This window comes from Eurosta solidaginis, chromosome 4, assembly GCF_040869045.1.
Source record: "Eurosta solidaginis isolate ZX-2024a chromosome 4, ASM4086904v1, whole genome shotgun sequence".
Taxonomy (NCBI): domain Eukaryota; kingdom Metazoa; phylum Arthropoda; class Insecta; order Diptera; family Tephritidae; genus Eurosta; species Eurosta solidaginis.
The window spans coordinates 259908879-259980967 of NC_090322.1; the positions used below are offsets into that span (position 1 = coordinate 259908879).

Below are 72089 nucleotides of genomic sequence, written 5' to 3' on the forward strand. Positions count from 1 at the left end.
CGTTTGGTTGCTTGGTCTCCAAATGAAGACAGCATATTCAATGTGAGATCTAACGTATGACGTGTAGATCAGCTTAAAGGTATAGGGGTCTGAGAATTTTGAAGCATTGCGCCGTACAAATCCGAGCATAGAATATGCTTTCGATGTTACGTAGTTAATGTGATTAATGAAGGAAAACCTTTTGTCAAAAACGACACCCAGGTCTTTAATCTCGTCAACACATTGAAGTTCACAGTTAGATATACTGTATTTTGTAGAGAAATTGTTAGTTGATTTTGAATAAACTATTTGGAAGCATTTTTGCGTATTTAAAGAGAGACAGGAGTTCAGGCACCATTGGTGAAGCTTATTTATATCATCCTGCAGCTTTATGGCATCATCTTGCGATTTAATAGCTGAGAATATTTTTAAGTCATCTGCATAAAGTAAACACTTTGCAAACGAAAAGCAACTGCTGATGTCATTAATAAATAATATAAATAAAAGTGGGCCTAGTATACTTCCCTGGGGAACGCCAGAAGTCGCAACGAACGGACTAGACATTTTCCCATCAATGGTAACAACGCAGTGTCTATTACTTAAATAAGAACGAATCCACAAAAGAAACGTTGAATGAAAACCGATACAGCTTAATTTTTTTATCAGAACTGTGTGAGGAACTCTATCAAAAGCTTTGGAAAAGTCAGTGTAAATGCAATCAACCTGTAGTCCAGCAGAGAAAGAATCTACACAGTATTCGCTAAAAACAGCAAGATTTGAAACCGTGGACCTATCAGCAACAAACCCGTGCTGGTTGGGTGATATAAGGGATTAAACAGCAAAACTCAACTTGGCATTCACAGCATGCTCAAAAATTTTAGAGATTGTGGACAGCTTGGATATTGGTCTATAGTTACGCACATCGTTCTTATTTCCACATTTGAAAACGGGCGTAATCGAGGTGAGCTTCCAATCATCGATGAACGTCCCAGATGATAATGATTTATTGAAAATCAGAGTCAACGGATAGACCAAGGCTGGACAGTTTTTTAACAAGACAGAAGAAAACCCATCAACGTCAGTTTGGGATGAGGATTTAAGTATAATAATAGCCTTACTAACATCCTCACAGGAGAGAGTAAGCGTACCGAAGTTCAGGGTACTAACGGCATCCAATGAAAAAATGTATTCGAGATAGCGTCGAGTGTTGAGAGTGAGTCGCTACAGTTGGCGAAGTATTCTCGTCTTTGTTTTGCTATGTTAAGGGTTTCTGCTATAGCAATTATTTCTGCTGTAAAAACTGAGGTATAGTCCGGAGGGAAGACAAAAATTTGTTGTTACCTAGTTTGCTTTGTATGTCAAGGAAACTGCTTCAGTATACTTCGGGGCGGTGGTTCATTTATTGACCATACGAAGGCCGGTATATATGCAAGTAGGATTTAAGAACCAAGGCGGGCGTCTTTCAGTAGGAGTGTTTATCGGTAGAAATGGGATTCATAAAGATTGATTGATTTGATTGATTGATTTTTTATTAAAATTCCGTATACAGAAAATTGGGCTATATTAAAGGTTTTATATATTATAAAATAAATAAATGTAAGGCCCGATAATCTCCGAAGAGATCTAAGGCCGAGCTTCTCTTCCAAATTGCGTCGTGCTCCTCTTGATTTTCCCTACAAATTGGCCGGACGAAACCTACATGTTTTATGCCGACTCCGAACGGCATCTGCAAGGCAGATGAGTTTTCACTGAGAGCTTTTCGTGGCAGAAATACACCCGGAGCGCTTGCCAAACACTGCCGAGGGGCGACCCCGCTTAGACAAATTTTCTTCTAATTGAAAAACCTTATTTGTAAAATTTTGATGTTGCTTTGATCGGGGTGTGAACCCAGGGCATACGGTGTGGTAGGCGGAGCACGCTATCATCACACACGGTGGCCGCCACGCACATTTTATATATTGCTGATTGTATTTTGGGAGTTCGTTTGGCTTTATAGAGACGTTTAATAATAGCAGAAATGGAAATATTTCTGATGTTTAATATTTGTTTACTTAATTTTGCAATTGTTAAATCCAAGCGAATTTCTAATGGTTTGATGTTCACTTCGTGTAGTAGAATAGTCACTGGAGTAGTTCGAAAGGCTCCTAACGAAGTTAGTATCGCCGAATGGTATATAGATTTAATTTTGTTTGTTTGTGATTTTGCGCTGTATACATATAAAAATAAGGCGTAATCTATCTTCGACATGAGTAGCCCTTTACTGTAGCAATACAATTTTGCTGAAGGTGGTTCAAAATTTTTATAGAACAGCCCATTCAAGGGGTTTCCAGTGCTATTTGTAGCTTCTGCAAGCTAATTTTCAGCCTTATCCACCCATATCGAATCTTGTTTTGGTAATTCCAAGCTCCCCATGGATGGGGCGGGTTGGATGATCTTCAATATTTAACGTGGTCATATCAAACCGTTTCTTCGATGGTGCAATATTACGGCAAACTTTCAGGGAGTTTCATTATAACTACAATAAGGAGATGTAAAATTGTTTAAAATATTACCAAAATTTTGAAGACTACAATATGTTTAGAAGAAACTTTGCATTGAGGTAAATACGTAACCCTTGTCATATATATCATATTCCAAATACAGTTCAATAAGAAGAGAAAGACTTTATTGAAGATACTAGAGAAGTTAAATCGACAATGAGAATATTGTCAGCGATTTGAAGTTAACTTGCAGTCAAGCAATAGATTGTTAACTTCCTTTCAAAAGTAATTAGGCTGGATAAAGCTCGCCAGGAGAAGTTCATGTGTAGTGGATGGGCATGCCCACAAAATAACGACTTCAGCTATAGTGACGACAACATTACCAACACTAATTCGATACCACAACCATTTTCCGAGTTATCGAACGAAAAATGTGCTTTTGTATAGTGTGTGAATATGTATTAATGAGAGACATTAATATTCACGAGGACAGCTTTTGTTTTGAAATTTAAATAATTCAAAAACATTTTGTAATCGCATCTGATCCCCCCCCCCCCCCCCCCGCTGAGGGCCGGCATTTCTCTCCCCCATCATCGACTTGGTACATCCTATGAACCGCCCGTTCGAGGCTCTAGGCAATGATGCTCTTTCTGTCAGAAAAGTTATCGATCACGGGACATTGCTCTAAGCAGAATCGACACATTTTTATATACTGAGGAACATCTTATAATGAGCCGTGAGTTGGTGTCACCTCCAATAATGGGTCACTTCAAAATTTCAACATTCAATAATTATGGCCGTCATGGGAGTCTAACAGACTGCACAATTCTCCTTGTAGCCGCTCGTTTACTCCTTCTGCGTTCTTCCTTTTTGCTGAGCTGTGTACTGCCAATAAATTCGATGATAAAACCCGACTGGTGATTGAACCTTGTTCACTGTTACGCCGCTCGAATTTAACCTACACTACGGGTCATCTTTCGGGAGTGATCAATTCGTGTTTATATCAACCCCCCCCCCCCTCCCCCCTACTTTTCCGTAAAATTGGTACTATTGCCTTTTCTATCTGCTTCATTTCAGGCTGGGGAGCTCTTGCCTCGTCTACCGGTCGAATTCGGCAACGACAAAGCTGATAGCAAGCACGGACTATCAGCCGTCATATCCATCATGCGTACCTCGCCTGTAGCTTTGAAAGGATGAAGCTCAGCGTCTGACTATACCCTGAGACCTACCAAGATTTTAGTGTGACGTGGGTTGGCGCAATATAAGCCTGCAGTAAGGTTTCACCTCCCTTAGAATAGCGTGTACTTCAGCCCAATAAATTGTTATATTTTAATTATCTCTAGATTCGAGTCTGAATATAAAAAGCCAAACACCTTTGTGTGCCGGTTTTTACACATACTTTTAATGTAGCAAAGCACAGTTTCTCAGGAATTTGTAGTGTCGTCCTCTTTGCAACCACCCGTGCTACTCCACATATCATTTTATGTCGTAATTTAAGTTTAAAGTTTTGCATAACTAAAATATACAACACAAGTAGCCAAAATGTGCCTACGAATAGTGAAGTGCTTTCATAAAGGACAAATAATATTGCACCACGGGACGTCCAATTGGACATAAGCCCATGTCAATCTTATGAAGTGCTCATTTGTTGCAAATAAATTACAACGCCAGAGGGCAGTCGCAGCAATAAGTTCAGCTACCAAAAGTCCTTTAAACAAATATTTACTGTCCATTTACACAAACACACATACACATGTATATACGTAGATGTTTGCCTATATAAGCCCAGCATTTTGTCTCATAAATAATTTGCCTATCTCAATTTCAGAAGTAAATCACTGCGGTCATCCATGATCCATGCAAATGTGACCGCAACAGCAGGTGGCAAGTTTTTTCACTCACTTTACTTCAACCCAATATTAGCTATTATATACATACATACACCCATATATGAAGGATTATTGTAACGCCCTTTTTGTTGTTGCTATTTCAAGTCTTTTTTATATTTATATACAGAAATAAGTGAAAAGTTTCAAAAAGTTTTCGTTTATTGGGACTTAGGAAATTATAAATACTCAACAAATATATTCCCCCCACCCTTTTCAGCTTAAAAAACATCATCAACTACTAATTTTTTATACTCAGTTGAGCAGAGCTCACAGAGTATATTAACTTTGATTGGATAACGGTTGGTTGTACAGGTATAAAGGAATCGAGATAGATATAGACTTCCATATATCAAAATCATCAGGATCGAAAAAAATTTGATTGAGCCATGTCCGTTCGTCCGTTAACACGATAACTTGAGTAAATTTTGAGGTATCTTGATGAAATTTGGTACGTAGGTTCCTGAGCGCTCATCTCAGATAACTATTCAAAATGAACGATATCGGACTATAACCACGCCCACTTTTTCGATATCGGAAATTTCGAAAAAGAGAAAAAGTGCGATAATTTTTTTTTTATTTTTAAATTAAATTTATATTTAAAATTTTACCATTAAATTACCATTAAATTACCAAAGACGAATAAGGCGATGAAACTCGGTAGGTGAGTTGAACTTATGACACAGAATAGAAAATTAGTAAAATTTTGGTCAATGGGCATGGCACCGCCCACTTTTAAAATAAGGTAATTTAAAATTTTGCAAGCTGTAATTTGGCAGTCGTTGAAGATATCATGATGAAATTTGGCAGGAATGTTACTCCTATTTCTGTATGTATGCTTTATGAAAATTAGCAAAATCGAAGAACGACCACGCCCAATTTTAAAAAAAAAATTTTTTTAAAGTCAAATTTAAAAAAAAAATTTTATATCTTTACAGTATATAAGTAAATTATGTCAACATTCAACTCCAGTAATGATATGGTGCAACAAAATACAAACATAAAAGAAAATTTCCAAATGGGTGTGGCTCCGCCCTTTTTCATTTAATTTGTCTAGGATACTTTTAATGCCATAAGTCGAACAAAAATTTACCAATCCTTGCGAAATTTGATAGGGGCTTAGATTCTGGGCGATAACTTATTTTTGTGAAAAAGGGCGATATCGGTTAAAGCCACGCTCAGTTTTTATACACAGTCGACCGTCTGTCCTTCCGCTCGGCCTTTAACACGATAACTTGAGCAAAAATAGATATATCTTTACTAAACTCAGTTCACGTACTTATCTGAACTCACTTTATATTGGTATAAAAAATGGCCGAAATCGGACTATGACCACGCCCACTTTTTCGATATCGAATATTCCGAAAAACGAAAAAAATGCCGTAATTCTATACCAAATACCAAAAAAGGGATGAAACATGGTATTTGGATTAGTTTATTGACGCAAAATATAACTTTAGAAAAAAACTTTGTAAAACGGGTGTGACACCTACCATATTAAGTAGAATGAAATGAAAAAGTTTGGAAGGGCTAAAAAAAACCCTTGAAATCTTGGGAGGAATACTGTTCGTGGTATTATGTATATAAATAAATTAGCGGTATCCAACAGCTGATGCTCTGGGTCACCTTGGTCCACATTTTGGTCGATATCTTGTAAACGCCTTCACATATACAACTATTCCCTTTTAAAATTCTCATTAAAAATAAATAAATGTAAGGCGCGATAACCTCCGAAGAGTTCTAAGGACGAGCTTCTCTTCCAATTTGCGTCGTGCTCCTCTTGATTTTTCCCTACAAATTGGCCGGACGGGACCTACATGTTTTATGCCGACTCCGAACGGCATCTGCAAGGCAGATGAGTTTTCACTGAGCGCTTTTCATGACAGAAATACAATCGGAGCGCTTGCCAGACACTGCCGAGGGGCGACCCCGCTAAGAAAAAATGTCTTCTAATTGAAAAATCTTATTTCTAAAATTTTGATGTTGCTTTGCCCGGGAGTTGAACAAAGGGCATACGGTGTGATAGGCGGAGCACGCTACCATCACACCACGGTGGCCGCCTATTCTCATTAATACCTTTAATTTGTTACCCATATCGTACAAACACATTCTAGAGTCACCCCTGGTCCACCTTTATGGCGTTATCTCGAAAATGCGTTTACCTATAGAACTAAGCCCCACTCCCTTTTAAAATACTCATTAACACCTTTCGTTTGATACCCATATTGGTCAAACGCATTCTAGAGTCACCCTTGGTCCACCTTTATGCCAATATCTCGAAAAGGCAACCACCTATACAACTACCACCACTCCCTTTTAAAACCCTCATTAATACCTTTAATTTGATACCTATATCGTACAAACACATTCTGGAGTCACCCCTGGTCCACCCTTATGGCGATATCTCAAAAAGGCGTTCACCTATAGAACTAAGGCCCATTCCCTTTTAAAATGCTAATTAACCCCTTTCATTTGATACCCATATCGTACAAACAAATTCTAGGGTGACCCCTGGTCCACCTTTATGGCGATATCCCTAAATGGCGTCCACCTATAGAACTGTGGCCCACTCCCTCTTAAAAGACTCTTTAAAATCTTTCATTTGATATAAATGTCATACAAACACATTCCAGGGTTTCCCTCGGTTCATTTTTCTACATGGTTATTTTCCCTTATGTGGCCACCATAGCTCTCAACTGAGTATGTAATGTTCGGTTACACCCGAACTTAACCTTCCTTACTTGTTTATACTCAGTTGAACAGAGCTCACATAGTATATTAATTTTGTTCGCATAACAATACCTAATCGAGATAGATATAGACTTCTATATATCAAATTGATCTGGGCGAAAAAATAAATTCATTTGGCCATGTTCGTCCGTCCGTCCGTCTGTCCGTAAACATGATAACTTGAGTAAATTTTGAGATGTCTTAATGAAATTTGGTATGTAAGTTCCTGGGCACTCATGTCAGATCGCTATTTAAAATGAACGAAATCGGACTATAACCACGCCCACTTTTTCGATATCGAAAAATGAAAAAGTGCGACAATTCATTACCAAAGACAGATAAAGCGAGGAAACTAGGTAGGTGGGTTGACCTTGTTACGCAGAATAGAAAATTAGTAAAAGTTTGAACAACGGGCGTGGCACCGGCCACTTTTCAATGAAGGTAATTTAAAAGTTGTGCATGCTGTAATTTGGCAGCTGAGTATGTAATGTTCGGTTACATCCGAACTTAGCCTTCCTTACTTGTTTATTTATATCAAAATTTAAAAGTTATTGGTACGCAGTGATGTTGTTTTTAAACAAGGAACACAAAGCAAAGAAGTTATGAGTCAAATAAAATGAGATTCAACTATTTACTTATTGGCATTGTAGAAGGCCTCTCTGGCATAACTTAACCAACAAAAGAATGGTTTAGAATGAAGAAAATAAGCTTTAAGCTAATAAATTTTTATAAATAATTTATCAGTTGTAAGTTGTTAGAACAACATTGTCAACAAGGAAATCAGCAGCCATAATAAAATTGTAAACAAAAAGCAGCGACAAAGAAAAAACTAACAAACAGTAACAGACATCGGCATGGGACTCGGAGTATTTGAATTGAGAAATGAGCCGTTATTTTTGATAGTGGCACGCGTTAATTTTCGTTAGAAATTTTTTGAATACCCATTTTGATAAGTGCGATGACTGTGTATAAAAATTAGCTCCAGAAAAAAAACTTGTTGATGTGTAAATCATGATTCAATAACAAGAGTTTACGGACGTAGCTTTTATAAAAATATGGCACTCCGCACGCATGGTTTTTTTAACACGCTTTTATTAGCTTGGCCTGTATGTAACGGAATTTTTGAGCTTAATTTTCACCGGTTTCTAGAAGTCTGATTTATTTGAAACTTTGCATACGTATCAAGGACCGATGATGATGCATTAATGTGATGGTGTGGTGACATAAGGTCAACGGCCATAAGGTCAATTGGCCTTATTACCACTTTGAATGGCCATAAGTTTGATTGAAACTTTGCACCCGTATCAAGGCTCGATGACAATGCATTAATGTGATGGTGTGGTGACATAAGGTCAACGGCCATAAGGTCAATTGGCCTTATTACCACTTTGAATGGCCATAAGTTTGATTGAAACTTTGCATACGTATCAAGGCTCGATGACAATGCATTAATGTGATAGTGTGGTGACATAAGGTCAGCGGCCATAAGGTCAATTGGCCTTATTACCACTTTGAATGCACCGTAGCGAGCGCGGCCTCGATCCCCTTCCACTGTTGTTTCGGGATCCTGCCATCTTCGCTGCTCTCGTCTATAATGCCAATGATCTGCCGATCCTTGGCAATTTCGGCGAAAGACCGCGTCCAGCCTCCCTGCGTCTTGGCCCTTTTCTGTACCGTGGGGTTGTATTCATCCATGGACCGCTGGCGTTTCGAGGTTTCATCACTTTCGACTAAAACTTTTAAAATTAATTGAACTAAAAAATTTAAAATAAATACTAGTTTAAAAAAACTAAAAAAACACGCTTTTATAGCAAACCGAACTAAAAAATAGAAAGTAGTTTTCAATTAAAAAGAGTTTATATAACAGTAGTAGAAGGTCAAACAATCGTTTATAGTTAATCACTTCAAAATAAAATTATAATAAAATTTAAGTTATTAAAAGAATAATTTAATTCACAGTAAAAATCGTGGGGTGCAGTTGACTACATTTCATATCTTTCCTCTCATATAGCACCCAACGCTTTTTACTGTGAATCAAATTATTCTTTTAATAACTTAAATTTTATTATAATTTTATTTTGAGGTGATTAACTATAAACGATTGTTTGAGCTTCTACTACCGTTATATAAACTATTTTTAATTGAAAATTATTTTCTATTTTTTAGTTCGGTTTGCTATAAAAGCGTGTTTTTTTGGTTTTTTTAAACTATTATTTATTTAGAAGGAGAAGAGAAAGGGAAAAATTTAATTTAATTTTGAAACGATACATATTTATATTCAGGAATAAATGGTATATCCAGCAGCACTGCGGCAGAGGAAGAAACCTCTTTCATACGTAATGTTTGGCAACAACGGAGAAAATTATAAATTATTCAGGACACCCAAAGATACTGCTTTGTATCACCTGACCACAGAAATCAAGAATGGCTTCGAGGTGGCGGTGTTTTATTTATTTTATATAGAGTAAATCTTCAATAACACGGCCCACAAAAGTGTTGGTCGAGCCGAAGAGCGTAGCCAAGTCTAATGCTTGTCAAAAGTTAGATAGAACTTCTACTGCGCGCAAGAATTTTTCGATGTAACGCAATGGCGCCTCCTAGCGAGCCTAGTGGTGAGCGATGTCTTGTGGCTATTTTCAGACAACGGGTTCCCTTCTTAGCGATATGACATTTTATTCATCGCAAAAGACCCACTGTGTGATACAATCCAAAGGCCTTTTACTTTTCAAAGAGGTAGATCATTCAGGGATGTGAGAAAAATCACCTTGGTTTTCAGATTGCTGAAGAATGTTTGACTCAAAGTAATTATGGCGGGAACATGCTGGCATCGTAGGAGTATCCTGTTGATTTAGCTCTGATGAGAATACAGTATCCTCTCGCAAAACTCCTTTGCTTGGCATGCATTTTGTGGTATTCCTTGACCCCAGAATTATCATGTTTATGCCACTTGGGAACATCTTTCAGACTGAGATATTCGCCATAAGTACGAGCAATGTACATTGGACACAAAATAAAAATAAATCTGAACACGGATGTTTACAGGAGAGTATCGCTTTCGGTACCAACAGGCGGACCACATTTAAGGCAATATTTTTGATAGAGATGAAATTGTCCCTAACCAATCTTAATAGAATCGGCAGATACACTCGAAGACGGCATCGGCAAAGGAAATTTTAAGCTGAGCTAATCAGAATTGTCTGAATCGGATGTAGTTTACCGAAATTTTTGACAATTTATTATTTCATCTGAAGAGTAAAATTTTCAAACTATTTCAAATTTTTCTACAATATACTTGAAGGAGTTTTAAAAGAAGTACCACTTTTACTTTTAAGAGTGACTTGGGTACAGGGTGACATAGCGTTTCATGGGTAAACTTTTATGATTAAACCGTGGTGAAAACATCACCAATCTGTTGTTGGAGTGTTACCGATTTGTTATCGAAAGTTATGAATTTGTTATTAAATAGCTACCAAAAAAGTTATCGAGTTGTGGTCAAATATTTCTGGATTTGATATCGTGAAATTGTCGATTTCTTAATATTGTTGCCAATTTGTCATCGGTGTGTTATCGACGACTAGTCGGGTTATAAAACTTCAATATAATATCGGTGACCCAAATCGATTATAGGCCGATGACTCGACGAAAATAATTTGCTATCAACAATAAGCCGACAATAAAATAATAACCTGTCGGCATTAGTTGTTACCGATAAGAAGCCGGCGAAGCTTTTCTCAAACAGCCCTATATTTTGATTAAATTATCTCTGTTGTTGCCTGTAGGAAGTCCATTCATAGGAAAGTTTTTTTCCGATAATTTTGTGCAAACAAATATTGGTTGGTTGTTTTTTATTCACGCATTGTTAATGATCTTCCCTGGCAATGGTATGAGCTTTAAACAAACTTTTGATCAGCTAATTGGACGCTCAGTTTGATATTTCGGAGCTGGATGTTGTTAGTCTGATATTTCCGTATTTCGTCATCCACATATGTATAACAGGGTGGCGCTCACACCTTTGTGCCCTAGATGGTTATCTGGATATAAAGTGCCCATTTATCTGTGCCTTAGCATATGGAGCAGTGCTTCGGAACGCTTTGAGTTGTACGAATGGTCCTCTGTGGCGTCACTTGCTATTATTAAGCGGGAACAGAGTAACGTTGCTGACGTTCACTCAGATGCGGGATAGCTTGACTCGAGTGCAAAGGCGATGCCTTGAGAGGGTTTTCTGCATTGCAACCAGCAATGCCCATTTGTCTGCAGTACCAGCGTTACTATTTTACTCTACTTCAAATGGTACATACTATCGACTTTTCCTTTTTTAGTTTCCTCGCTTCTCAACAGACCGTTCTCCTCTGTTAGTATCAGTATCTCCTCGTACCGAACCTATTAAGCTTAAGAAGCTAATCTCCGTTTAAAAGGCGAGGATGTAGTCCTTAGCCTTTTCTTATTATCGTTGCTATATATATAAAAAGTGGGCGTAGTTATCATCCGATTTCGCTCATTTTAAATATCGATGGGAAATGAGTGCCGAGGGAGCCATGTATCAAATTTCAATAAGAAATCTCAATATTTACTCAAATTATCGTATGCATAGGCAGACGGACGGACATAGCTAAATCAATTCCTTTTTTTTATCCTGAGCATTTTGATATATGGTAATCTTTATTTATCTCGATTCGTTTATGCCGTTATAATCAACCATTATGCTACCAAAGTTAATATACTCTGTGTGTAAAGCATCAAAATATCAAGCTCCTATCTAGAAGACAAGTTCTTGGTATTCTTGTAAAAGGAGGAAACCTCTAATTTTTATTAATTAACAGGAATTCCGTATTCCTTAAACCAATATATAAGAAGTCTTCGGTTATAATATTGTTGTAGCGATAAAAACACTCGCCGAAGGTTTTAGAGTGTTATCGAAGTTGATGGTCCTTTGCCGGATATAGATCTGGTACATTAAAGCACCATTAAGGTATATACCCGACCATCTCGAGAACAATTTAATATGATCACATTGAATTTTATAGGTCATCCTGCACCTCACCCACTACTTTCGTGAGGAACATGTGGTCGCCAGAGCCTTGCCGGGTATATCCTAAGCCCCCTTACCCGCTGGGAGGAGAGTCATCGGTCTATTGTCATTTATCAAAGCGGTCCAAAATAAAAAGAGTGCTCTCCTAAATTGGTACGCATATTACTTTGTATGTATGTACTTCAAGTATGCCACTTAGCACTTCTTTTCTCACACTCCCTATTGTTGATAAGTCCAAAAAGCGTATAAAATCCTTAACTCGACCAAAAATTAGGAAATAAACTCAATTCGATCGCTAGCTCTAACAAACACATAAACATTTACAACAATATTGCATGAACAAAATACTGTTATTCTATGTCAGCTATGTTGAGAAACGCCCGTAAATAATCTAAGAAAAACAAGAAATCGACAACTGCTCCTGATGGTATAATCAACTCAAATAAAGCAAATAAAGTTTAAAGGACTTATTCTGTGGTCACTCTGCGGATATCTTAAGTTATTGTTGTATTGATGTGCATAGAATATAAATAACAATAGAAGGACTTGTTTAGTCTATGCAGCGAAGAGTGGGTGAATGAAATCGCTTGTGGAAAACAAAATCGTTTGATTTATGAGCCAGTTAACCTCTGGCAATATTTATTGTTACAAATGATTAGGTATTTAAATTGCAAACAATACAGAAATATATCACTGATAGTAAAATAAATAACTATTTGTGAGGAATCTAGTTTGTTGATGTGATTGGTGTTAAACTGAAAAGATAAAATTTAAATAAAGTAAGAACAATTTGTATTTAGATATTTGAAATTAATTCTTTAAACTTTCTACTGCATGGTGAATGTGGAAGAGAATACAGCCAGTTGCGGGCATCGTTGTTGCTATTAATATTGCATTAACGGCATGTGCTTTACGGAGTGATATTCTCTTATTGGGCTAGTTATGTTCTATCGTATATATAATAAACTAGCTGCTACCCAGAGCGTTGCTGCCGCAGTAGAACTAATTTCAGAAACTGGTATCTGTTAGAAGAGTTATTTTGCCCAGTGATAAATTATGGTAAAAACTTAAATTTTTCTCTTTCCTTCTCCCACTTTCCTTTCCGCTGTTTTTTCTATCATTTCTTTTCTAAATCTATCTTTAGAATTCTCCATTTTTGGCCCCTTTCCTCTCCATCTAGTTCTGTTGTCGCCTCTACCTGTCCCCCTCCGTGCTCCAATCTCCTTTCATTCGTCCGTTTCGCTTCACCTCTCTTCTCTTATCATGCTCAAGCCATAAACACGACTTTGTTTTTTAGATAAGTCGATCCCTGATTCAAGCATTCCAATATAATGTAAAGCAAAATTAAACCGCGTTTTGAAGAATATTCTTGCTATTGTTTAGTGCACGAAAAGATTTTTAAAACAATTTGCTTTTCACTTCAATTTGTTGACATTTTTTTTTTTTTTGGAAAAATCGATAAAACTCAAGCTTAGAACGATCAACAGCTGTTTCGATTATACCTTGCAAACGCCTTCAAGGCCTTTCTCTTTGAACTCGCACTCCTGCGATAATGAATTCGTTGACGAAAACTCTCGACTAAAGCCATATCTTGTTGTTGTCAAACCTCTTCCCAGTTGCCTGTTACCTATTTGTTTTGAACGTATGGTCTATGGTCTATTGTGCGCAAGTGTTTCATTGTCAGACATTTTGCATTTGAAAAACACACACCAACACATGGTTTACTGAAGCTAACGCAGCAAGAACGCTTGAGCTTACTCTGCCGCCAGCCAATCGTTGAGAGAGAAATATCGAGGAACTATGAGGCGGCTATGATTTTCTAAAAGGGACTCGTAGAATATGGCAAATCGTAACTTATTTTGAACCACGCAGAAACTACTGAAGACCAATCACTTTTTTGATGACGAATAGTTTTAAAATCCTACGATTTGATAGCATGAATCAACAATGTCCAGTACATGTGAAGGCAAAGGGTGATAATTCAAACTCCATTCAAGAGTTTCGATAGACCAAAGAAGAATTTAAACACATATACCATTTATACGAGTGGTGATGCAGGTAATCGCAGTTTCGGTGCCGGATTTGTGGTGGGAGAGAGAGTTTCTCTCGTGTATGTGGAAGAACGTCTCGCCTATATTCGCTTAGATACGAAATTCTTTAAAATAACTTTGATATAGCCATTGTAGAAAAGTTGGAGTGCACATACGAATACGCCATGATACAGAAGTCACGTTTGGTGACCTCAAACTCAGAGTAGTCAAACAAAGCGTGTTTATTCTCACGATCGCAAAGTGTAGGTCATAGGCTCTGAAAAAGCCACATCACGATCTTTATAAACAAGTTTTCAATCGCCTCTCGGTAGGGTTGGCAAACAGCTTACCAATGAAAATTCTTCTACTTGCAGATGCCGTTTTTTGCTAAGAAGCTCTTAATGGCAGAGTGCATTCGAAGGGTTTGTCAAATCAATGCCTAACGCAGAAATATTCAAAGCAGCTTAATCTGTAGTGGACCTTGCTAGTGGTTGTCAGTGATAACAAAAAAATGCCTGGTATGATGAAAAATACTGAATTGCAGCCGAAAGAGAGAACACGGCTTTCAGACGAACGCTGAGGCCAAATGCAACAAGAAGTACTGAAAGAAAGTAAAGAAGCAGAAAAGCTTCAAGATTAAGCTACTAGACAACAGGAACAGTTTTCAAAAATATTACTGGAAAATTCATCAATTCATCAAAAGTCTAAAGGTTTCAAGCAAATGGCGACTTATAAAATTATGTTTAGGAGAAGGGGTTGAGCATACCGCTCGCTACCTTAAGCTCATTATGAAATGGATTTACTTAGGGAGACGGGTGTGAGGTGGAGGAAACTTGAATCCTGCAATCACACTTAGCTCGGGTGGCCTGAATGGGACGCGAAACGCACCAGAAGTCTGCTTCTTCTTGGAAGAGGGGACATATCTCTGGAGGTTAGACTTATAATCGGCAAGATACCCAACCGGAGACATGCAAAACGGCTGGGAGCAGCACTCACATACTACTGTAGGAGCTATAGAGACGAGTCGGAGTTAGAAACAGTTAAGCACTTCCTGTGCATGTCCTTTGCTTTGGCACAAGAGGAAGAAATTTCTGGGATCTCGCTTCTTTCATGATCTTTTTGGTCTGCCTAGTATGGAACCCCAAAAATTCCGGAGATTTGCTGAAATGACCTGTTGGTTTGATTAAAGGAATGGGCCTATCATAATGGGGCTAAGTGCACTGGTGCTTGCATCGGTCGCTACTCTTAGCTAAACTAAATAATGTCTAGGGAGCACTTATACTATGGAGTGTGCACGACGAAGACAGCAATGAAGAACTCCAATAATGTAATAAACCTGAGCCCACAATAGGCGATGATGCAATTATTATTTCCCAGCCCCACCATGAAGAGGTAAGAATAGTAATTTCCACTTTAAAAACGCACAAAGACTAGAAAGCTGATGGATTTTTAGTGAAGCTATTCAAATATGGCTGCGAGCAGTTAGTAATAAAGATTGTATTTGGGAAATTCTATGAAGAAACTTGTTGACTAAATAGGGCATTGTATTGCTGCCACAACAATAAAAAACGTGAGTATAAAGTACTCGTGAAGTGCTATGTGCAAACATACATCTACTTACACCTCTAGGAAACAAATTTTTAAGCTATTGCATAGATTTTATCGCGGGCTTGGCGACTAAATCAAAAAACCGTAACGGATATTTGTCAAAAAAGTTTCGAAAAAGGTTCGCTGTTAGAAACAGACCAAATACATAAAATTGGATCTCTATCATAAAGTTAAAGTTAAAGTTAAAGCTACAGTTAAAGTTAAAGTTAAAGTTAAAATTAAAGTTAAAGTTAGAGTTAAAGTTAAAGTTAAAGTTTTTTTTTTTTTTGTTTTTTTTTTTTTTCTTTTTTTTTTGTGTTTCGTGGAAGGAGGAAATGCTTTATGCACTGACCGGGATATTGAAGCCTCACTGCGAGACTCTCCGAGTGTAGGACTCCCTTCTTCCATGAAGGCCTACCCACTAAAACCTAACCTCCCACGGCCCGCGCTAATCCCCGTACCTGGGACCGCGTTTAGCATTACTTCGGGTAAGGGTGCGCGCTACGTGAGCTCTATGGCTACTCTCACGCTAATGGGCTAGGCATCCGTCTTCTCGTTTACTAGTAAGTATATGCCTCACATATGTGCTGACCGTATCCCATCTGTCTCTTCGACAGGTCATGTTATTAATGACACTGCCCGGGGATAGGTCGCCAAGTACATCTTCTACCCTCCTTCGCTGATGGGAGAAGTGCCTGCATTCGAAGAAGGTGTGGCGTACATCGTATATTTCCCCACAGTACAGGCAGCTCGGGCTATCAACCTTACCCATTCTGTGTAGGTATTTGCGGAAGTAACCATGTCCCGTTAGAAACTGGGTCAGGTAAAAGTCTACCTCTCCGTGCGGTCGCTTCAACCATGGATTCAGTTCAGGGATTAGTTCCCTAGTCCACTTTCCTACGATGCTGTTGCTCCACTGATCTTGCCAACGTCGGATCGATTCTTCTCGCGCCTGCATGGCAACAGCAGCTCTACTTGCCTGCGATCCGTTGTCATATATTGTTTTTCTTTCCTCAACGAGAAGATATATCGGTATGGTTCCCGCAACGACCAGGACAGCTTCAGCTGATACCGTGCGGTAAGCCGAAGATATTCGCAGCGCCCCTCTGCGTTGGACCGAGGTGAGGGCGACTCGGTTCTTCTGGTATTTCATTGCGTTCGCCCAGATTTCTGCACCATATAAGAGTATAGAATCCGAGGCTGATGCAAGCAACTTCCTTGTGCATGGCTTTGGGCCACCTGTGTTTGCCATTAATCTACTCAACTGCGCTATTATGCACGCAGCTCTTTCGCAGGCCCCTCGTATGTGATCCGAGAAGTTGAGTTTGCTGTCTAACCTCACTCCCAGATATTTCGTTGAAGCGAGTGTTTCTATTGGCTGGTCCCCAACCATCATAATCCTGGTAGTGGGAATACGTCTCTTTGTGAGGATGACGATCTCCGTTTTGGCTGTTGCTAACTGGAGACCGTGCTCAGCCATCCACCTATTTACATTACGCATGACCTGGTTTAATTTTAGATGTGCCAGCTTGCATCTTGGTGCTGTTATCACAGCTGCCACGTCGTCTGCAAAGGCAACGAGGAAGGTGCTTTCTGGCATGTCTAATCGAAGAAGACTGTCGTAAGTTATATTCCAGAGATCGGGACCTAGTACCGAACCCTGGGCTGCTCCACCTGTTATTTTTCCCTTTTTTGGACCGTGAGTACTTTCATATATTAGATACCTCTCTCTTAGGTAGTCCCTTAAAATTTCTAATAAATATTGCGGTACTTTGAAAGTGCTTTCTAGTGCCTCAAGCATGTCCTCCCACCTAGCTGAGTTAAAAGCGTTTTTGACGTCCAGCGTGGCCAGCAACACTATAGGTCTTGCTCTGTGGCACGCTGTCTCGGCTTTCTTGACTGCGTCTATAACTTCTGCTATGTCATCGATTGTGGAGTGCCCCCTCCGAAAACCATGCTATCTGGGCGACAGTCCTCCGGCGTGTTGTAAAGTTAAAGTTAAAGTTAAAGTTAAAATGAAAGTTAAAGTTAAAGTTAAAGTTAAAGTTAAAGTTAAAGTTAAGGTTAAAGTTAAAGTTAAAGTTAAAGTCAAAGTTAAAGTTAAGGTTAAAGTTAAAGTTAAAGTTAAAGTTAAAGTTAAAGTTAAAGTTAAAGTAAAAGTTAAAGTTAAAGTTAAAGTAAAAGTTAAAGTTAAATTTAAAGTTAAAGTTAAAGTTAAGGTTAAAGTTAAAGTTAAAGTTAAAGTTAAAGTTAAAATTAAAGTTAAAGTTAAAGTTTAAGTGAATGTTAAAGTTACCTGCAGAGGATATCAAGTCTCAAACGTATGTTTCCTATTTCAGTTACCATAAATCTATAATTTCAATTATAAATATTCCTGAATAACCTATGTAGGTACATATCTTGTAAGATAATAATAAAAAATTTTTAACCAGTATTAACTTCTCATTTATTCAATAAAAGTAAAAAATTTGTTTTCTTATCGCTTACGACGCTTAAATAGTGTAACTTGAATTAATATCAAAGACAAAACTTGAATTAATATCAAAGAAAACAAAATGTTGCATAAATATTATAATTGCATAAGTTGGTAATATGCAATAGCTTTACCGCGGCAGTCCCCGAGTGCCACACGTCCTTTTTTTTAATTAATTAAACTCGCTAAGGAATTAAATTTAAATCACTACAAATGTAACTTTACCAGAAACCAGACGGAAAGGGAATCCCCTTATCGTCGAGTTATCGGTTTGTTCTTGGTTTCTTTTGGGTTTTTTTATCGACGGATTGAAGATATATCTTGGATTTTATATTGAAGCTAAACTAGGATAACAAATCGATAACTTTTCGATAGCCAATCGAAAACTTTTAAGTAGCAAATAGATAACTTTTCGATAGCATGCCGATAACAAATTGGTAACACTTCGATAATAATATGTTAACTTTTTAATAACATGTCGATAATCTTTCGATAAATAATCGTATAATTTTCGTTAATAAATCGATGAAATCTCAAAAACAAACCGAAAACTTTTTTATAACAAACCGTCAACACTCCGATAACAAAAAAAAACTGAAACTTTTTGTACAGCAACAGAAAATGAATCAATGCCGACTCTTTCTTCGAAATTTTTAATTTAAAGCCGAGTGGGACAGAAACATTTATTGCTTAACTCTAAAGCATTTAAAATGTAACTGTCAGCAATATAATATTTTGCACTTTATTGCCACTGACTAAGTACTTGCAAACAAATGCATTAACTACAATAAATAACAACCAAAATAAAATAAATATTTCTTGTTATTGAGATAAATGTGACATTTCATGTCGCAATGAAGTCCATTACATGTGACCGAAGGTATTTACATATATGCAAACATACATTCAAATTGTTTTCAAAATATTTTTGTATATAATAATACAAAACATACTAACATATATATGAACATATATTTTCGTAAACATATATGAATATATTTTATATAATTTTATTTATATATATTTTTTTTTCTTGTTCACTATTTAAGTCAACATACTGACAACACTTGCCAAATGGTGGAACACGTAACAATAAATTGCAATTCCAAGTCACTTAAACTGCAACAGATACGGATGAACAGATACATAATGTAACAAATAGATGAAATGGTCAGCAGCTTGGAAGTGTAGCAACAAAAGCAGCTATAAAAGGCAAAAAGTAGAAATGTGAAAGAAGAAAAAATATTATATTTGTAGACCTAAAGTAGTAAGATTATATGTTGCTGTTGTAGTTATAGTTGCCATTCTCATTGTTGTAACTGTCACTCTCACTCCTGCTGCCACAACTGTTTGTTATCGCTGTCACTATGTCAGTGTGATTCACATATCATACAAGGCTCGTGTTATATTTGTCGGTTAGCGTTGGGAATTGTCAACTAAAATACTGCAAATATGCATTTGTAACCTACACGTAGATAGATTTTCGGAATGAATGAACATTAAACTGATTCAAAAATAAAATATCAAATATTTACTTTATTTTTATTGTTTAAAGAACTTTAGTCAATCCAGGATGAATCCAGAATGTAAGCAAAAACAGAAATTGGAACCGAAAGCGGACGGCGATATATCAATTTGTCATTGAGGTTTGATCGGTTTCTTATTGATGGGATATGAACAAAGGTTATCGAATAGTTATCGATTTTTTATCGATTAGTTATTGGCTTGTTATCAATTTACTATAGATAAGACGTTGATCATTTATTGAAAATCTCCTCAACATATTATCGAAAAGCTATCGATTTGTTATCACAGTTTTACCAATTTGTTATCGGCGTATAATCGATTTGTTATCAAAAAGTTATTGGTTTACTGCCGAATAGTTATCGATTATGCATGGAAATATTATAGAATTTTATCAAAGAACTACCGATTCGATATGGAAAGGGTTTGAGTTTTGAGCATTGTCGAATTCAATACAAATGTTCTTTGCCCAGTTCCCAAGAAAGGTTATTCTGCAAGGTGCGCCAACTTTCGGAGAATCAGCCTTCTTAATAACGCGTATAAGGTCCTGTCAAGTGTATTGTTGGAAAGATTGAAGCCCACCGTGAATCGGCTGATCGGACCTTATCAGTACGGCATACATCAACCAGATTTTCTCAGTGTACCAACTCTTGGAAAAAAAACCGCGAAAAAAGAATTGACACGACAATTTTAAAGTCGCCTTCGATAGCACGAAAATGATCTGCCTTTTTGCAGCTATGCCTCAATATGTTTTTAACCCAAAACCTAAATGTCTCTGCCAAATGACGCTGAGCAATACCATCAGCTCTGTCAGAATTAATAAGGTCCTCTCCGAGCCATCAAAATTAAACGAGGTTTCAGACAGGGTGACCCCGTATCGTGTGATTTCTATAATTTGATGCTGGAGAAAATTATACTAGCTTCAGAACTTGACCGCGTGAAATTACTAGCGCATGCTGACGATATCAATCAGCTTGAACAACCAGCACGTAAGTTCTAAGTTCTGCTTACCCCAAACTGGAAAAAGAAGCGGAAAAAATGGGTGAATGAGAACAAGACGAAGCATCTGCTGTCATAAGGCAAAGAGTCAGCGCATTTTCACCATGGCAACCCGCTACTGTTGGCAGCCATAATTTCAAAATAGTAAAAGATTTTGTTTATTTGGGAACCAGCATTAACAAAAACAACGACATCAGCTCTGAAATCCAAAGTAGAATCAATGTTGCCAATAAGGGCTAATTTGGATAACGCAAGCAATTGAAATTATTTATCGCACCCGCCCTGCTATATGTCAAGAACTAAATGTAAGCTGCAAGTTTAAGTTGGCTGATCACTGCAGTGAATTCCAAGAGAAAGTTGCTGCGATTAGGGATGCGGTGGATGAAATGCTATCCAGTGATATTACGGTTAGGGAATTTAACATCTACTCTGATAGCCAAGCGGCTAAAAAGACCTTGAGCTTAAGTACAGTGCGATCGAGGGTGATCTGGGTTTGCCTGACCTCACTTGCGATTGCATCGAATTATTTTACAATTAAGATTATCTGGGTCCCGGGCCATAGTGATATTCCGGATAACTGTCAAGCGGATCTCTTAGCCCGAATCGGTACAACTGAACCGGATGAAGATGGCTGTAGGGATTTCGGGATTCCGCTAGCCACCTGTGGATTGTTCCTCCATAGCTGAGCCTCGAGTCAGCTCAGCAAACGTTGGGCGCACACTACGTCTTGCGGGGTAGCAAGATCTTGCTGGCCGAAATTGGATGGCAGGAGGTCTGCTGAAATAATTGGGTTCACTAGGGCTCACCTATCAGTGGTCATTGGGGTTTTGACAGGGCACTCTCCCATGGGTATCCATGCGGTATGTCTCAATATATTGGAAACTCCATCCTGCTGCAGCTGTAAGGAGGATGATGTGGTGGAATCACCAATTCACTTTATGCTTGATTGCCCAGCTTTTGCCAGAACTAGGCGAAAGTATTTCGGTCGCGACTCACTTGGATCTCCCGAGGAGCTATCCAAGGTTGAGATCGGGATCATTCGGAACTTTATCGTTGCTACCCAACGATTCTCTAAGTAGTTATATCTACATCACCGTTATTTTAGTTTACTATATGTGGTATCACAACGGACCTTCATGTTTTCCAAATGAGCTTCCATTATCAGGGTAGCTACCACCCAACCTAACCTATCTCCTACTTCGGAATCTTTTTCAAAAACGCCCTATCTGACAGTTTCTTTTAATAACGCCATATTTCAGAATTCGGCTGAACGGCTGCCTATCTTAGAATTAGATTCAACAATGCCTTATCTCAACGTAAAATTTACAGATTTCAAGTTGAGGTAGGGCCTATGTGAAAAAATACTGATAAAGGCCGTTTTTGAGCTTAGTTCTGAGATTGGGTGTTTTTGAAACTAAATCTGAGAGAAGACGTTTTTCAAGCAAATGTTGAAGTGGTTAGTTTTGAAAAATTTTGGGAGCCGAATGTGGAACTGCTAGTAATGAAAAAACTATATCTGCGATATTCCAAAAGTTTTTCGGCGCCCTATTCAAGAAAAACGATCTTCAATTTTTTTTTTTTTGGCTCTCCCTAATACAAATTTTTATAGAGCACTAACAAACACGGCAAACGTTCGCCTCCCGGAAATTTGTTGAAATGTATTTGAAAAACCATCAGAAAATTATTTCCAATAAAGTTTTTATATATCTTTATAATTTTTACGAAATTTTAAAAAACAATTTTCGAGAAAATAGTTTTTTATTACCACAAAATTTTTAATTTGAATGGGAACTTGTAATCATATACTTAGTTTGATGCATACTAAAGTAGGGAAAAATTAAATAGCTAAAACCTATTTTAAATACACCAACTACGTACTTATGTATATTTATTGAGCACTTGTAGAGACTCTTATATTTTTAACTTTTTTGTAAGCTTGCATAGCAGACACCCAATGTGCAACGAGAAGTTACAAGTGGTAGAATGCGGGCAGCATGCGTTACAAGCCGTACATTTTCCGCAAGATTTTCTCAGCGTTCTTTACTTTGCTTTTTGCTCAACGACATGTAAGTGTGGTTTCATTTTCTTGTCAGCAGCTGACATCGTTTTATGTTTTCATTTTTTTTTTTTTGCCTGAAGTCAAGATTTCTCTCAGCATGACTCCTTGTAACAATATCAAGAATGCAACAACTTGCAACGTGATGCGTTTAACTGGAAATAACGCATTCACTTGTGTATGCATTAAAAAAATAATGCATCGTTATTCACCCTCAAGTAGATAATAAATACAATAGCATATACATGCTATTGTCATCAAATCGCATATAGAATGATATCACCAACGTTTATACACATACTTCCATTTTTTGGCCAAGCTTTGAGAACGAGGAAATAACAACAACAAAAAATGATAATAAATAAAAAAAAGAAATAATGTGCCATGCCACTACATTAAAGTTCGAAGAGAAATATTATAGTTTAGCAATCATTTTGGCATGCAAAAGTTGGCATGCCACGCGATTTTTGAAGAACAACATGATTTGTGACTGTGATTTCTTAGTCGCAGTAATTTTTATGCGTGACTATCATTAAACAAGAGCAGTGTGACCTAAATCCGCGTGTAAAGTCATGCCTATCAGTTATAGTGTTCGTAGATCTAATCACAGTTCTTGTCACAACAGATCCATTACTTACTTACTAAACTGGCGTTATAACGTTTAAGCGGCCGTCCGCCGTTATGGCCGTCCAACAAGTTGCGTTGGGTTAACTAGCGCCAAATGGTCAGACCATGAGAATTTAAATCGTTTTTCACCTGGTTCTTCTAGCGGAGTAGGGACCACCCTCATCCCCTGCTTCCATAGACGGGTCTCTATAAAAACAGATACACCCATTACTTGCAACAATATGAATCACTAAGTCCGCGATTTGTGCTGATAGCTGTGTCATATGTATAATCCTACTTAGGCCCCGTTTACACATTAAAGTTTACTAGAGTTTAAATGTAGTTTAAACTCGCATTAAATAAAAAACCCGAACATTGTCGCATATTATCACGGCCAATTATGCATGTGACGACAACTGTGATTGGGCCTGTGATTGCCTTCATTGGTAAGCGTGATTGCGGTGGAGGCGCAAATACCGTCACAGTCAGTCAGCCACTGCAATTTCTTCAAATCTGTGGCTCCGATCTTATGTGATTTTCAGGTAGCTGTGACAGAGTCACAGTTATATTAATATGTGCCAACTCTAAGATCTAATACATCACACACCAGTCGAGAACTCGCTAAATAGTTCGAAATTCACTTGAGCATTAAAAGAACATAACATTTATAAGATTTGCTAAGATTTAAGATAGCCGAATTTTTATTGACATTATAATTACTAGTGGGCTTTTAACACCGCCCACGACTGCGAGCTATACGAAAAGATATATATCATGAATGACTTATAAAGTGTAATTTTTGCGTGGTCTTTAACCGATTTTGATTATCTTCACTCAATCTATTTATTTTGGCAAGGACAATGTCTCTGCCAAAATTCAATGCAATATCTTAAACTGCTTTTAATTTAAGGCTTCCTAAACTTCCAATTGCCTCACCCATATTCTCAAATTTTTTGGAACCTATGTTTTGCGTCATAAAACAAATCTAATTTTATAAGCTTGGCGGTATTCGTTTTTGAATAATATCATTTTTTCCATTTTTCTAAATTTTCAATATCGAAAAAGTGGGCGTAGTTATCGTCCGATTTCGGTCAATCCCAATCTATTCTGGGCCCAGATAAGCCCGTGTATCGAATTTAGTGAAAATATCTCAATATTTGCTCAAGTTATCGTGTTAACGGGCAGATAGACGGGCAGACGGACGGACGGACGGACATAGCTTCATCAATATTTTTGTTCAATACTGATTATTTTGATATATATATATGTCTCGATTTCTTTATACCTGTACATTTATCTCGATTCATTTATACATATCTGTACAACCTTCCGTTATCCAATCAAAAACATAATATCCTGTGTACAAGTAGAGCTGGGTTTAAAAAGAAGAAGTATACCGAAATTACCAGGATAATGAGCTAAGTTTACTTAGCCATATCCGTCTGTCTGTTGGAACGCGATGTAGTCCCTCAATTTTTAAGATATCTAGATGGAATTTGGTGAGCGGGATCATTTGTCGAAACCGACCGGTTCAGGCCACTTTTGTCATTTCCCCCATTTTAGCAGCTTTAAGCTTGAAATTTCTTACATATAAGGCTAACATTGTTGTCTAAAAAAAGGGGTCAAGATCGGTTATATATACTATAATATAGATATTTTACAACCGATTTTTCAGATAAGAGGGATTTCGTAATTTTTTCCTCTACTCTTCAGCTCTTTAGCTATTACGGTTTGGCTCGCCCTCTGTTGTCCCGATTTTCGAGATTCTTCACTCAAATTCACATCACAGTGTACGAAGTTAAGCTCCGAAATAGGATTTAGTTGTCAATATAAATATTTATTGCTTCCACCTTACCTTATTGACCTCATTAAACTCCCTACGTCGTTTTGACACTATGGCTGAATTTTTTTTACAAATATTTAAATTCACCAAAATCTACAAATTACATTCAATCACATTTTAAAAATATTGCAAACTTTCCAGATTCTCCGAAATTTACTTCTTCCCTAAAAGTAAAACAAAAAGAAAAAAAATTTTAAATTAGTAGTTTTTAGATTGCTGCATTTTTGCAACACTTAAAACCCCAACTCACTGTGATAATATATTTCCGAACCGAAACTGTAGTAGAGCAATAAAGTCCTCATTGGATCCATATAACAGTTGGGTTCGTTTGGCTCTAATTTCCTTAGTAAAATTCGTCTCGTCTACTATAATCTTTTTGATTTTATCTTCTTTGTCGTATATGATGAGTAACAGCTTTTCGACTTTATTGAACGTTGTTAATGATTGGAAAGCTGGTAACCCACTGAAGTATTGGTTCACATCATCAATAATATGAGAGTTTACTATACGCCCAATTCCATGTATTAGAACATCTTCCTTTTTTGCATTAAGACCTTCGCGATTTTTCATATCTATGAATGCGATTAATATCCAATTGTTTCCGTATTTTTTATTATCACACTTAACTTCGAATAGCGGGAACGGATATTTGGTATATTCTCCTTTTAAGCCGGTAACAGAACCGTTGCAATTGAATTGCGGTTGCGTCAACACATTAAGATTTTTGGGCACCTCGCGCTTGCTCTGTATCCTCACTTCTATACCTTGACCAGATAAAGTTCGTAAATTATTTAAACTTCTCTCAATTAAGTCTAATGCATAATTAGCTCGTTGTTGACTTTTAAGTAATTGAGTACTGTAAATAACAAAAAAAAAAAAAAACAAAAATTAAACAAAAGTCTACTTTAGGATGCGGCTTTATATGAAAAACCATGCAAAATTAAAGAGGATCAAAAACTTTACTTTTATTAGTGCAAAGAGAGATGTGTAGAGTTTGGCCTTAGTTTAGTATAAACTCTGAAACAAAAAGATTGGTAAAATCAACCGAAATACGGCTCAAGTCAACCGAAATTTCTGTCAATTTTTATCCATCGCAAAAAGATGTTGAATCAACTGCGCACAAATCGTTGATTCGTAATTGACCATTTTAGTAGTCAAATGAACCAAAAAAGTTGTTGCGACAGCTTTGCATCAAAGTACCTATGTTGCCATATAAATAAATAAATGTAAGGAGCAATAACCTCCGAAGAGATTTTAGGCCGAACTTCTCTTCCAATTTGCGTCGTGCTCCTTTTTAATTTTCCTTACAAATTGGCGTGACGCGACCTACTTGTTTTATGCGGACTCCGAACGGCATCTGCAAGGCATATGAGTTGGGGGTGTGAACCCAGGGTCTTCGGTGTGGTAGGCGGAGCACGCTACCATCACACCACGGCGGCCGCCATATAAATACGTAAATATGTGAATACATCAATACGCATGATTGCTACATATACATACATATGAATATAGAAATGAAAATAGTAATCACAAAACTGATTCTCAATTCTTTCAGTTGCAGTTCAGCTCATTCTCAATTTCTTCTCTCGCATGTAGTTGCCACACTTGAATGTTTCGAACAAAATTTGTAGTATAAATTTTTGACGTAACATTTTAAAAAGAGAACTTGTAAGTTATAGAAAAGTAAAGAATCAAATCGCAGGAAGGTAATTCACCACTGGAGTAACTTTACATGTAATTCGGCAAGTTTAATTTTCGTAACACTTTAAGTTGAAAGGATTCCAAAAGAACTCAAACTTTTATTTTGTCAGAAACATCAACATTAAAAAAGGATGGGTTTTTATTATCTTATTAGATTCGTTCGCGTGATTGAAAATTCATAAAAACTTGAACAAAATGTTTCTAACTTTGGAAAAATCCTGTTCGTCCAAGCAAAACTTTTGCAACAAGAAGGCGGCAATTTTGCATTTCGCTTGGACGAGAAGTTGCAAAATTCTACCCTATAAATAGGTGTCCCGGTATCTCATAATTTTTTGCACAGTAAATTCAAAAAAGTGTTTTTTCGTTTTGTATTAATTTAATTTGTATTAGTTTTAAAAATTAGTTTTTTATTGTTTTCCCATTTTGTGTGTTTTTTCGATTTGATGGTTTTCTTATTTTGGTGTTTTTTTTTTTTTTAAGTGAAACCATCGTCATAAGTACAAAGTAGAGATCGCAGTGAGCGTAAAATTCTCTTTGAAATTTGCTCATGTATTGACAGTTGATCGCCGTTGAAATGACCTTTAAGATCAGTTGTGTTAGCAGAAAAATAAGTTAGATTGATTAGGAATCTGTCAATTTTACAAAATTTTGTTAACTTAAGAGCGACAATTCCTATTCTGTTGAAATGACTAAACTAATTTGTTCGCTTGACAAAGAACTCGGTCAAATTAACCATAATTCGATCAATTTCACCGAATCTCCGTTAAGTCAATAACAACAGAACCGATTTGTTGATTTTACTAGCACCATTTCTTTCAGTGAATTTTCTGTTATAACAACAACACCAAACACGCAAAAAAAATTCCCAATTTTCTCACAATTTTTGATCAAATTCCAGTGCCTGCTTTTTACAAATTTCATTCCAAATATCATCCAACGGATTTGAAATAACTGAATTTTTTTGTATGGCAGGAGTAAAGTTATCGCCACATGTTGAAATCATGCATGACATTGCAGCTATCATATGTTCCAACGACATAATTTTTTCCGTGAACGTCTTTTAACACTTTGAACCCTCGCAGCATTTACGTTTAACTGAAATTATATTGACATATTTTTTATCAAAATGCAAAATTTCCTTGTGTGCAGATGCAGTTGCTGATAAACTTTAATTAGATTGAATGTAGTTTCCGAGCAAGTAAGGGATTATAAATTCGCTTGTAAAAGAACACTATATACACAGATGTGAGCTCCTATCGTACAGCTCATTTGTAGTTGTAGTTTTCTCACATTTAGTGTTGGCAAAAGGGAGCGTGATAATTAACTGATTTTCTCCACTTTTATCAGAAAGGAAGGCAAAAACTCCTGTAAGAACGTAAAGGGAGACCTTGTAACCCATGTCCATAGAATACTTAGCTTATGGAGGAAAAACTTCTCTGCTCTCCTAAATGGAGTCAGCGATGTACCGCCCAGGTATGATGAAGGCTAATTTCGATGATAATGGAAATAATGTCCCCCTCACCCAATTATGACGAAGTCTGAATAGAAATAGCTAAACTAAAAAAATAACAAAGCCGCTAGAGCTCATGGATTGCTTGCTGCGCTGTTCAAAAAGGGCGGCGAGGAGTTGGTAAGACTCAGGCATCAGCTTCATTGCAAAATATGCTCGAACGATTGGAATCTAAATGTTCTTTGCTTAGTCCACAAGAAGGGGTATCTTGCAAACTGCGCCAACTATCGCGGAGTCAGCCCTTTTATATCGCATATGCCACCATGTGCTAAATCTTGAAAAAAAAACAACCAAACACAGAATTGACACACCACCTCTTCGTTGATTGCCCCCTTCGATAGCACTAAAACGAGCCCTAAGTCTGAACTCGGTTTCCACGCAAAATCTATACGGCTTTGCCAAATGACGTTGAGCAATACCATCAGCTCCTAGCCATTCGAAACTAAACGGGATTTCAAACACGGTGACCCCCTATCATGCGATTTCTTTAATTTGAGGGTGGAGAAAATTAGAACCTAACTGCTTTGGATAATATCCTATAAGAGCGTCCAACTACTGGCGTATGATAACGACAATGAAATCACCACTGAACATCCGTTCTGCTTACTTCAAAATGGAAAAAAGGGGAAAATATAAGCTTGATGGTGAATGAGGGCAAAACAATGTACCTGCTGTCATCAAGCACAGTCACCGCATTTGCGCCTTGGCAATCACATCCCTGTTGGCAGCCATAATTTCGAAATAGTAAAAGACTTCGTTTATTTGCGAGACAGCAATAACACAAGCAATAACATCAGCTTTGAAAACCAGCGAAGAATCACTCTTGTCAAAAAAATTGTATGCCAGTAAATGCTACATATATGGCGCAGAAGCATCGACCATGCCAACATCAGATGAGGCGGCTGTAAGAGTGTTAGTGAGAGAAGGTCTTCGAAAGGTTTACGAACCTCTACGCGTTGGCGACGACGAGTACCGAAAAAGATTTAATGATGAGCTGAACAATCTTTACGCAGACTTCAACATAGTCAAGCGAATTAAAATACGGCGGCTACGCTGGCTAGGCCTTGTCATGCTTACTTTCACAATAACACTTCTACTTCTCGACATAAAGCGTGCTTAAATCAAACTGATTCGTCGTGCCTCAGCTGCTGCTTTTATACACTTTGGTTTCCTCGTTGACATATTTGTTTACCAGCTATAAATTTCTCAGCTATAACTACAGATGTACGATTTTTATAGCTTGTCGCATAGCCCATGCGCGTGTATATGTGAGTGATACTTCTACAGACGATTACCTACTTTTGGGAGTATCTCAGATAATATATATGCATGTGTTTGTGCGTCTCTCTCCGCTGCGTGTACGTACATATGTGTAGACATAATGATTGATTCGTTTATGTAGATACATGTGACTGCCTGCTTTATTGTTGTTGTGGCTTCATTTATTTAGCATCAGACTAGTGATGTGAGTATTACTTAGTGTCACTAATATTTGTCACAGTATTTTTGTTGGAGCCCCTCAATGGAAGCAGAAAAAGGGGGCGTCCACCACTCTGATGAAAGGATTAGGATCAAAAGAATTTAAATTCCCTTTGTATGACCAATTAGCGTCAGCTAACCCAAAGAACAAGCGACTAGCGGCCTTGTTGTATGGCTATAAACATTTTAACCGTTAAGCGCCAACTAAGTAAATAAAAGTATAATCTCCCTTAAAAAAATGCTGCACCTTTTGTCATTTTTTTCTATTTATTGTTATAACTTAGCCCCAATCCTAAGCTTACAATATACCTGCGGTAGATATGTCTGTCCTTAGAGGCTACATAAATCCGTATTCCGTGTCCGGCTTATACAATGGCAAATGGCCCTTAGCAACGAATGCTTTTGTACAGAAAGCATTACCGTAGCCAAACCGCCTCCACTGAGTTAGGAGGCCCATGAAGGGTAAAACTTGATCTCCCATGCTACTTTTATTCGCAGTCAGGCGTTACCCTACTGGCGTTAGGCTGTTAAGCACCAGCTAATAATGATAATTATCATGTGATTTAATGATATGCGGTCATTTGTTTTTAACACAAGCAGAGAAAGAGAGATGTGAAGGGCGCATCCCTAGAAGCTTGCTCCGTAGACGTCCCAAATAGACTGGGCGAAATTAGGGGAAGGCGAGAGGTGCACAAGATCGACCAAGCAGAAAAGGCGTGGGTTTAAGCGCGGGGCTGTAAAGTGTCGAAGATTATGTGCAAGTCTTACAAACTTAGACTAACAAGGCGAGAGGTGCACATGATCGACCAAGCAGAAAAGGCGTGGGTTCAAGCGCGGGGCTGTAAAGTGTCGAAGATTATGTGCAGCTCTTACAAACTTAGACTAACAAAGTTGCTTCTATCATTAAAAAGAGAAGACTGTAGACTCATGACGGGTATTCTGACTGGACACTGCCTTCTGGTGTCACATGCCTTTAAATTATGCTTGGTCAGTGATAGCAGGTGTAGAGTGCGGGCTGGAGGAGGAAACGATCGAGCACGTTCTGTGCTCTTGCCCTGCGCTTGCCAGGCTAAGACTCCAGCTATTAGGAGTAATACAGCTATCAGATCTAGAAGCAGCAAGTGGCTTAAATTCTAGGGAGCTGCTAGTATTTGCCAAGAGGACGGAGTTATTTTATAACATAGGTCCTGGTTTTTTGATTGGGTTTTTCAGTTTGGTCATTAGAACAAACTTCTGGTATCACTACGGACTTATTCAGTCTATGTGAGGTCCTAATGGACCGACCAGTTCAACCTAACCTAAGCAGATAAAGAACCCATATGAAGGAATGTTTTCATGTACAATAATCAATTCTTTATTCGTAAATACATTTTCCAAAGTTTCAAATCCACTTTTATATTTGTTCGACTTTCCACCAAATCTTTGAAATTAAAATCTAACAAACTACTGCGACTTTTCGAAATAATAAATTTTTTGTCATCAGTGACAAGTTCCGGCATATAAATAAAATGTTCCATATTATTGTTATCTATATAAACAATTAGTACACCGTAGAGGTTTGAATTATAAATTTTCGCCAAATTAGTCCAGCCAATAAAGAAATCCTTTTCACTTTTAATACACTTTGCATCGCACGATATACCATCAGACAGTTGTTGAAATAGAGCTGACGCCAAAGGCTTTCGACCACGTCCTATCAAGAGCAAATGTTGTGAATATCTATTGTCCTCACAAAAAAGTTGTAGACTCGTTTCATTGCAAAAATATGGCATCATCGGTTCATTTCGTACTGGTTTGCTTAAAATAATTTGCATATAGAATTATATTTTAATTAAAATGTATGCATGTACATATGTATACAATACCCATAATTTTTTTCTAAAAATGTGAGAGTTTTATTGATGGCGTTAAGTGCATCCTGATTTTTATTTGCTTGCAGAATTACGTTATTTAGACTGCAAAAATGTTAAAATAAAAATTTTAATTTTAATTCACATTTTCAAATTTTTATTCATAACACTGTGCTACAGCAATTTTTGAGGCGCAATAACTCCAATATAAAATTAATGCCCAGACCCATATTGTAAAAAAATTTAAACCGTTTTCGCATTTTGGTTTAATTTCTTTGCTATGGCCGTTTCGTTTGAGTGATTTTAGAATGAGAGAACGCGGGTTTGTTTTACCTCTCGCTCGGAAAATAATAATTATTTTTTTAGTTTTTTATTTCTTTCGGAATAAATGTTTTTGAGTTGCCTAATTCGGTCGAAAAATAAAACTAATTTTTTGAGTTTTTTAATGCGCTCGAAAAAAAAATTTGATTTGTTATTTTGCACGTAATTTAGAAAATATTTTTTGAGCTTTTCATTTCGCTCAGAAAGTAATAATTATTTTGCATTTTTTATTTTGTTGGAAAAGTAATAATCATTTCTTTAATTTTATTTGTCGTTTTAAAATAATTATTACTTTTTGAGTTTTATTTTTTGCTAAGAAAATTATAATTATTTTTTCAGATTTTCAGAAAATATTAATTTTTTTTTTGGATTTTTGTTTCACTCGGAGAATAATAATTATTTTCGAATTTTTGATATCACTTGTAAATTGCGACTATTTTTCGAGTTTTTTCTTTCGTTCGAAAAACAGTGTTTTTTAGTTTATTATTTTGCTCTTTTGGTTTTTATTTCACTCGTAATACTATTTTTAGAAGTTTTTTCACTGGAAAAAAATACCTATTTTTCGAATTTTTTACTTCACTCGGAAAATCATAATTTCGCTCGGAAGATAACATTTTTTTGTTTTTAGTTTATATTTCGCTCGAAAAAATAGTTTATTTTTTTGAGTTTTTTATTTCACTCGAAAAATTTAAAAATGATTTTTTGAAATTTTTTCATTCGAAAACAATAATTATTTTTACGTTTTTTACTTCGGTGGCAAAGTAATAATTATTTCTTAATTTTATTTGTCGCTTTTAAAATAATTATTAATTTCTAAGTTTTATTTTTTGCCGGAAAGTAATATTTTTTGAGGTTTTTTTACTCAGAAAATAATAATAAGTTCTTCTTTTTTGAGCTTTTTAATTCGCTCGTAAAAAAGATATTTTAGTTTGTTATATTTCACGTAATTTAGAAAATAGTTTTTGAGTTTTTTACTTCGGTGGGAAAGTAATAATTATTTCTTTAATTTTATTCGTCGCTTTTAAAATAATTATTACTTTTTAGTTTTATTTTTTGCTCGGAAAATTATAATTATTTTTTGAAATTTTCAGAAAATATGAAGTTTTTATTTTGCATCTAATATACATTGGTCAAAAGGCTTAACCAAAAATTTAATTCTAAAATTTAATTTCTTTTTTTTTTTTTGTTGGATTTTAATTTCACTCGGAAAATAATAATTATTATTTTCGAGTTCTTAGTTCCACTAGGAAAATTATCATAATTTTTTGAGTTTTTTAATTCTTTCGAAAAACAGTTTTTTTAGTTTATTATTTTGCACTGACGTAAGAGGTTTTCTTAATTTTTGTTTCACTAGGAAAATTATAACTATTTTAAGTTTTTATATCGCTCGAAAAAAAAAACATTTTTTTAGTGTATTATTTCGCCGTGAATTTAAAATCTATTTTTTTTTTTTAGTTTTTATGTCACTCCGAATATTATATTTATTTTTTGAGTTTTTTGTTACGCTAATATATGTTTGTTAAAAAATAGGGAGAGGGAAATATTTTATGAAAGTAATACACATACACAAAATAAAAAAATAAATATAAGGTGCGATAACCTCCGAAGAGATCTAAGGCCGAGCTTCTCTTCCAATTTGCGTCGTGCTCCTCTTGATTTTGCCTACAAATTGGCCGGACGGGACCTACATGTTTTCTATGCCGATTCCGAACGGCATGTGCAAGGCAGATGAGTTTTCGCTGAGAGCTTTTCGTAGCAGAAATACACCCGGAGCGCTTGCCAAACACTGCCGAGGGGCGACCCCGCTTAGAAAAATTGTCTTCTAATTGAAAAACCTTATTTCTAAAATGTTGATGTTGCTTTGCCCGGGGTGTCGTAGGCGGAGCACGCTACCATCACACCACGGTGACTGGATTATTCTTAGTTAAAGCAGACACTTTCGAATTTTCATTTTAGTTTTTCTCGTTCTCATATCGATATGACACTTTACTATTTACAATTAACTATTCTCATTTTGATATAAAGTTTTCGAATTTACAAGTGACTATTCCCATAAACAACCGACTAATCTCAATTACAATACACGCTTTCGCATTTGCATTTGACCTTTCCTCATTTTAAAGTAACTGTTCTCATACGAAATGTGCTTTCTAATTTAGAATCGACTATACTCATTTTCATAAGACGCTTTTGCAAGCTGACGCATTTTCATATACAAACATAAATGGTGTGAGGTAGGAATTATTCCGCCACCAGACAATTACCCTCCCCTCCAAGTATTGATCATTTTAATTTGTTACAATACGTACTCTTCCGCGCTGCCCTTCAGTTCGCCACAAATCTAGAAATTGCATGGCAAAATTTATTCAAAGTTCTCTAATAACTTTTTTTCCTCATACCTTATTATTAGTAATTTGATTTAGATCCCTTGTTGATAACAAATATGTAAGCACAGTGAATGCCTTATCCAATGTGTTAATCTGTTGCATTTTAAACTTTTTTATTTATTTTTGTTGTTTATTAGCAATACAAGCCGCAATGCAAGCGTGATGCGTTAAGCTTGCATTAGCGAATTGTAATGAGATTATGTTATAGCTTTCATTCCTATATAGGCGGGTATTCAGTTCGAGATAAGCCTTTAAATTTTAGGGTTGCCGTTGTTAGTGATATTATTTACCCATAAATAACTGTGAAACGCCTTTAAAGATATGGTCAACTAACAAGAATTCTACTAAAACACCGTTTTATTTTTTTTTTATAATTTAATTGATATGATTAAATAGAATAACAGCTAAATTGAATTTTGGCTCTTGTGCTTATGATTATTATTTTTTATCATCAGTTGTATTGAAAAGGCATAAACTTGTAGGCGTTCTTCATCGTTCCTTCTTTCCAAATTATGAATCATTCACAGAAATGCATGATAAAATCATGTCTCGAAAGCCGCTTTTTAAATGCCCTTTAATTGTGGCACAGCATCCAATGTTGTCTTCCTCAGATAAATTGTTTTGCCATCATTTGACCACATACTAATTTTCTCATTTAACATTAGTATTTGTGTATTTAAGCCAGTGCCTAAACTGTAATTGGTTCGATGTTGGCCAATCAATTTTACATTGTTCGCTGAATCGAAAGCAATTGCTTCATAATGATCGTAAAATATCACTTTATTATACTTATACTCAGTTACTGTTAATAATTCATATAAGTCAGCATCAGTAATGGCCCGCAGGTGCTTAAATCCCATGAAGTATTCACCATCAAATTTTCCGACACTATTTTCAATTTCTTGACTTGGTACTCCATCCAAAAAATTGCTATGTGGATTTATACGAGCTACCAATAACCAGTTATCACCATATGCATTGCTAACACATTGCACAGGAAAACCATTTGGAAAACTTGGAACTTTCATTATAGTTTGTCCAACTTTTTTGCCAAAACAGCCATTTCCTTCGGTGAGCGCGCTTGGATTAAAAACAAATAAATTTAATTTTATAGTAGTGAAAGAATGGCTAAATTCACGAAATTTTAAGCTTTTCTAAATAAACAAATATTTTTTTAAAAGTTCTTGGCATTGGCGATAATTCAAAAAATATTGATAAGTACTTTAGAAAAATAAAGCGGCCAACCCGTTAACCTGGACTCACCCTCATTGTTATCTTTGGCAAGTTAAAGGGACTTGCTAAGAAAAAATGTATTATCTCTCGGGATAAGGTCTCTCATCTAAGCCATTTCCAATTGTAGAGGAGAAAACGTCATCGGAAAGTAAGAATAGACACTTGCAAATCAGAAACTCTCATCTGCAAATATTCATTTACTGCTGACTATTCTCAATTACTATTGACGCTTTCAAATTTTTATTTGACACTATCTCAATAACAAGTGACTGTTCTTTACATGTGACTATTGTAGAAATGATGATTTCACATTTACATGACGTCTTCGAATTCACATATGGTATATACACTAGTGTGGTTCAATTCGTATGGACGAAAGTTAACCGATATCGCGCCATCGATTTTTCGGTAGAATTTGGGCTCAGGAAAAAAAGTTGCACTACGCATACGCAAAAAAATAATTTTTGAGCCTGCGGAATTTAATTTTTTTTCCGACTTTGATTTTTAAGTTTTTTTTTCATGACCTACTAAAAAATTTTCATATGTATACCCTCTCCGACCCAAAAATATTTATATATAATAATATTTTTATTTTTTTTTTTTTTGTTTCAAAAAACTGTTATCGCCAAAGCTTTTAGCGGACATTTTTGGGTCGGACAGGGTGTACATGAAAATTTTACAATCAAATGAAAATTTTTTAGTAGGTCATGAAAAAACCATAAAAATCAAAGTCGAAAAAAGTAAAAAAAATGAAATTTCTCAGGGTCGAAAATAATTTTTTTGGATATGCGTAGTGGAACTTTTTTTTCCTGAGCCCAAATCCTATCGAAAAATCGACGGCGCGATATCGGTTAATAAATCGACCCAGACATTAAGAACTGACCTTTCTTAATTACAATTACCCCTTAGAATTTTCCTCTAACCCTTTCTCATTTACAAGTGACAATTCTCATTTCAATCGGAAGAGAAGCCCGGCCTTAGATCTCATTGCGAAATGATGATTTCACATTTACAATTGACTATTCTTATTTTCGTATTGCGCTTTCACATTCACATCTGAAACTTTTTCATTTACAACTGACTATTCTCAATTATTACTGACGTTGAACAATTTTCATCTTTCCCATTTACAAGTGACTTTTCTCATATCGAAATATTAATTTTACATTTAAAATTGATTATTCTCATTTACATCTGAGTATACTCAATTACAATAGACACTTTCGCATTTACAATTAATTTTTCTCATATTCGTACGATACTTTCGCTTTCACATTTCACCGATTTCGAATAAAAGTAACCGGTTTCAAAAAAGGAAACCAACTTCAAAAAAAAACCAGTTTCAAAAAGTAACCAGTTTCAAAAAAGTTACCGATTTCTAAAGAGTTATCAGTTTCAAAAAGCAACCATTTTAAAATAAGAAACCTGTTTCAAGAAAATAACCAATTTCATAAAAGCAACCTGTTTCAAAAAAGAAACAAGTTCAAAGCGGTTACCGTTTAAAAAAAGAAACCAGAACATTAACTGGTTGTACCATACGCACAAATAAATTGGCGTGAAACTTCTGGCCTCCAATACGCACAAATAATAAAAATTCCTTTTTATAATTTTATGTTGGTCAAGCGCAACTTGATACAACTTTTTAATTTTATTAATGGGTTTCGCACCAACTTTTATTCGGTGTCGCACCAAATCAATTTTTGTATTTTTTACAATATATCAAAAATGTTCTTCACTACTCAGCTGTCAGATTATAATTCATGGCCGAGTCACGCGCGCGCCGGGTTGCATTCGCGACACGCATGTTTGATGTGGTGTGATTGAGTTTAGGGCGTCGTTACATGGTTCAAAAAAAGAAACAGTTGGAAAAAATTTACGTTTCAGAAATTTGCTGTTTTAAAAAGGAACCAGTACCAAAAAGTAATCCGTTCATAAAACAAAACGAAAGAAACTTATAATTTCAAAAAAGTAACTGGATCAAAAGAGCGTCAAAAAAATAACACACAAAGGGTTCCAAAAAAGAAATATAAAAAAGCTTAAAAGTTTCATGGAATTGCCCATAAGATATATAAGCTACCTTAAATGATTATTGAGTGTTTCTAAATTAGATGCAATTTCCTCGATTCGTTCGGTCATTTTCAATTGATTATTTATCAAATTGTCTATGCTGCATAAAAAAAGGAAAATTTTATAAAAAATTAAACAATTTCTTAGCTTTTTTTATGAGCACATACACAGTGCTTTGATTACTGAAACCTTGCACCTTGCCTCTTGCGCCTGAAATCTAAAAAACAAAAATAGTTACAATACACAATCCTCCCACATTTATTTTAATTTTTGTTTCCAGATTTATACGTACATTATCACCATCGAAACGAAGAAATTGGCTTACATCCGTAGGCTGTGAATTTAGTTGAAGCTTATTCTCGGGCGTTGATGTTAATAAAACACTGAGCGTCATCAATATTTTATCAATTGGTATTTGGTGCATTTTTACTTAATTTTTTTTTTTAAATAATGCAACTATTAAAAATTGTTTTTTATTTTTCGTTGAAACTCGTTGAATTCATAAAGCAAACTGAGCTTATTCGAAAGATAATTTTGTCTGATTTATGAAACAGCTAGGGATTGCAATCAACTGTAAAATAGTTATTTTTATACCCAGTTGTGCACGCGATATTCTAAATTTCTATGCATAAAGAAAAAAACCTTGAAAGTGTCAACTTTCGAAAACATCGATTGTTGATGTGTAAAGATCTTTGCTCACGGCACGGGAGAATCACGAGTGTAGAAGTAAGGTGTAAAGCAGACCTGTTAAATTTTAATTAGCATTAGTAATCAATTAACTAGATGTCTATTTTAATGGCCAATGATTATTTCAATTGGTTTCCGAAAAAAAGCAATACTAACTGATTACCATTAGAAAAAAATTAAAAAAAAATTATGATTTTTTCGTATTGATGAAAAAATCAAAAAAAAATCAAAATGATTACTTTTGATTATTTTTAATTTTTTCTGATTTTTGATTACATTTGATTATTTCTGTTTTTTTTTTTTCAATAATCATAAAAATTATGATTTTTTATTATTATTTTTTAATCAATTGAAAAGCAATCATTACAGATAGAAAATAATGCCAAGTAGTCATTAAATGGCGTTTAAAGAAAATAATCAATGGAATGACTAATCATTACCATTAGTAATTATTATTTAACAGGTCTGATGTAAAGTATAAGAGTAAGGAAAGCGTTAGATAGCATAGCCTTTGTAAGTGATATGCTATATGGGGGATGTATGTATGTAGAATGTAAGTGCAGGCGTAGTATGGTTTATTGGTATACTGCATGAATGTAAGCGTAATGTAGTCCTTACATTGTAGCGTAATGTGAGAACAGTTTACGTGGTACAGTTGATATGAGCGAATCAAAGCAAAGCAAAGCAAGGCAAGAAAAGGAAAAGAAAAGAAAAGAAAAGAAAAGAAAAGAAAAGAAAAGAAAAGAAAAGAAAAGAAAGGAAAAGAAAAGAAAACAAGTAAGGAAGGCTAAGTTTGGGTGTAACCGAACATTACATATACAGCTGCCGAATTACAGCTTGCAAAACTTTTAAATTACATTCTTTTAAAAGTGGGCGTTGCCACGCTCATTGTCCAAAATTTTACTAAGGTTCATAAGGTCCACCCACCTACCAAAGTTTCGTTTCTTTATCTTTGGTAAAAGAAAAGAAAAGAAAAGAAAAGAAAAGAAAAGGAAAGAAAAGAAAGGAAAAGAAAAGAAAACAAGTAAGGAAGGCTAAGTTCGGGTGTAACCGAATATTACATACTCAGCTGCCAAATTACAGCTTGCAAAACTTTTAAATTACATTATTTTAAAAGTGGGCGGTGACACGCTCATTGTCCAAAATTTTACTAATTTTCTTTGCTGCGTCATAAGGTCAACCCACCAACCAAAGTTTCGTTTCTTTATCTTTGGTAATGAATTATCGCACTTTTTCGGTTTTTCAAAATTTTCGATATCGAAAAAGTAGGTGTGGTATAGTCCTATTTCGTTCATTTTAAATAGGGATCTGATATGAGTGCCCAGGAATTTATATACCTAATTTCATTAAGATACCTCAAAATTTACACAAGTTATCGTGTTTACGGTCTGACGGGCGGACGGACAGACATGGCTAAATGAATTTCTTTATATAGAATTCTATATCTATTTAGATTGTTTATGCCGTTACGGGGAACCGGTATGCGAACAAAATTAATACACTCTGTGAGCTCTGCTTAGCTGAGTATAAAAAAAGAAAAGAAATAGAAAGAGAAGAAAAGAAATGCATGGATATGAAACGAAAGAGAAGGAAGAAAAGACAAAGTGGCGGAAAGAGGAAGGGAAAATTCGAAATCAAAGCCGACGACGAAATCAAAATCGGAAGGCGTTCTATCAATTTGTTATCGACGGGGTATGGGCGTGCTAATAATTTCTATCAGTGGGTTAAAGGTGTCTTTCCGATGGGGTATAGACGAGTTATCGATTTTTTAGCGATATGCTATCGAAAAGTGGGCGGTTTTTAATCAGAATGTTTGCTTACCGATTTATTTTCGAAAATCTATCGATATGTTAACAAACAGCTATGGTTTTTTCATAGAAAAGTTAACGATTTGTTATCGGAGTGTAACCAACGTGTTTTCGGCTAGTTAGTGACTTATTATCGAAAACTTATCGGGTGTTATCAAAAATATATTGACCTTTTACCGAAGTGTAACCAATTTATCGAAAAGATTTCGAATATCTATAGAAAATTTGTCAATATTTTATAACAAATTTGACGACTTTTTAACGAGAGCAAAGGATTTGTTTGCTATCGAAAAGTTATCGATTTCTTTTCAAAGTCTGTAATGAAACAGATAGCGAAAAAACTTTAATATAAAATCGATTACACATCTATAACCCGTCGTTAACAAGCAGATAAGAAACCAATTATAAGCCGATGACTAGCCGATAACAAGTGAATAACAAACAGAATACTCGATGTTAATAAACCAATAATAAAACAATATCTGGTTGATGTTTGTTGTTACCAATAAGAAGCCGACGAGGCTCTTACCAATAACCCCGAAGTTATTGTTTTCTGGTAAAGTTACCTCTGTTGTGGTCTAACTTCAGCTTTAGTTAACCTAAAAGCTGTAATTTTCAAGATATACTGTACTCCGTATTATACCACATCGAACTTTACGAGAACTCGCGTCTTTTTTTCTATATGATATTTTTTTAGCAATTTTTTTTTCTTAAGTTAATACTAACTTGCAATTCTTCTTCGGTGCGTTGAGGTCTGATATATTGAAAATATATTGGGCGTTGCAAATTAATAAAGACAGCAATTCGAGAATCCGCTAAAGCTCACGTTTTATCATGGAATGCTCGATTTACAATTTTCTATAACAGTGTGAAAATGTCACCTATAGAAATTATAGATTGTTTCCTGTATAGTCTTTTCTCAACAAGAGATCGTAACTGCTATAATTTTTTTACTATATTTACAACTTTCTAAAACCTTAACATCACCTCCTATAAAATAACTTTCGAATTATTGTCCACATATTCTTAAATTTCTCTATTAAGCATTTAAGGTCTCCTGTTGCAGCTCATCGCCGTTGCACTTCTATGATTTCGCCCAGCGTCAACCTATCAACGAATGGTGTCGTGGGTCAAATACATTTTAATAATGAATACACGGCGTTGTCACCGACGACACACGGCGTGAAGCCAAAACACTGTTATCCTATGCATTGACATCGTTGACTACCACTTGCTGCACACAATGCAACCGAACAATAAAGACACATTTCACCACCAACATTCCACGACACAAGCGACGTAAAATTCACTAAAGAAAACAAAAAGTGTAACAAAAACAAACAAATAGAACCTGAAATAAAATTACTAGAAATTTTTCAATAACAGCAATAAATCAGGCGTATGAACGCTAGGGGAGCAGCTATAAATTACTGACGTTCAAGTCAGACTGTGAATGACGGTGTTGTTTGCCGCTGGTTGTTGGCTTTGTTAATGTGTGTGAATGTTTGTTTGTACGCAGTATCAGTAAGGCCAACATATGTTTGCATGTAGATGTGTTGTTGGCACATTTTTTTAATGTTTTTCACCAACATTTTACTTACTTGTAAACGGGTGCTTATAAGCCCCGTCCATCTTTTCCTCTCAATTGAATCGTGTATATTCAAGAGAAGTGTTCAACTTAGGGAGGAAGTCAACCCTAAAAAGTAAAAAAAATAGAGAATAAAAATATAAAAAAATTTATTAAATGTAGGATATACTAGAATTAGACAAATTTACAAAAAATGGTGCAAAAATTGGCGAAAAAAAAATGTTAGACAAATTCTTTAACTGAGGGATACATTTTTACCCGGCTCAGTTGCCCTTTATATACAGACATAAACCAAATTTGTAAGTATTATGTGGTATTAATTTAAAACTGATATGGCGGTTAATCTCTTGAGCTTCATCGAACTTTTGAAACTACTATAATAGTAAGCCAAGCTAGCTTTTAGACAAAAAAGGTTTGCTTTTAATTAGTTGTAACAAAATATTTTCCAGCAGGTGACTCTTTTATAAAGCAAATAAATGTAGACTATCCCCAAACCGGGGGCTTTATATGGCAAGGTAAACTATTTTTATACTCAGCTTGCTTTGGACACAGAGTATATTAGCTTTGAAAGGATAATGGTTGGTTGTACAGATATAAAGGAATCGAGATAGATATAGACTTCCATATATCAAAATCATCAGTATCGAAAAAAAAAATTGGATTGAGCCATGTCCGTCCGTCCGTCCGACCGTTAGCACGATAACTTGAGTAAATAATGATATATCTTCACCAAATTTGGTACACTAGCTTATTTTGACCCTGAATAGATTGGTATTGAAAACGAGCGAAATCGGATTATAACCACGCCCAATTTTTATATATATAAAATTTTGGAAATCACAAAAAACATGATAATTTAGTAAATAATATACCTAGAATGTCGAAATTTTACATGTGGACTGGTATTGAGACTCTTGATAAAAATTTGAAAAACTTTTTTAAAATGGGCGTGGCACCGCCCACTTGTGATAAAATCAATTTTACAAATATTATTAATCATAAATCCAAAATCGTTAAACCTGTCATAACAAAATTCGGCAGAGACGTTGCCTTTACTATAAGGAATGCTTTGAAGAAAAATTAACGAACTCGGTTAAGGACCACCCCCACTTTTATATAAAAGATTTTTAAAAGGGTCGTGGACGAATTAAATAAGGTATATCATTGCAAAAAAGAACTTTAAATCAATGGTATTTCATTTCCCAAGTGGATTTATAACAATAGATAGGAAAAACTTCAAATTTTAAAAAATGGGCGTGGGAGCGCCCGTTTATGACTAAGCAATTTTCTATGTTTCGGGAGCCATAATTCGAAGAAAAATGAACGGATGAAAAATTATAGCAGGAAATATTTCTACAAAAAATGGACGAGATCGCTTAAAGACCACGCCCACTTTTATATAAAAGATTTTTAAAAGGGTCGTATACTAGAATAATAAGCTATAACTTAGCAAGAAATAGTTTTGAATCAATGATATTTCACTTATCAAGTTTTATTGCAAGAGGAAATGGGGAGACATTTTTTTTTAAACGGGCGGTGCCACGTGTTATGTAGAAAAGTAATTTTTCTGAAATGAAATGTGCAATTGAAGCTCACGCTGAGTATATAATGTTCGGTTAGACCCGAACTTAGACACCTTTACTTGTTAAATATGTAGTTAGGAGAAACAAGCCGGGACTCCTGGAGAAGCTTCTGGGAAATCGTGTTATAGGTCAGTGAAGATTAGAAAGGTGCTCTGGAGGGATTCTGCTCCAATAGGGTAGCTGGAAGATGTGAAAGTTGAAAACTGGACTATGAATGGTGGAGAACCTTTTTTATTTCTTTTGGTTACTAATTTTTCTGATGTTCTAGTTGTAAATGAATCTGCTTAATCGTCGGTTACTGTCAGCCTTAGAGAAACAAAAGGCTCCCCTTTGGCGAAAATCTACTTGAATAAACCATTAACTGTTTTGAGCAATACAAGTATTTAGGGTGGCACATTTATAAGTTCAAGAAGTGTAAACTACCCTCGATCTGAGAGCTGCATTAGGTAGGTAGTTTTAAATTTGTTATGAGGAAAGCCAATCCGGAAACTTAGGAAGGCTAACGCGAAAACCTGGAAAGGTTGTAATGAGTTTATGAGACTCAGAAAGATTTTCTGAAGCGATCCTGCCTCAAGAGAACACTTGAGAAAAGTTAACAGTTGGTCGAAGAGCGGTGAGAAGTCGTAAAGAAGTAATTTTCCCTATCTGCCAGTTGCGTAGGAAAATGCATATCTTCCGTTTTTTGTGAGCACTAAAGAAGCGAAAGCCATCTGTTAGGAGAAAGCTAACTTTCAAGTCTCCGAACGGCTATTTTATAAGCCTAAGAGGAACGCTAGGCAATACTCTTTAAAAAAAAACCAACTTGCATGGACGATATCCGAGCCTTAAATCGTTAGGAATTTCTTGCAGCTGGATGTCTTGCAACTACGCCAACGCTCTTAAATCGGACTATGTCCTAAAATTTTTAAATATCGTGAATTTCACCGTCATCCTAAATACGATGAAAAGCTCTTCCACTACGAACTGTCAGCATATTCGCAATTCCTTTCAGAACGCTATAACACCTTATTAATCTGAATATAAAGAGCAAGATCCTTTTGGATCTCTATAATTCTACTGTAAGCGCAAGCCAAAAAAGCGCTCTTCACCCGGTTGTCACACTAATAAAGGAGTCACCCTAGGACAAAGTATTTGCTCTAGCGCCCTTCTTGACATCAAAATAGCCTTCAATATCGTGTTACAACGGCCAATAAAATACACTTTTATCATTAGGAGTCGAATTGTGACAGGGACATGTTCTTTCTCGTGATTCGAATTGAGCGGCTTCAGGAAATTCAGATTAGGGGTTAAGAGATAACTGTTACCTTAGTTAAAGGGATAGAAGCTGTGCACGTATTGGCGCGGATTGTAATAATCAGGTCCTTTTTCAATCAAATCTATTCCCATATGCCCTGGGAACCAAAATAGAAGTATGCTTCTGCCCACCCCGATTGCGCACCCAGGAATTGCATGCACTCTAAAACACTTCTAGATGCTGTGCCATTCGAGATTATTGCTTTAATTGCTGCTTGGCTTTCAGCTAAAATGTAAAGCTATTTGCTTCCAGTGTTTCTACTGCTTCGTTACGGCTGCTACTTCCTCCTGGAAAACGCTACAGTGATCCGCTAGCTTTAGGGATCTACTTATACATCGGTGTAGACGTGTGTCACCTCGTCTGCCATTTGGGTACCCTTGCACCCATCTCTATTGTGGATCTAGGAGCGATAGGTAATTATTATGTTCATCCTGTAATGGATGACACTATAATACAATGGCCATATCATCTGCACTCAAGCTGCCCAGATATACTGAGCCTCGTGTCAGTTGTTAACGCTATTATCTTTTCTATCAGGTCTACTAATATGCAGAATGACATACAGTGCAGCCATCGGGCTTGTTTTCAGGGCTCTCATAATCCATTGATTAAAGGTATATTTTTTATTTGTGGCTGTCCACCAAACAGTCACTCTATATTATATGATTGGCTTTACAATCGCTGTAAATAACCAATTAAATAGAGAGTGCAATAGACCCCGCCTACTCCCCAGCATTCTTTTACATGCACAAAGTGACGTCGATACCTTCCCTACTCTCCCCTCCACGCTGAGTTTCGCCGACAACTTACTGTCTAGAATGTTTTTATTCTAAAACAACCTGACTACAATCAATTCCCTCATAAAAACATTCAAGTTTAAGATGAAATGAAAGTGGTTATAAATTTAAATATTTCCATATGTATGTATGTATGTATTTAAGCACGGCTACTTAAAGTAATGCAACATATGTTTCGAGCAACAGTGACTGGCAAAATGCATGCATACCAATGTATACCTAAATGTGTATAAGTACATATAAGAGCTTACATCATGCTGTTATTAACTCCATATTAGACTCATGCAAGTCTTTTAATATAATTTAAAGAAGCGTCAGAAGCAATACCTAGCGCTGAACGCTTTGTCAGGCCAACAGGCGCCAGCGAAAAATTGCACAGACTAAGGATTTCATTTTGGCAAGTGTGCCAAAAACAACACTTAGCCATAAGAACGAACTTAAGTGATATTAAACCGTAATGTCTGCTTCATGATGGGAGTATAAGTACAAACAACTACATATGTAGATGGAGAAGAATGAGAAAAGGAAAAAAACTGGATATATTATGTGTAGCTACTTGAAAAGGCGAAAACAGTTTAAAATTCCGTGAAAAAGTATGCAAAGTTGCAAACACTTACCCAACGGAAACAAATGACGTCTCATAACCTTAAACTATTTTTTAATATTTGCATAAGAGTACTCCTGCGAATAATGCATTCACTTGCGCTTGTAACCTAGATTATGAGTTGTTAAAACTCTGAAGGTAATCTTATTTCTTGGTTACTTCGTATTCATGCTTTAATGAGCCAAAATCTGATATAGTCATCATGTTATTGGTAATTTGAAGGGTAGTGAAACTGCTAGACAACATCCACAGTATATTATCTCTAAACGGTAGTGAGAGTGAGAGGGATAAAGAGAGCAAAAGTGAGGAAGGGAATGAGAGTGAGAGTGAAAGATAGAGTAAGATTGGGAGTGAGAGACAGAGTTAGAGTAAGAGTGGGAGTGAGAGTCAATGTGAGAGAGAGAAGGGGGGCAGACAAGTACAGCGATGCAAATTCCTTTTTTTGTCTCGGGCCATGTCTACAAGTTCTGCTATCATAATTTTATCATTTTCGAAAAACTAGTCGAATCCATCCGAATCAAGTCAAGCTTAGGATATATACCTTTATTATTGCTTGAGATATCCTAAATCTTGAACTACGACTTTGTAAATTTACTCTTCACAATTTATAATGTAACACGTCAATGTAATAAATAAGATATATGGATGTAAATTCGTAATAAAATATAAAGAGAGATGAATGTCCCTTAAAGCAGCAGGAAATTAAAAGAAATAAGCAACTTAAAAGTTATTGTTTCACATCTGAGTACCTTTTCGTAAAAACGACGCAGCGGTGTAAAATATAAATAAATACCCTGCTGGAACGCAAAAGACTATTTCAAAAGGTTTCGGAACTTAACATATATATAAAATAATCCAGAGAAAAACTTGAAATGATCCCTAAAATAATCCAAAGAAAGTCTCGAAATAAACTTGAAGAAAATATGGAAAGAGTCCCAGTGTTATCATAAGAACAATATTGATATGGCCCCTAAAAAAATAAATAAATGTAAGGCGCTATAATCTCCGAAGAGATCTAAGGCCGAGCTTCTCTTCCAATTTGCGTCGTTCTCCTATTTCCTACTTGTATTTATTGCCGAGAGCTTTTCATGGCAGAAATACACTCAGAGTGCTTGCCAAAAACTGCCGAGTGGCGACCCCGCTTAGAAATATTTTCATCTAATTGAAAAAACTTGTTTCCAAAGTTTTTGATGTTGCTTCTTCCGGGGCGTGAACCCAAGATCTTCGGTGTGGTAGGCGGAGCACGCTACCATCACACCGCGGCGGATACGGCCTCTAAACTATTCCGAAATTCATGCCCAAGTTATTATAGTTAAGAAAATATCTTGAAACCTTCTAAAAGTGGTCGTGAAATGATTCCTTAAACAGTTCAGAACCTCTCCAGAATGCATTCTGAATTAAACTGAAATAGTGCTAAAATTATCTCGAAATAGTTCTCTATTTTATTCTAAAATAAACATCGCCCAACTTTCCTCTAACTATTCGGAGATATATCCAAAATAGTATTTAAAAAAATCACATAGTTTTGCGAAATTATACCGAAAATAAGCACCACCCATCGAACATAATTTGAAAATGGTTCCGAAAAATTTCGAAACCATGCGGAACAATTCCAAAAATGATGCCTTACTAACAGACCCAGCCGACGTTTATCTACCCTAACTTTTGTCTATCTGCATAAGTTTTAAGAAGTGTTTAACTCTTCTTCTCCCTCCCCCTTTTCCTTGTACTTTTATTGACTCCTCCCTCTGCCTTCTCTTTCTATGCATCTCTTTCTCCCTCTTCGTCTTTTCCGTCACTTTTTTTCGGCTCTATCTTCGTCTAACTCTATCTCTTCCTCAGTCCCTTTCTCCGTCCCTCTTTTCTCTTCTCTCTAGTTCTTATTCTTCCCAATCACTTATTTCCAGCCCCAGTTCAAGTTCCAATTACAATCCCAGTAATAGCTCCAGTCCAAGTCCCTCTCCTAGTTCCAATCGGTCCCTGGTCCATTTCCCGGAAAAAATAGTCGTAAATACTAATCTAGACAAAGGGCTACATACTTATATACCAAAATTGAGTCAATTCAAACAATGAATAGATGTTCGATTAGATGTGTCTCTGATCCACTTCCCGGGCTACCCATATACAAAATTTCAGGCAAATGGAACCATGAATGGAGTTTGTTCGAATTGATCAGTCCATGGAACATTTTCCGGGAAACAACTTCACAGGAACACTCTTCGCTTTGCCATGAGGCTACCCAGCAAACTTGAGTAAAATCGGGGAGTGGTTTCGGAGTCCATAAGCTGCACACAATATACATAATTTTTTATATATGTAGATATAATTAGATTAAATCTCTTTAGTGCACAAACACTAGCATATTCATATAAACATACTAGAAACTGGAACTTTTGTTAAAGAATTTTAACGAAATTTTTTTTTCTTATTCACGGTTCGAATCCCGGTGAAACCTTTGATAACATTACAAAATTGCCTGATGATGATTACGTTGGCGGTTTTCGAGATGGGTCCATCGCAATATGCCAGTAAATGTTTCTTTCTTTTCAGTTTCTCTTAGAAAACATAATAATTAAAATTCAATTATTATAAGCCGGTGTTAAGCTCATGAATTCTTAAATATAAGTATAAACTGAACACACCATTAAACAAACATACAGAATTTTTTTTTGATATTTAACGAAAGAATATTTTTCAAAAGATGTATGAATTCTTACGTATTGTTACGAATATTAGCAACACTAAGGGGTATTGTCATCTCTAAGCGATACTATGCAGTGACTTGTATGCACATCAACGAATGAATCATTATGTCTACCCATATGTCCATACACGCAGCGGAGAAGAAAACGCACAAACACATGCATATATCTGAGATTTTCGCAAAAGTAGGCAATGGCTTGTGCAAGTATCACTCACAAACACTCGCGCATATGAGAAGCTATAAACGTAGTACTTTTTGGCAGATAACTAACTAGTAAATTCTAGAATGGAAAATCCTAGAACTATGCAACGAGGAAACCAGACAGTATAAAAGGCAGCAACAGTAGAGGCACGACAATCCGTTTCATTTAAGCAAGCTATTGGTTGTGAAGTATCAGTGTTATTGTGAAGCACTTTAATAAAGGCCATTTTGCATTATTAAATATTGGAGTTATTTATTCAACAGTTTAGCGATACGAACGTTAGTAGAAGGTTGCGAATAAGAGGATTTGCCGTAAATTCGTTACAGTATGTATTGCCAAATGTTCCACTCAACGCAAGTTTGTTTGCATAGGACACAGCGAACAAACACACGCACAGCATTTTTATTTTTGTAAAAATGTTACTTCTGTTTACACAATTTTGCTCATATTAGAAATAAATAAAGTCTTTTTTTGATGCCGAACGAATGTAAATATTTTAAAGATCTACTGTAAAGAGAACATGTTCCAATCGATCCATCCGTTTTGAATTTATAGCAATGTAAAAAAAATTGTATGATTTTTTACTACATTTTGGTAATTTGCGGCGCCCCTATAGTATATACCTTAAAATTTTTTTGAAAATGTTCATCTCACGTAGCTATTCTTTCAAATGCAAGAAACTATTCTTAAATCGTAGCATTCTGTGTGTAGTGATGGGCGTACGATGATTAGCGCCTTTATTTTATAAGATTTATATAGATAAGTAAACTTCAAAACCGAAATAGCCCCGGGAGCAATAACAAAACTGTCTCAAAATTATACCGCAATAGCTCCGCAAATATCGTGTAAGCAATTCCAAAGTTATCCAGGGGTAGTCCCAAAATTATATCGATGTGATCGCACAATGAATTCTGAAATTATCCCGATAACAAACCTGAAAATGTTTTCAAAAATTTCTGAGATGATTGCAAATATAGTCTTGAATTGGCCCGAAGATTGTTGCGAGTCCCGAAATTATCTTGAAATTACCCCAAAATAATTCCGAAACAACACAGAAAGTATTTCGAATAGAGTCGAAAAGATGCTAAAAAAGTACCGAAATTATTAGTAAAGCAACCCCAAAATTTGCCAGATGTAATTCGAAACTACACAGTCTTTTATTGCTTAGACCACAATCTATATGAACTAAATACCAACTCTAGACGGTCTAAGTCAAACAAGCTCAGAGTTTTACCGATTTATATGTCTAAGGGAAGAAGGAGGGGATTTGGCACGGCCCACTTTTTCAGAATTGTTCGATCTAGATTTATATAAACTATAAAAAATATATAAGGCACATTAATATTAAGAATTATTAAAAACTACATATATCCAGGGCAGTGGAACGTGTCGCTTCTGCAAAAAAAAATTTCAGCGGGGGATCCCCTTATTTTCATAAAACGTTATTAGATCAAAACTTTTAGTTATATGTGGACCGAATTTCATTCAAATCTGCTCATCCGTTCCAACTTCCAGATATCCAAACTCTCACATTAATAATATTAGTAAAATAAAATAAAATGCTCTTTCGCTTCTCATTACTTTTCGTTTTGTCTCATAAGGACAAATTCATTTGTGGTGTACTGTTTTCATTTCGAGAATTTTTTTGCAGAACTGGGCGCAAGAAAAACTGTATACCATTTTTTTATGATTCGAAATACTGGCTCCATAACCATAACTTTTTTGAGACTTAACGCTTTCAAAAGTTAATGCAAACAATTATTTATATGTATATTGTGTAAATAAGTAGAACGAAATCATAGACCTATACATTTATATACATAATATGTCTGCAGGCGACATTATGAACTACGATCGACATTTGACGAACAGCCAGTTTTTGTCTATTTCTTTAACTTTTTTTGTTTGACGATTCACTGTTGTCCTATTGTCCCCATTGTTCATTGCGCGATGACACTGACACCGGAAATGAACACATTTTCCGGCTTCCCACTATACGTAAATATTGTCGATGATGCAGACCAAGTGACAAGGATGTCAACACATCAAGCACACGCGCATATGAGAGCTTCATGCAACCAAGGCTGCCACTTTAATGCATTTGAACCAATAATAATTTATTTCATTTCATTTCGGTTCGTTGAGTCAGTTTTGTAATATTTAATACTTTTAAATTAAAATTATTTCTACTACCGCAAATAAACGTCTACCTGACCAGCAGATTGCAGTAAGTTTTTCTTTCCAATATTACTACCTAAAATCACTTTTGTTTAACACCCTCTATTTCCATGTCTCACTTATTTGACGTCCAATATTCCACGTATTGTGAAAATAAAAAACTTAAAAATGCTGCAGCCTTTTCATCATCATCCTAAGTCGCTAAAAAGGAGACGCGGTATAAGTATACAAAGTAAAATCACTCTTTTACGTAAGTAGCCATCTTAACCGGGAATGATAATATTTCATGCTACCAGAGTGAGTAATACTATATTCATTTTGGTACATTAAATTATGTTCATGGCAACATGCAAAGTAAAATAATTAATGTTAAAATAAATTCAAACAAAAACATATTAAAAAAAAATTAAAAAATTGTGATTAGTCAACAAGAAAGATCTCGCACTTTAAACGGGTCTGAAGATATTAACCATTTTTCGCTAAGGCGTAGGCAAGTGGAATCGAAGAACACATTACTCGCACTTTGTGATAAAAATTTAGACTCCAGCGAATTCCACTATTAAGTTTCGAAATAACACAGAACTATCGCGAAATGACATTTGCACCCCTTCCCTTTGCAGGCCTTTTGAACGCTTTCTTAACTGGTTCAGTCGTATTGCTTCAGTTTGAAATAGTCCATGCTTGGTACAAGTGTGACCACCAACTGTTCTGCTGTGCATCCGATTAGCACCAGTTCGGAGGTAATCATTAAACTTTCTGTTCAAAACTGTCCCTTTGTCTGAATGTGTCCCATTCCTTTTTGCATGGCATAGGTGGAAAAGCTAGTAATCATGGCAGAAATGGAACCTTGCAGGATATACTTCTTCTTTTTAGGGTTTTAGTCATTCCTCCCAGTTCCCACAAAAAATTTTGATATGGCAATCTTGCATTTAACTGAAAAGAAGGTAAATAAATGAAAATCAGCAGTGATGAGCAAGAAACAATATGATGACTGAAGACAAACTCAATGCATTTAAAAAGCAAAGAGTAGAATGGATAATGTAGCACAAAAAAATTATGATTGCACATATTTGCTCATAAATTTAGTGCAGACAAAAAAATGTGGATTCTATCTACCACAATTTACGTGCGAAATAAATAATTTTTAAATAAACCTTCCATTCAAGCTTTTTATATACATAGGTAATAATCAATTATGCAAAAAATATATATGTTTTTTAAGTAATTTATGTACATAATTTAAATAATTTATGTTATTAAAGTAATATGTAATTCAAATAAATGAATAGGTACTAAATGTTTTATTTGTTTGTTTTGTCGAATGCTTCGAAGTTAATAAATATTTTTTATTTTAGGTAAATTACTGCGGATTTCCAAAACACTTTAACGTATTTATGTTTTTGTCCATAACTATCCATCCCCTAAAACTCCTTGCGTATATATATGAGTAGTTGTCTAGTAAACATACTAACACCCTGAAACGGAAATCGCACCTCAGTGAAATGCCAAAAAATACACATCAAAGAAAACAAATGATTGAGGATAGTACTCCTATTTCTGGGCAGCTCCTTGTAGCCGCCAACTACACCACGCTATGCTTCTTTTAATAGGGTCTAACTCCTCTCTTTTTTAGCGACCGACGTACACATAAATGATTTGTGCTATAGAAAGCGCCTTCTATATACAAACATTTTAATTGCATTGCGTTTCAGCAAACGAGACAGGATGATGCAGAGATTTTGCCTCAGAGTATTGGATCTTGACTGACCATTTCTTTTAGCATAAATAGTATCACACTGATGGGTTTGAGTAATTTAGCCAAGAAATAGTATTTTTAGCGAAAAATTAGTTCGCACTACGCCATATTGTCAAACTACAGCCAGTGCTAAGCTGTCTATCATGATTCGAAGTTTACAATACTGTAACGAAATTACTGCAATTCCTCTTACTTGCAACCTTCTGCTAACGTTCGAATCACTAAACTGTTGAATAAATAACTCCACCTGTCAATAATGCAAAATGGCCTTTATTAAAGTACTTCACAATAACACTTCTATTACTCGCCAGATAGCGTCTTAAATCAAACTGATTGTCGTGCCTTTACTGTTGCTGCTTTTTATACTTTCTGGTTTACCCGTTGCATATTTCTAGGCTTTTCTATTCTAAAATTTACTTGTTAGTTATCAGCTAAAAATCACCAGCTATAACTACGTTTATAGCTTCTCATATGCGCGTGTATATGTGATTGATACTTGCACAAATTATTGCGTTCTTTTGTGAGCATCTCAGATAAGATATATGCATGTGTTTGTACGTCTCTTCTCCGCTGCTCGTATGGGTAGATATAATGATTGATTTAATGATGTGCACACAAGTCACTGCTTTGCATCGGCTTAGAAATGATAGTATCCCTTAGTGTTGCTAATATTCGTCTCAATATCTTCTCCCTCTTGCATAAAGGAAAACCTTGGTGAGTCTTGAGTTAGAAGGTGTCGATCTTCTGTCCTTATTTTGAATTGCGTATTCATATTCCTAAAAATGAGCTGCTCAGAGCTTTTTATGATTCCTTCATCAGTGCACGAGAAACAGATATGCGGAAGTATTAAGACTAGGGAATAATGTTCTATGGCAAGGACTTTATGGAGTCTGAAAGAATCAATCCGAACTGGTGTGCTTCAATGCTGGACATTATTTGCGGGAGAGCGTTTGTTTTCGTTTGATAACTTAATACAATTTTTATTAAGCGAAATTAAAAAAAAAAGTACTCCTGAAGGTCAATAGTTTCTCAAAAACTCACCACCAATTTGTTGCCCTATTCAATACATTTGGTCTTAAGAATATTATATTGTTTTTGGGAAAGTGATTGAAGGGAATTGTTATTGTCCAGTTATTTGCGTCTTGTTGCTTTTTATTGGTTTCTTATCGGCTTGCTTAAGAGGAGGTTAGAGATGTGTCATCAATTTTATATTGTACTTTTATCGGTATTGGTTTCATAAAAACACGATGCGGCGTTGATAACAAATCAATAGCACGTCAGTAACTAGTGGTTAAGCTCCGATAAAAAGTCGATAACTTTCGTTATCAAATCGATAACCAATTCATAACAAATCGATAACTTTGTGACAAATAACGATAACTTTTCAATAAATAATCGATAAATTTTCGATAACAAATCGAAATTTTTTTGATAACAAATCAATAACTATTTAATGGAACATCGATAACTTTTCGGTAATAAATCGATGAAAAATAAAATAAATGCAAGGTGCGATAGCCTCCGGTTTTAGGCCGAGCTTCTCTTCCAATTCGCAACGTGCTCTTGTTAATTGTTCCTACAAATTGGCGGAACGGGACCTACATATTTTTAACTAACTACGAAAAATTTTTCGCTGAGAAGCTTTTCATTGTTTTTTGAGTGCTTGCCAAACTCTTCCGAAGAACGACTCCGACTAGAAAAACTTATTTCTATCTGAAGAAACTTTTTTCCAAATTTTTTATGTTACTTTGCATGTGAGGTGAACCCAGGACTCTCGCAATGTTAGGCGGAGCACGCTATCATCACACCACGGCAGCAGTCCATAACTTTTCGATAGTAAATCTACAACTTTTCGGTAGCAGACTGATAATTCGTTGAAGAAAAAAATGGGTAGTTCATTGAAAACATTGTTATCGATGGCAAATTTAAAAAAATAACACCAACATACGCATAACAAACCGATAACACGCCCATAGCCCGATAACAAACCGATAACTTGATAGCACGCTTTGCATTGCTACCTTTGACCTTCCGGCAGTTGCTTATTTTGAAGAAAATAACTAACTTAAACTAAGCTTTTTGTCAGAACAGGCAAGGCACCACATTTCCAAGCAGAGGCAAAATGGCAAAAAATATTCCGGAAAAAAACTGTTCCTCCTCATAATATTTAACTGAATCATTAAATCTGTAACAAAAGCCATTTAATTTCCTAAAGCATTTCAAAATATATCCTTATTCTAATGAGGAACAAAAAAGTAGTCATTGAATATAATTAAGCTCAGCAAAATCTCTTCACAGTCATTTTTAATTGCATGCAGCGATTATATGCTGAGAATAACTAAGGACACTTTAACTAATACCACTAAGTGTTTGAGATTCGACCAAATGGCCATAGAAAGCTTAATGAGATTACATTTCAGACGAAAAATCTACACTTACACGAAAAATGATTTTTTTTTAATGTATTATTTCTTATGTTAAATTGAATAAGTAAAACCAAAAAACAAATAATTTTGCATGTTACACTGCGCACAAAAGCAAACATGAATCTTAAGGGTTTTCCGCTGGAGTAAATGCTTTACAAATGTACACCAGATAAATAAAAAGTACGAAAAGCCTTTTGAAATACCAAAAAAAAAACATGTTGTGGACAAATGACTTGTATTCCTGTGGCATTTTCTTACTGAGTAGAGGCTTATATAATACTTTTATGCGACCACCACGAGTAAGTTGGAATTGTAGAAAACAGCATCTTCTACATATTAAGAAAATATATTACTGCAAGCTTATAGGGTGCATGGATAATAACGGTAGATATTTGTGCAACGTGTGGTATGAGTGACATTTCCCCAAAGGCTTTTCTTGTCATGATGTGCAACAACAAAGCGCATCTCACGCTCGGTATATGAGAACTTGCATGAAATTGTAGAAAATTGTGAAGTAAAATAACAAAAAGCGGTCAGTTTGTTTGGAAATGAAATAAAATAGGAAGCATTAAATAAAACATGTTTATATAAGAGTTCTTAGCAAACAAACCCAACAAACATTCGGATTCGGAAAAGAGTCAGAAAGCACTCCTAAATTGGAGTGTTTACACTCTTTATGAGCTCATTTCGAATTTCGAAATGACTACACTTCCCTTCTTGTGATGGTCGTCTTATATGATCGTAATTTCATGTATTATATGAGGGTGAATAGGAGTCATATATGACACCTATTGGTTTCACAATTAGCTCAATTTCGGCACATATAGAACTCCAAAAAGACTGTTTTATGACAACTTTCAGAGTAATTTTTGACCCTTATTCACGGCCCTTTTTTGAGCCCTAAACGATACATTGACTGGCATTCAAACGGAAAGCACTTTCACACTCGTTTGGAAGCATAATAGCTAAAAACAAACCATAAACATAATCAGAAAGAAATTAAAACATGTCGATGTCAACGCCAATGGAAGACATACATAGGAGAACTTACATGACAGACAGAAAATAATTCTGAGGTAGGTTGAACTGACCGGTAAATGAAGACTTCACATAGACTGTAGTAGTAACTCAATAAAAAGGCTATAGCATGGAAATACTTAAGCTAGGCCATCGCAGTTAAAAATAAAGTCCATTTTAATTGCATTTTTACTTAAAATAAAATATATGTATGTATGAAATGAAAATTTTCGATTTTCTATTCCGAAGCTGACCAGTTTAATAATTTTTATAATTTTCGTTTGCTTATAATTTTATCAAATTGAAGAAATAAAAGAGACCTGCGTGTCTGAGGCTCATATTTTTTAACATATTCCGGACTCAGTTCGGAATCTAAAATTATGAGCGCTCCGAGAATGTTTGAGAAGAACTATCTTTAGAATAGATATTAATATTTAATTTTGGAAAAATTTGCTTTTAAATTAAATTTGAATATGATTATAACGTTTCTTGCTCTTCCCTTTGAAAATTGGTACAGAAGCTTTTTCTTTCTCTTGCTTTGCCTAATCTAATAGTTATCCACATACAAGCAATCTATGAAAGTACTTTGATCATTATTGATTTCAACCAAAATCTGCCTCTGCGCTATACCCTGGTCTACGTGTCGAGCTTTCGAAGGGGCTTCCTCATAAATTACCAGAAAGATTTCCGGTTACACTTCCCCATTTTTATAGCCTAGTATTAAAAATCCGCTCTTAACAGGCCAACCCTTATCCCTTATATTATGCACATAACTGACTCCGAAAAGAATCATAAAAAGAAGAAGATAATGAGCAGTATACGATCGCTAGAGCAGACTGATTCGACCCGTATAATGTACGTAATAAGGCTCACATCTGACGACCATTGTAAAAAGGGAAATATACTCACTTTCAGCTCTTAAATGTGCTCATAAAAAGTGTAAATCCTGCGAATTAGGTATTTTTCATGACACTTTTTTGAATCCGACTGTTAGCTGGGAAAAACGTCTTTTCACTTTTGGGCCACAACCACAGAAAGCTGTATGATTGTTAGTGTATAGCTCTTTCGCAAATTAAAATCAAATTAAGAATGCTTTAAAATGACTTTAGCAATTACACTTTAAGTATTGTTGTTATTGTATTTACCTTGCATAGCTAAACAAATGAACATTTATATAAATTTAAATTTATTTATGCATTCATATTGTCCTAGGGAAATATGGAGGAAAATATGCAATTTGGGTCAAAATTTTTTTAATCAAATTACACTATGCAACAAAATCAACTTTTTTCCTGGGTATTGGACCAAACCCACTTTTTTGTAAAGATTGAGGCTTAAGTAGACAGAGTACTATCTCCATTTTTCGAAGTTAACCTCCAAAAAATAGACATCGACGTTCGAAGTTCGTAATTCTACATTTCGAAATTTTATTTTTTACTTCATGTCTGCACATGCTCTGCACTGGAATTGCTCGTACTGTAATTTTTCAAAAAAAGAATTCAGTCATTCAAATAAAAGAAAAAGGCGGAACACGACCACATTTTTACTTTTTTAATTTGCTGCACGCGTTAACAAACAAAAAAATTTCGAAATGTAAAATTTCGAAATTCGAAAGCCGATATCTATTTTTTGGAGGCTAACTTCGAAAAAAGGAGATAGTACTGTGTCTACTTAAGCCTCAGTCTCTACAAAAAAGTGGGTTTGGTCCAATACCCAGCAGGCTGTTTTACATTGTTATTTTAGTTTTTTATAAGAAGGATTATTATTTTCTTACGAGGTCATGCGAAATATTTCAATTGAAGGAGTCGAGATTTGCTTAGGGAATGAAGTCCCTTCCTACTGGGGATTGTGTTGGTGAAAACGGTATGAGTTATCTTGGGAAGGGTAATTTGTCGTGTCCTTCTTGTAGTGCAAGAATTTGCACAGAACCTAACGGATCTACATAAAAAAAGGTATTTAATAAACCCTACCGAATTCTCGCAACATATTCTGAGACCCTACGGATACTAGTGTCCGAATTTAACATGCTTAATACTTTTTCTTGCTTTAAAATATGGGCAGCAAATCCACGAAATATTTAGATCTATTATCTGACTTACCACAGATATACAAGCGTGTATTTCCTCATGATATCTGCTATCTAGCAGCTTGAAGAAACTATGGCAAAAAGATTGATTTATTTTCAAAAATAATCCACCGAATTTTTTGAATGAACTTAAACTGAGGCCAAAATCATCCTTGAACAATCTGGAAAATGTCTCGAGACGATTCCTAAAAGACCGAAAAATATTCTGAGTCAATTTCTGAATAACCCCGAAATTATTCGAAATAGCTCCGCCTTGAATCAGTTCTAGTTCTCAAATCATCTCAACATCCCAAAATAGTTCGAAAATTACACCGAAACTTTCTCGAAATATTTTCAAAACGGAGTTTTGCAAAAACTATTTTAAAAAGCATCCCGAACAATTTCGGAAGTTATATATAATTTGTTAATAATTTTATTATCTGGCAATAGTCCAGAACTGCTTACGAAAAAATGCCAGCATAGTTTCAAACTAAGCCCTAAATGATATGAAATCATCCGTTAACAATCACGACACCATAATGAAGTGATCTATACTCAGCCCAAAATTATTCTGAAACCAATTCCTAAATAGCACTGAAATTATCCCAAACAAAACCTTACAACGTTCGCGCACTGACTAAATTCTGAAATTATCCCAATATAGTACCGAAATTATACCGAAGCTGTTTCGATATATTTCTGAAATAATTTCGACGACAATCAGGTAATAGTATCGAAGTTAGCCCAAAACTGTCTCGGAATTTAGCAAACTTATTCCGAACATCATCAAAAATTAAACCCGAAATTTTCCATAAATAGTTCCGAGGTTATTAGTTATTTATTAGTAAAAAATTTATCTGAAAAAATTCAAGAACTGACTCCAAAAACAATACCGAAATTATAAAAAAAATGAGCCGTAAATGATCTTAAATTGATCCCGAAATCATCTTCGTACAAGCACGAACCAGTACCAAAGCGATTTCTAACCAGACCCAAATGTATCCTGAATACTATTCCTAGATAGCACCGAAATTATCCCTGACAAAATCTTGAAGTTGTTCTGCTCTGAATCAGTTCTGAAATAATCCCAATATCCTAAAAAACTTTTCTCCGAGACTGTCTTGAAATATTCTCAAAATGTCATATGCCGAAATTATTCCGAAAATCGTCCCGAATTGGCCGCGAAGTTATACAGGAAACAATTTCGAAATAATTATTAAGTTATCCCGAAAACAATCCCGTTATTTAGCCTATATAATACAGAAAACCCGAAATAGCATCAAATTGATTCCGAAAATAGTCCCGAAATGGTCCCTAAATAATCCAAGAGGTACCGAAAACAATTTCGAATTGTGTGTGCAGTAAAAAAAAACTAATACACAATTTACAAATTATTTTAAATGGCATAATTAAGCTTCCATGAAAATTAGTTCCTAAATATTTCAAGCTGTCTACACACACATACGTACTACATACAAAATTCAGCTTAATAAACAGATTAAGATCATTCTTTTTAAAAAATTGTAAATAGCTTACTTAGTAACATACATACGTTAGCTCATATTATGTCACCAGCTCACCAGCTCTACTTGTCTACATAACTAAGTATGAATGTACCTACAAATATAATCTGATTATCTGTCGATGTGCTTGCGACACACATAATAGTCTTTTCATAGAAATAATTTTACAATTTTAATTTCATACGTTCAACTCAAAGATTCGCACTTAACCACGGATGTGAGCAACATGTGGGAAATTCATTATTTCACTTAAGCATTCTTGCAAACAAATATACAGGCGACTGAACGAACGAACGAATGTACAAAAACAATTTTTTGCATGCATGCAAAGTGCCATATACAAACATATACATATACATATGTGGGCCACATACTGATTTGCGCTAAGAATGCATATGCATTCACTTACTTATGTATGTATTTATATATTTTAGTACATATATTTATTTTTCAGCCAGCACTGATTGAGGGCGACGATTAAATGTGTTTTAATTTAAAATGTAATTAAGTTGTGTTTGCTGAAAATGTCTTTCAGAAGCACGACTGCACTGAAAATATACCTCTGAAAATGCTTATACATATGAACATTAGGGTGTCCCTTAGTTTTATGGAGGAACAAATGTGTTTGGATGCGAATAGCGCAGGAACGAATATATACCAATGATTTTACCAATCTAAAAATATTTATAGCTAGAAGTCCTGGAAAAGGACGAATTTTAAAAATTTCAAGTGTCTACATATATTCCTTTAACATAGAAAATTTGTCTCCTTTTCGAGCAATTTTTGTATTTTTACTTACTTTCTTTTTTTAAATGACTACAAACTTAGGTCTATAAAAATAAAGTTACCCACCAAAATATAATAAAAATAAAAAAAAATTTTCTCCATTGCATAGAACAAAAGGACCAACACACGGCTACATGAAGGCACTACGCTACCGACCGTCCTACACCTCAAAATCTTGGGTGTGACGTTTGTTCAGGATCTACATTTTTGTGAGCACGCAGCCGCAATTGTTCCGAAAATCCAGAGCCGTAATAAAATCCTCAAATCCCTTGCTGGCAGTACTTGGGGAAAAGACAAATAAACGCTCATTACCACATACAATTGGCCAGCCGTTTGCGTGCTACGCGTCCCTTATATGGTCGCCAAGCCTAAAAACTACACACTGGAAGAAGCTACAGGCCTGCCAAAATACTGCGCTTAGAACCGCCACAGGCTGTCTTCTTATGTCCCCAGATCACCATCTACATAATAAGGCGAGAAAACTCCCCATCAGGGAGAGAAATGCGGTGCTCACCAAACAGTTCCTGTTGAATACACAGGAAGCATTTTGAGGAAATACGGCACCTGAGAACTCAGCCGTATGAAGCAAAAAAACACAAGCAGGTCCTTGGTGAACTCCACAAACAGGCGTCGGACCTTTATGCCGGGAATTTCCCGGTGAATCCAGTATTCAGGGAACAGTACCCAAAATTTGCGGAAGAGGAACTCATACTCCCCAGGGAAACACGAGTCACTCTTGCTCAACTTCGTTCTGGATACTGTAACAGGTTAAACTCTTACATATCCAGAATCAACCCCGACATACAAAATGTATGCCCCGCTTGCAATGTGTCCCCACATGACACCAACCATCTCTTTAATTGTGATGTGGAACCAACGCCTCTAACACCCCTTTCATTATGGTGTCGAAACAGCAAGTTTCCTTGCACTCCCGTTAGAGGATATTGATGACAATTTGTGATCGGTCGCAGCTATTAGGTGGGGCGAAACATTGCTACAATAACAACAACAACAACCAACACACATCACCATTTTTTTTATTGTAGATATGTTTGAAAGCACAATCTGTACAGGTTGTTGATAACAAGTGAGTGGCAATAATACTCCAAATAAATTAATTAGCCCTTTTTACGATTTCAAGCTCGTTGTGCAACCTCCTAATCTAATTTTATTGGTCTAAAATTTTGCACATACGAATTTTAGGGCTATCTCAATGTTTCTGGGTGGTTTAATCGAGAATCGGCGTATTTTGGAAAATAAGCGCCACCCTAATGTACAAGCATTCGAAGGCATATACCTATAACTACTTGCAAACAACAACAACTAGTATGAACACGGAGTGGGTATTTTCTTGAAGATGTCATTTGTGCTTTTTCGAACAGATATAAATCAGTGTAGAAGAAGCTCGGCCTTAAATCTCTTCGGAGGCTATAGCGCCTTGTATTAATTATTTATTTTTATAATTCGGAACAATACCAGTTCACCATAGACATAAAATCTCTAGGATAGGGCGGTGGTATAACTGGAGCTGGCTTAACGATGTGTAGTATGTTGGAAATATCTTCGTAAGAACTGCAATCTCACCAGCCAACACAAAGTTCTGCGGACTATGCAATGGCGCCAACAGGGCTTATTACGAATGCCCAATATCGACGTTTGATGCCATTTTAAACCTTATTCCAATGGATTTGTTTATTCTGTGCACGTCAATCTGGGTGCTGGAAAAATATTCAAATGGGGCACATCGTTATTCTAAACCTACTTCCGACGTGCACAAATAGGTTTTAAACATGATAATCATCCCCGCAAACTGAATTTTGGTGCAACTTTAATTCTATCCTGACAAGTACGAATAATTTAAAGAGAAGCACGATTGCAGTTGATATCATATGGACTTAGGTATAGAGATCGGAATTTACTCTAAATCTCCTGTCATATTGTAGTGTGTTTAAAGCAAGAATTATTAATTGTCTGTGTGCCAGGTCATATAGGAATCAGGGCTATGCGATGAGCTCATGACAGATGGGAGAAAAACAAGAAGTCCACTCGAGTAGATCTAGAGCTCTCATCCATTAACGTGTAATGGTCGGCACTACTTATTAGTATAAGGTAATTATTAAATAAACATTTTGTTTAAATTAAGAAAGCATTGCCCTTATCCTTTATCAAAAAATCAATGTATAAATTTGTTTTAAGTTGAAACAAAAAGGTCTTTTAGTTAATTATTAAGTTTTCACTTTCATTCAGAAAATTCATTCAAATAAAATAAAATAAATGTAAGGTGCGATAACCTCCGGAGGGATTTTAGGCCGAGCTTCTCTTCCACTTTGCATCGTGCTCCTTTTTAATTTTTCATACACATTGGAGGGATAGAACCTACTTATTTTATGCCGACCTCGAACGGAATCGCCAAACCAGACGAGTTTTCACTGAGAAACTTTTAATGGCGGAAATACACTGGAATTGCTTGCCAAACACTGCCGAGCGGCGACCACGCTTAGAAAAAATGTCTTCTTATTAAAAATACTTGTTTTTAAAATTTTGATATTGCTTTGCCCGTGGCGTGAACCCAGGTACGTCGGTGTGGCGGCCGGTCCTTCAACTATTTACAAGCAAACAAATACGTACCAATGAACTGCAAAAATCGAACACAACAACCTTCGATTACATTCGGCAACATGATCGTGTTCAATGATCCAACTTGCTTAAACGAACATAATCGACATTGATTTAAAATCAACCAACTTATTGCATGCGTGAACATAATTAATTCAGGCGTTTGCTCGTTTGCCTCAACGGTGATTACATTCACCGGAATGAAAAGGCAAATATGAAAACTCCATGCGTCTGAATATTTGCATGATTCTTCTGCCCTTACGTCACAGCGACAAGATACATATAAACATTGCTTACGATTGTGTTTGTTTGCCGAACTAAACGATACTAATTCTCGTGCTTTGATTTTATTCTCCGCTTGCCCTCGTTTGATCAATACAATCGTACGCAAAACTTGTTCGGTCATTCGATCGCAATCATGCTAACAGAGTCTTGTAAAGACAGATGCTGAGTATATTCAATTACGAGTTTATTCAATATGAGTTTATTCGCATGATTGAATGTGAATGCAAGTTCTAGTGTTTGATTGAATCTAGAAAATTGTGATTTTTGCAGTTCTCTGATACGTACCACCTGGAAAGACGGGCACGGGTGCGTATACGTAACATATCTTTATATTTGGGTATAAGAGAGTTACATACATACAACCATAAGTTCAGGCCAGCTAATATAAGCTTGTTGAAAATATGTTAAAGAATATTATCCAAATCGGAAAATTTTCACCATGCTATTAAAAAACTGGTGTGCAACAGACTCATAAAGTCCTGTTAAAAAGTGTAAAAATATACTTAAATTTCTGCGAAATTTTAGTGAAACTCATTTCCAGCATGAGTTAGCATGGAAATCCCCATGTATATAATAGACTTCAGTCATGATAAGCATCACTATCAGCGTCAATGCAACAGCAGAAAAGATTAAATACTGCAGCCGCTTCACTTTTATTCAATTTCTTTTACTCATGTTACACTCACGCCACTATTCAGAATGTCATAATTTTTTGAGTAAATATGACGCAGCTCACTTTTTTTTGCCGGATTCCTTTTCAAATAACAGCAATTCATTTCTCGCCTGCCTTGTCTACTTGCAGCATTTCTTTTCATTTTTAATCGCCATAAATCGTCATGGGCAACATTTTCAAAAATGAATGCGGGCATTCAACAGTGATTCGAATACTTGTAGACTTCTTTTATCTGTAAACGTGAATAAGAAGCAAGTAAGGACGGGACTGTCTTCGGCTGTGCCGATCACTTCATACCTTTCATGAATAGGGCTGAACAATAATCTTATCCCGTTCGTAATCTCCAAATAATCGGATGTATAAGATAAGAAATATATATTGAACAGATGTACATACCTAAACGATTTTTAAGATAAATATAAAATACAAAATAGCAAAAGACCCCCTTATCTGAACGATCGGTTGTATTGGATATATATTATATATAGCTCCGAGATCAAAATGATTTTTACAGCAAAAATCTTCTATGATACATTAGAATATATATCATCAAGTTTCACGTTTTTATATTGGAAACTAAGGGAGAAATAGCCAGAAAATGTTCTCTCTGAACGATCGGTTGTATGGGATAGGTATATACTATATACATATAGCTCCGATCAAAGTGATTTTTTCAGGAAATCTTCTATGGTAAATTAAAATATATATCACCAAGTTTAACGTTTTTATATTGGAAATTAAGGGAGAAATTGCCAAAAATCTTTCTATCTGAACGATCGGTTGTATGGGATATATACTATATATAGCTCCGATTGAAATGATTTTTTCATGAAATCTTCTATGATATATTAGAATAAATATCACCAAATTTAACGTTTTTATATTGGAAATTAAGGGAGAAATTTGCCAAAATTCTTTCTATCTGAACGATCGGTTGTATGGGATATAACTATATATAGCTCAGATCAAAGTGATTTTTCAGGATATCTTCTATGATATATTAGAATATATATCACCGAGTTTCAGACTTACACTTTCTAAATTGCAGCAGAAATGACCAAAATCGTCTTATCTGAACGATCGGTTATATGGGAGATATATGTTATAGTGATCTGATCCTACCGGATCCGACAAATGTCTAATATAATACAAAAATACATCCTTTTGCCAAATTTCATCTCAAAATTTGAGGGACTAGTTTGCGTTCAAACAGACGGACGGACAGACGGACATGGCTATATCAACTCAGTTCGTCGCACTGATCAATTCGGCATACTTAATGGTAGGTCTATCTTCTATATTTCTCAACGTTACAAACATCGTACCAAAGTTAATATGTATATCATTTCATGTTCATGCAAGGTATAAAAAATAAACGTTCAGATTCGCAATTACATACAAACATACACGTACATATGTATTATACCAGCTGAATTGCCATTCATAGGGTATTAAATTGTTTTGTTTATTCTCGTTTCTATTTCTCTTGGTCTATAATTCGTTTATGTTTACTTACATACAAACTTGGCACCACTTTCGCGTAAGCGGATAAAGTACGCCTTTGGGATATGACATTCATTCAGTATTCATTTGGGAATCCATCAGCTCGATTTTGAATACACATGTACAATATACAACTCAAAAGTTAAAATTTAAGATATATCGAGATATGAACAACATTATTTTACAAACAATGATATATTATTGAACATTACAGCTTAATTTCAGAATATAATAATAAGAAATACGAGCAGAAATAAGATCCTATACCGATATCTTATACTGGCGGAATGCATAAGATTCCGCTCAGCATGATTTCGGAATGCAGTGGATTATAATATTGCTGTTGGAATGCAACAAGATTCCAATCAGCATGTCATGGGAATCCGGCAGTGCTAAGAGTAGTGTAATGAGGATACGCCATCACAAGGCTAAAAAAAGTAACATGACCTGTGTTGTTGGAATGCACCGGATTCCAATCAGCTCGATGCCTGATTATACTGCCGGAATGCATACGATTCCGGTCAGTGAATCATGAAAAAGAATGGGATGCACCAGATTCCAATCAACACAGTACTGTTGTTGTTGTTGTTGTTGTTGTTGTTGTAGCGATAAGGTTGCTCCCCGAAGGCTTTGGGGAGTGTTATCGATGTGATGGTCCTTTGCCGGATACAAATCCGGTACGCTCCGGTACCATAGCACCATTAGGTACTAGCCCGACCATCTCGGGAACGATTTATGTGGCCACATTAAACCTTCAGGCCATTCCCTCCCTCCCTACCCCAAAGTTCCATGAGGAGCTTGGGGTCGCCAGAGCCTCGTCTGTTAGTGAAACAGGATTCGCCGCGGATAGGTGAGGTTGACAATTGGGTTTGGAAAAGCTATATATTGCGCTGGCAACCTAAAAGGTTGCGCTACACAGCCCTTTGAATCTGGTATTTTAGTCGCCTCTTACGACAGGCATACCTACCGCGGGTATATTCTGATCCCCTAACCCGCTGGGGGAAACACAGTACTGTCTTGTTCCTTCTTAATGACACATATTGATAAATGTTCCTCCATCCTTATACGAGATAGTGCCTGTTTTTTACGGAAGAAATAAATGCCGGAAAATTAAATTAGCTTATATGTCTTAGATCAGATAGGCAAGTATTGCGTTACGCATAGTGGAAAAAGTACATTCAAGACTGATACAGCTATACAAGTTATTGTAGTGCGCGCACCAGATAAAAAGAGGATTATTTTTGGCAAAAGTTCGTCGACAAAGGGGTAAATAAAAAGGAACGTAGTGTCTGGCTACTCTAGGGCGGACCGCAAAAAACAAGCGGCTGACAAAGTCCGCAGAATTAATGTCTCCAATAATGAGCTTATGGATGAACAATACCCCCAGTAATATTCTCCGATTTTCCAGAGGGGGTAAGTTAATAAGGAGAAGTATACTTCTGTATGGAGGAAGGTGGAGACTTGAGTCCCCATTAATGCCGCGCAATGCGAATTTCAAAATTGCTTTTGAACTGACTCAAGACGCTTTATATGCTTTTGAGAAACAGCGCACCAAACGCATCAGCAATACTCGAGTATTGGACGAACCAGCGATGTGAAGAACCTTAGTGAGGTACGGATCAGCGAACTCTTTAGCCCATCCTTTAACAAAGCCAAGTACACCCAACGCTTTGTTAGATGAATATGCATGTTAAAATTCAATTTCGGATCAAAAAGGACAACTAGATCATTTGCAATAGATCTATCTTTTACATAAGGTTTCAATGATGGCTTCATTCGGTGAAATGTCATATGCTTACATTTAGAGCAATTTAAAGCTAGTAAATTTGTTGTGCATCAATATTGGAACGAGTCCAAGTCGGCCCGAAGAAGATCCAAGGAACTCCAATCGGTAGGACAGTAAGTGTAGCAAAGTCTTACATCATCCGCATACATTTTAGTATGGGAATATAATATTGACTTCCCTGTGGTACGCCGGAGGAAATTCCGAACGAATCCGACAGATTGCGCTTGAACAGGACTTTTTGGGTCCGGTTATAAAGATAGCTTTTCAGCCACATTAATAGGTGATACGGAAAGCCAAGTAAATCAAGGTTATGAATAATTAACTCATGGTTGACGGTATCGAATTCTTTGATGAAATCAGTATAGATGACATCCGTTTGCTTGTTCGCTAAAAATCCTTCCATAACTATAGAAGTGAATACAAGCGAATTTGTAGTGGTTGACCTTTGACGAATGAAACCGTGTTGGCATGGAGATAAAAGACTAGAACACTGATATCGGAGTTGACTGGTAACAATCTGTTCAAAGACTATAGGAATGGCTGAAAGTTTAACAATGCCCCTGTAGTTTTCAATTTTTGACCTACTACCTTTTTTATGCAGGGGTATAATAAAAGACTGTTTCCAAAGTGGCGAGAATGACGCAGATCTCAGAGATAGCTCAAATAATTTTAAAATAGGCTCATACATGTTTTCGACGCAGTACCTAAGCACGCAACTAGGAACACCGTCTGGTTCCGGAGAAAAGGTGGACTTCAAAGATTGAAGACTCTGAAGAACAATATCACTATCAATAGCAGGATTCATAATGGAATTCGAGTTATCTAAGCGATACGGGTATTGACGTGAATGAAAACCGCTGGAGGAAGAGGTGGACCTAAAGTACTCTGAAAATATCTCATCAGTGCAAGCTTTTTTACAACCAAAGGTAAATGAGGAAGGAATCCCAGAAGTTTTCCGCTTTGAATTTACGAAACTGTAAAACTTTTTTGGATTTTTAAAGAATTGGGTTTTACAACAACTCAAGTAATTTTTATAACAAAGCTGATTAAGACGGTGAAATTTAGAATGAGCTATTAGATATTTAGAGAGGTCTGCAGATGCTCCAGATTTCTTGAATCTCTTATAAAGCCTAGATTTAATGTTAATAAGTCTGATAAGTTGCCTTGAAAACCAAGGGGGCTTATTGTAAAATTATAGAAAGAGAACAAAAAAATACACAGAAGATGGAACAATATTGAAACCAGTAGGCTCACAGAAAATCGTTCCAATCCAAACTTTTCGTAAGGAACTTGGGATTGCAGGAGCTGAGCCTGTTAATTATGTGCTTATAGACATTAATATTTGTAGCAGCCTTCCCCTTCTCTAAGATAGTTTCAGGTGAGAGGGCGTGCTTAAGAACTTCCCACACATCCACTCGGGTGGAGGTACATTCCTACCACCAATGTCCTAATTAAAATAAAAAATAAATGCAAGGCGCAATAACCTCCAAAAAGATTTTAGGCCGATCTTCTCTTTTAATTTGCGTCGTGCTGCTTTTAGTTTTCCTACAAATTGGCGGGACAGTACCTACGGGCCGACGGAGTATTTGCCAAACCACTGCCTGATTAGTTTTCAATAAATCACTTTCGCATAAAAAATACAAAACGCGATATACCTCTACAGGAGCTACATATAAGCCAAGCTTCTCTTCCAATTGCCTTTTTAATTCTGAAATTCACTCGAAGTGTTCGTTAAAACGAAGGGCGATCCTACTTTGAAAACAAGTTTTCTTAATGAAAATACTTTTTTCTCAAGACTTTTATTCTCAGTTTCCCGCGTCTTGGATCCAGGACTTTTGTTTTGGTAAGCGAGCCTGCTACAGGCACACCAAGGCAGCTGCAAAAGATCCACTTTGGCCAGAAAAACCATGAGTTTAGAAATATGAGTCGAATATATTTCAGACCTTGGCATCACCATCTTCATCATTGACAGAGAGGACTCATTGGTATGCGCAATCGTCAAAGCATCGGTGATGATCACCGTCCGTATGCTTACTACCGAATTCTTTTTCTGTTCTGTCTTATCTAAACATTTGTTTTCTTCTTAGCTAAACATGGCCATAAGGACCGTAAGACCTCACAGTTATCCCAGTTGGTCCACAGCAAATTCGTTGCCCTTATAGTTTATTTCTCCATGACGTAGCCCACTGGTTGTCGTGAGGAGTTGCCCGCTTCGGCTATATCATCAGCGAATTCTTTTTCTTAATATTGCTGAGTCCAGGGACCTAGCAAAAATATGCATTGAGCTGCCCTATGGAAGTCAGCGATTCTTAGAATCTTCAAACGATATCCGGTTTTATTAACTGGGATTCTAATGCCTTTAAGGCCTGACTTCCGACAATGTTCGTTTCATTCGTTTCTAGGACTGTACTATCCTGGGGTATCCTAGCTTCCACTCTATGACATGGACTTCGGCCTTGAAGGCATTGCAGGGGTCATGAAGTAGGTAAGACTGATTGACACGCAAGTGCTTCGAAGACAGTCCAGCTCTAGTTCCCTTTAAATTTTGAAAACGGCCGTGAAGACTGCAACATTGAACAAGTGAGTTTGAAGGATGATGAATGAAGAAAGGCCTTCAGTCCTATAGTCTCTTATTTCCGAGCGATTTGTTTTGCATGTTTAGGGAATGAAAATGAACAGTACATTTTTACACGCTTTTTGTACATAACGGCCTTATAGGCATCTTCTAAATATGCCAACTAGATTTGAATCTAGAAGGTAGCTTCTGATTCCACCTATTAGTAAAGCTCAAGAAATTTGCTGACGCATTATATGCCAGAGTGTCTACAATATATGGAAAAGCGGTTTCCGTATAGCTTGCGCACTTTTTTTTACTGTAGTCATAAGGAGACTCTCCGGAGGTTTTAGAAGTTTAATCGATGTTGATGGTCCTTTGTCGAATACCCGATACTTTCACGAAAAAAGCACCAGTAGGTAAGGAATTGTACTACAATCATCTTGAACCCGTAGCTCCTGGCTGGAGATTGTCCTACGGTCCATGGGCCTTCTATATAAGCAGAATATAAAATCGCATACGTTTAATCATGGTAGTATTTTGTTATATTTTTATGTCCATTTTTTTACTCTAAATTTTGACAGTATTAATCCCATGATTCCTTTTTTACAAGCCGGAAGCATCTTTATATTTTTTAAAGCTATATCGTAACCTTCCAAATCCTTTGTGAGTCGGATATGCTTACCTTTTCAGAAGAAGACCTGCGCCCCAACTCCTCGTTTCACCATACTGCCTTGCTTATGTGACCTAGAAGTGGAGGCAGCAATTTGTATTTTCGGTACCCGTGGTGCGAGAAAGAGAACGTGGCTTATAAATATTGTGACGAATATTAGTAACACTAAGGGATACTATCATCTCTAAGCCGATACTAAGCAGTCACGTGTATGTACATAAACAAATCAATCATTATGTCTACACATATGTACATACAAGCACCGGAGAGATACGCACAAACACATGTATATATCTGAGATACTCACAGAAGTATGCAATCATCGGTGGAAGTATTACTCACATATACACGCGCATATGGCTATGCGAGAGGCTATAAACGTGCATCTGTACTTTATAGCTGGTAAGTTTATAGCTGGTAATCAAGTAGTAAATTCTAGAAGAAGAAACGCCTAGAAGTATGCGAACGAGACAGCAGAGAGTATATAAGGAGCGAAAGCTGAGTAAGAGTTAATCAGTTTGATCTAAGCACGCTATCAGTTGCGAAGTATAAGTGTTATTGTGAAGTATTTTCAAAGTAGTCTAATAAAGGTCATTTCGCATTATTGAATATTGGAGTTATTTATTCAACAGTTTAGCGATACGAACGTTAGTAGAAGGTTGCAAATAAGCGGAACTTCACTAAATTCGTTACAGTATTATCCTGTTAGTAACTGTTGAATCAGTGGTCAAGGTGATATCAGTTACTTCCTCTCTATTTCTATTGCTAAACGTTGCTTGATACCTTTTAGCTAAGTAGTCAAAGATAAACAGACCTTTTGCATTCGTTTCGTCACTTCCAAAGAGTTAATTTGTTCATTGATGTCACAACCTACTACTAGATATAAAACGAACTGGAACTTGCGTCGATGGTGGCATATCCATATTATACGGGAATTATGCACACGATAGCCGTTCATCCGTTCAATCCGTAAACTCTGCCCTTGACTAGTCAGGTTTATTGGAGAGCACAGAGCATAGAAATTAATTGTATTAGATTTAGGCCATCACATCCATAGAGTAAAACCCACCCAAGCTCATGTTCGCAATAGCACATCTGCCTTAACTGATTACCTTCTATACCTGGTAACATCTTTAGTCCCGGCAAGTTTGTAGCAGAAACGAAAAATAGTACACTACAAACGGAAGTGCATTCAACTTAGCGGAAATTTT

The 72089-nt window shown here is 36.0% G+C and overlaps 3 protein-coding genes across 4 annotated transcripts; all 3 read right to left on the reverse strand.

Annotated features, from left to right (window-relative positions):
• Positions 1–25195: 25195 nt before the first annotated feature.
• Positions 25196–28018, reverse strand: LOC137251380 (uncharacterized). The gene is made up of 3 exons (XM_067785841.1): positions 27802–28018; positions 25473–26078; positions 25196–25386 (listed from the first exon to the last, which is right to left on the reverse strand). Exons 1-3 carry the CDS (start codon positions 27960–27962, stop codon positions 25329–25331), a joined length of 825 nt encoding a protein of 274 aa, XP_067641942.1. The 5' UTR covers positions 27963–28018; the 3' UTR covers positions 25196–25328.
• Positions 28019–31242: 3224 nt separating this feature from the next.
• Positions 31243–34727, reverse strand: LOC137251381 (uncharacterized). Of its 2 annotated transcripts, XM_067785842.1 has the most exons (4): positions 34483–34727; positions 34393–34424; positions 31778–31867; positions 31243–31709 (listed from the first exon to the last, which is right to left on the reverse strand). In XM_067785842.1, the coding sequence occupies exons 1-4, from the start codon at positions 34570–34572 to the stop codon at positions 31259–31261; spliced, it is 663 nt and encodes a 220-aa protein (XP_067641943.1). In that variant the 5' UTR covers positions 34573–34727; the 3' UTR covers positions 31243–31258. The 2 variants fall into 2 exon arrangements, with proteins under 2 accessions (XP_067641943.1, XP_067641944.1); XM_067785843.1 differs by lacking the exon at positions 34483–34727 and having other exon boundaries at positions 34348–34396.
• An 82-nt stretch (positions 34728–34809) lies between these two features.
• LOC137248827 (uncharacterized) lies at positions 34810–38298 on the reverse strand. Its single transcript, XM_067779724.1, has 4 exons — positions 38063–38298; positions 37938–37987; positions 37781–37870; positions 34810–35550 (listed from the first exon to the last, which is right to left on the reverse strand). The coding sequence occupies exons 1-4, from the start codon at positions 38192–38194 to the stop codon at positions 35034–35036; spliced, it is 789 nt and encodes a 262-aa protein (XP_067635825.1). The 5' UTR covers positions 38195–38298; the 3' UTR covers positions 34810–35033.
• Between the last annotated feature and the right edge of the window lie 33791 nt (positions 38299–72089).

Excerpts from the sequence above, each read along its gene's own strand:
- LOC137251380 (XM_067785841.1), bottom strand. The coding sequence starts at position 27,962 with ATGTCGTTGGAACATATGATAGCTGCAATGTCATGCATGATTTCAACA. Across the intron at positions 26,079-27,801 it reads CTGGAATTTGATCAAAAATT|TACTCAATTACTTAAAAGTC; the intron begins GTGAGAAAATTG and ends TGTTATTTACAG. Across the intron at positions 25,387-25,472 it reads TTCGGAAATATATTATCACA|GGAAGAAGTAAATTTCGGAG; the intron begins GTGAGTTGGGGT and ends TTTTACTTTTAG.
- LOC137251381 (XM_067785842.1), bottom strand. The coding sequence starts at position 34,572 with ATGCAACAGATTAACACATTGGATAAGGCATTCACTGTGCTTACATAT. Across the intron at positions 34,425-34,482 it reads ATCAAATTACTAATAATAAG|ATTTGTGGCGAACTGAAGGG; the intron begins GTATGAGGAAAA and ends TGCAATTTCTAG. Across the intron at positions 31,868-34,392 it reads CTGAAGGGCAGCGCGGAAGA|TCTAAATAACGTAATTCTGC; the intron begins GTACGTATTGTA and ends ACATTTTTGCAG.
- LOC137248827 (XM_067779724.1), bottom strand. The coding sequence starts at position 38,194 with ATGCACCAAATACCAATTGATAAAATATTGATGACGCTCAGTGTTTTA. Across the intron at positions 37,871-37,937 it reads TTCAGTAATCAAAGCACTGT|CATAGACAATTTGATAAATA; the intron begins GTATGTGCTCAT and ends TTTTTTATGCAG. Across the intron at positions 35,551-37,780 it reads ACACTCAATAATCATTTAAG|CGCGCTCACCGAAGGAAATG; the intron begins GTAGCTTATATA and ends TTTTAATCCAAG.